Below are 72,089 nucleotides of genomic sequence, written 5' to 3' on the forward strand. Positions count from 1 at the left end.
TATAAAAACACTGCGGTGACGATGCGGATGAAGAAATAGACAGGCACAATTAAAAAAAACGTGGTGACTGTCTAGTTTCTGTTCGCACGAGATAAAAAACACAACTAGTGACAGTATGAGGGCTGCTCTCAACATTGACAGGGGGCGCACAACACTGAACACTCACTTATAACGGCATTATACAGGTGACACAGCGGCAGATGGGGGAAGGGACCCGGACCTGTGACGGGGAAGAGGGGGGAGGAGAGGAAAAGAAAAAGGGGAGAGCTGATGGAGGGAGGGGACATAGAAAAGAGGGGGCTGGGCAGACGTGAGAAGGAGTGGGAAAGGCAGTGGAGGGGTTAGCAGAAAGGGAAGAGAAGGGAAGTGGTGGGGAATAAACAGGATGGAAGGAGGGGGGAAGAGAGAGCCCAGGGAAAGGACAGAGGAAAGGAGGGGGAGGTGAGGATCAGAGTTGGTAGGAGGGATAAATGGAGGGAGAGGGGGCATCATCCAGGAGGGGGAGTTGATGGAAGCCACCTTGGGAAAGGAGATGAAGGGTGTAGTGATGGAGAGTAGGGGGAACCAACAGTGAAAGTGTGGCAGAGGGCAGGGGCTGGAGAGGACAGGAGCAGCCAGGGGATGAGGGGGATCAAAGTGGCGGGAGGTGTATAGAATGCGGGTATGTTTGTATGTTTGAGGAATAGCAGCAGATGGGGGAAAGGAATCAAATTGTAGAGGATCCACAAGGGGGACGGGAGGTGTATATGAAAGGCGAGGTGGACTGCATGGCACTTGAGGATCTGTAGGGACTTACAGAATTTGGGGTGGGGGGGCAGATATCCAGGTGGGACTGGCATCACAGAGGATGGGATGGATTAAGGATTTGTAGGTGTAGAGGATGTTAGAGGGGTTCAACCCCCATGTCTGGCCAGAGAGGAGGCGATTGTGGACTTTGGATTGGATAGAGCAGAGATGAGGGATCCAGGTGAGGTGACGGTCAATGGCAGGGCCAAGACAGGCGAGGGTGGGGGATAGGCGGACAGGACAGGCGCAGATGGTAAGGGAGAAATCAAGGAGGCGGAAGGAGCCAGTGGTATGACCTATAATGATTTCTTGGGTCTTGGAAGGATTGATTTCCAGGTTACACCATGCGACAAAAAGGTCAAGGTGATTCTGGAGAAGGTATTGGGACCATTGGAGGGTAGGAGTGAGGGCAAGGAATGCAGTGTCATCGGCATACTGCAAGTGGTGTACTGGAGGGGGTGGGGTTGGGGTATATCTGCCATGTACAGGAGGTAGAGGAGAGGGGAAAGGACAGAGCCATGGGGCACAGCTGCAGAGGGGTAGAAGGTGCGGGATTCATCGTTATGGACGCTAACATAGGAGGGGTGGCAGGAGAGGAAGGAGGCAATCATACAGACGTAATTGACAGGAAGGGCGTAGATCTGGAGTTTAAGCAGGTGACCGGGATGCCAGACACGATCGTAGGCCTTTTCGAGGTCGAGGGAGACAAAAATGGTGGTGTAGGGAGGTAAGCGGGAGGGAGAGGAGATGAGTGAGGCACAGGAGTTGCTCATCGGCAGAGAAGGAATGTCGGAAGCCACATTGGGTGTTGGGGAGGAGGTGGTTTCAGTAGAGGTGGTGATGGGTGCGCTGGGTAAGGATGGATTCCAAAAGCTTGCTGAACACCAAGGTGAGACGTATAGGGCGATAGGAAGAGGCATCAGATGGAGGCTTGTTGGGTTTGGAGAACATCAGGATACAGGAGGTTTTCCACAGGTCGGGGTAGAAGCCGGTGGCAAATATTACATTGTAGAGGGTGGGAAGGACAGCAAGGAAGGGGGGAGGGCAGTGTTTGAGGTAGATAGGTAATGTGGCCATGGCAGGGAACAGTGTTGCATTTACTGTGGAGTGTGAGGCTGACGTCCTTTGTAGTGATGGGAGTCTTAAGTTCAGATGGTGGGGTGTGGCCCAAGTACTGGAGCAATGGTCGATGACGTCAAGGAAGACGGAATAATAAAATTGCGGATCATCTGCGACGAAAGAAACATCGGATAGGTGAAAGGCAAAGTGGTTGGTCTTATTGAGGTAGTCAGGAAAGGGACGGTCATCAAGGAGGATAGGGTACTAAGGGGTGGGATGATTCCCAGTAAGGTGGTGGAAAGCAGATCAATACTTGAAAGAGTTTATTGGGAGCGTGGTGTTGAGTTGTATACATGTTTGTCGCCATGCATGGCATTTCTTTGTAGTAAGCAAGTTGCGGATGTCGTAATTGCCGGTCATGAGTTCGAAGAAAAGAGCGGTAGAGGCGGCGGGATTCATGAAGGAGAAGGATGGTCTGTGTGGGCAGGGCTGGGCAGTGATGGTGAATGGCTTTGGTGGAGGTATGGGTGGAGGAAGGCAGCAGTGCGAGAGATGTCATCAGGAGATTGGAGGGTAAGGTCATGGCCTTCGACCTGGGTGTGAATGGAGTCCCGGGAGTCATCCTAGTTGACATGGGAGTAATCATGCACAAGTTTATGAGGGATGTCAGGTCACTGCCGATGAGTTCAAGGAGATCTGCGGTGATGTGCGCAAGGGGATTGGGAGAGGCAAGGATCACATTGGAAGTGGTGTGGGATTCGAGTCGGGTGTGCTGGGGGAGGGGAACCAGGTCGCCCTGGAGGGTGGTGAGAAACTGATACCACTGCTGGAGGTCGGCAGGAGCACGCCTGTGGATACTGAGGTCAGCGGCAGTCACATAGGTGGAGAAGGTGCGGTCAATGTGGGCCAGGCAAGTAGACAATTCTGTCATTACTTGTGTTTTACGTTGGAGAAAAATGTAATGACATACAATACACGTACAATTCATAAGAAATTCTGAGTGTCAGTAGTCAGGGTAATGTATCCCTCACAATGTATTAAAAACAGAATCCAAGAGTGCACTGTGCCACCGAAAAGTAGTTGTTCTTGATGTGGGATACATCACAAAGGTCACAGAGGGAGTGCAAAACTGCCATGTGTCGTTTGGAAATTTAGGACAGATTTACGTATAACTGCATTCTTGACCAAAATCTGCACTTAGACTATAGTTTGCGGCGTTGGCAGGCGCAGATATCGTCATGGAAGAGCAGATAACCTTGAAGATGCGGACGGTGAAAATGCGCAATACTAGGAAGTGCTGAGTAAAATCTATATGTTAAAAACATCATGACAGAAGACAGTATTAGCGGACAGTGTCATGAACATCAGATTTAGATGACTCTGATTAGGAACGTTTGTAAATCATTATCGTTTCTGGAAGTAGTACTACTGCATGTGTTTTGATATGCTTGCTCGCTAAGAATTAAGAAAATGAAAAATTTGGATGAGAAATAAAAATGGCTCTGAGCACTACAGGACTTAACATATATGGTCATTAGTCCCCTAGAACTTAGTACTACTTAAACCTAACTAACCTAAGGACATCACACAACAGCCAGTCATCACGAGGCAGAGAAAATCCCTGACCCCGCCAGGAATCGAACCCGGGAACCCGGGCGCGGGAAGCGAGAACGCTACCGCACGACCACGAGCTGCTGACATTTGGACAAGAAAATCTTGTACTCAAGAGTGTGAGAAAACTTTCAGAATGAGACTAATTTCAGTAAGCGGTTATACAAGAAGAGCCAAAGAAACTGGTACACCTGCCTAATATCGTGAAGGGCCCCCGCAAGCACGCAAAAGTGCTGCAACATGACGTGGCATCGACTCGACTAATGCCTGATGTAGTGCTGGAGGGGAATGACACCACGAATTCTGCAGGGCTGTCCATAAATCCGTAAGATACGGATAACGGACATGAATCAATGCAGGTGATCAGACAGGTTCAAATGACTCTGAGCAGTATGGGACTTAACATCTGAGGTCATCAGTCCCCTAGAACTTAGAACGACTTAAACCTAACTAACCTAAGGACATCACACACATCCATGCCCAAGGCAGGATTCGAACCTGCGACTGTAGCAGTCGCGCGGTTCTGGACTGAAGCGCCTAGAACCACTCGGCCACTGCGGCCGGCGATCAGACAGAATACGTGCGTACATGTCACTTGTCAGAGTCGTATTTAGACGTATCAGGGGTCCCATATCAGCTACATACGCCTCACACCATTACAGAGCCTCCACCAGCTTGAACAGTCCATTGCTGACATGTAGGGTCCATGGAGGTTGTCTCCTTACCCACACATATCCACCCACTCGATACAATTTGAAACAAGACTCGTCCGACTAGGTAACATGTTTGCAGTCATCAACAGCCCAACGTCGGTGTTGACAAGCCCAGGCGAGGTGTAAATCTTTGTGTCATGCAGTAATCAAAGCCCATATAGATGATGTTTCGTTGAGTGGTTCGCACACTTACAGTTGTTGATGGCCCAGCATTGAAATCTGCAGCAATTTGCAGAAGGGTGGCACCTCTGTCACGCTCAATGATTCTCTTCAGTCGTCAATGGTCCCATTCTTGCAGTATCTTTTTCCGGCTGCAGCGATGTCGGAGATTTGATATTTTACTAGATTCCTGGTATTCAAGGTACACTCGTTAAATGCTGGTTACGGGAAAATCCCCATGTCATCGCTACCTCGGAGGTGCTGCGTTAAATCTTGATAACCTGCCATTGTAGCAGCAGTAACTGATCTAGCAACTGCGTCAGGCATTTGTTGTCTTATATAGGCGTGGCCGACTACAGTGCCGTCTTTTTCTGGCTGTTTACATATCACCGTATTTGAATATGCATGTCTATACCAGTTTGTACGGCGCTTCAGTGTAACTGCATTGATGTAGTGATGGTGGCTGTTGGTGAGAGTGCACATTGATTGAATTAAATAAACGTATAAACATTACTATTTGTACCAAAACTTTATGTCAGAGATGTGTACCTATTATTTGGTACTAACGTGTTGGTATTATGTGTGATTGTACGTGAAAATACGATACATCTATTTTTTGTAGAGCTTAGTTCAATTAGCTATAACCAGACCTCATATGACAACAATCAGTCGAGTTTTGTACAGTTTCTCGCGTCTGAGTTACACTGTTTGTGCCCTAGACCAGGGAGCGGACCTATGAAACCTACAAAGATAAAGGAAAACAAATAAAAAAAGTTTAAACTGCGCTCTTCCTACCGAAAAATCCTGTCGGGCAACCAAATTTGTATATTACTCCATATGACCATACTCCAGGCAGTAACAGTTGGTGTGATGCCTGATCATTCTGTTTGGGGACTAAGAAATACTGTGTATATCTGGCTGCCTTGATCCTTTGCTTTCAAGGATGTCTTGTGAGAAGAGGGCGAGATCGATTTAGTGTGATCAGTGTTTTTGACACCTGTACTGGATGAAATGGATGAAGTATTTCTTTCGGAGGTATTCATTCAGTGAGTATATTATAACTTAACAAATTTATATTTGCTGTCCAAATGACATACCAGCTACGTATTGCACATGCAAATCTGAGTTGTGTGCAACAAAAGTACTTTTTTAAATCTTTTACATGGAAACTTCCCATCAAAGTTCGTGTCTGTAGCTAACGACTCTCTAAATGAATGGCGTTACTGGTACAACTGCCTCAAGATACTGAATTAGGGAAGGCTCATTCTTTAAAGTTGTTGTTGCCTTCATCGATCTTGGATTGCTTCAGTTTAACGAAATGTTAGAAGCATTATTCCACTTTAACGTTCACTGGACATCAGGATATAAGCAGTCAATTAATTAGCATGAGAGTAATTTAAATATATTTATATGATATTCAGCGTATCCTACCTAAACTTTTCACCGCCAGTACCTCTGTAACCACAATAGATATTAACAAATGACTTTCACAGGTATGAATGTACGGCAGGGGCTCACGAAAGTAAACACAATGTCATATTCTAAACGATGTGAAAATATTGTTTCAACTTACGTGTTTTAAATGGGCTCCCCATATTATTCCATACACAATCAGTAAAATGGGAAATCGCAATAGTAATGGTGTTGGTTGCATCACAGTACGTCAGTTATGTGCTGAGAAACTGGAACATGACGTGAATACGCGAAGTGAACGAAATGCACCGCTACTGCACTTCCCGTGATGCTCATTATACGTTGTGATAGACGTATGTATTCTTACTTTCACTGTTGTCGTGAGCGCCGAAAGTAAAAATTGGGATTACTACCACAAACATTGATATGTACATAACGGTGTCCCTTGTTCATACTGGGCGTTGTACACTGCCCCGTTACACCACACAGGCCAACCCATTGCCTGTGCAGTTATGTGCAGGGATGGACTGCAATCGGGACTGTGTGTGGGAATGGCTCACTATGAAGCAGGTTGTTCTGTGTGGAAGTACGTACAGGCACGTGGCACCAGTGTACTGTACGCTGTAATTAGTGTCACTGTTGTAATCTTGATATAGACTTACCTGTCCATCCGTTCTAGGAATTCGACATGGTATTCACAAATGAGGAAATGGTTGAGATGATATTACTGTACAGAGAATGTCACCAAAGTGGCAAATGTGTAGCACAGGTACATTCCCAGTGGAGCCCTTATAGACGTCATCTGACCCTCCCTACCTTAATGAATATTGTTAGAAGGCTTGGGGTGACACGATGGTTGTTTCCACAAACATGGATATGGAGCAGAGGCGTAACACATCAAGCAGCATAGGTTGCTGTTCTGGCAGCCACTGCAATAAATCCTCATGCAAGAATTCGTGAAATGGAGAGAGAGATTGGAATCCCTTGAATGAGTGTGATGGGTATTCCGCACAGGCATAGACACCACCCATGTCACATGCCACTACAGCAAGGCCTCCATGGCAATGATGTTAACAATTGCCTGCAGTACTGTCAGTGGATGGTGCAACAAAGCAATTACTTTATGCATAGGGTAATGTTTATCAATGAGGCCATATTTGGAAACCATAAGAACATCAATTTGCACAATATACATTACTGGTCATCAGAAAACTCACACTGGTTCCACTGGGTTGAACATCAACATCAGTGAGTGTCAATGTATGGTGTGGTATTGTAGGACACCACATCATTGGCCTGTATTTCATTGATGACGCTCTTAATGGGCGACAGTACGAGTGGTTCCTGAAATGTACCTTAACTGCACTCATAAAAGATCTACCCCTTCATTGGCGTCAAGTAATGTGGTATCAACATGATGGATTCCCCGTGCATGAGTAGATCCGTTGATCAAGTGTGCACAAGGGTGTTGTCTCTTTGAACGTACATTGTAGCGTTTCAGCTGTGTGGCGCGTGATTGCGCATCGACGTACAGTTAGTGTATTATGGAGAAGACATATATTTGTTTTGTTGGTACTACTGTACGTTTATGTATCATTGCACCATCTGCAATTGTTCAGTTGCGTCACAGTCATTAAAGATGTTCCGTGACGTGTTCTGTACGTGGCATGTACCATTGTGTAATTGATGTGGGACTATGTACAAATAGCTTGTGCTTCTTGGCGTGGCCCTTTGATAGCCATTAATTTTGTTTACGCCGGCCGGTGGTTATGGGTATTTCGTTATCTTTGGGTCCATTGTAGTGCTATCGAAAAGTTCAATGAAGTGTGTACAAGTAAACTGTGTCCTTGTTTTCTCTGTGGGTGACTGGATATACATATGTTTCTCAGGCCACGTAATAACAGTACACATAGAAATATGTATGTACAATGTTTGTTGCATCGTAGTACACCAGTCACATCTCGATTAGTAGCAATGTGCAGGTGACACTTGAATCACGGGAAGTGAAATAGCTACCCATTTCATTCATTTTATGCGTCAAATTTGCGTTCCAATTCCTCGGGACGCAATTGTATTCCGATGCAACCGACGCCATTATTATTGCGATTTCTCATGATATTGATTGCGTATAAAATAATATGGAATATCTGTTCGAAAAAGAACATAAGCTTGTGTTGAAACCAATATTTGCACACAGGTTAGAATGTCTGATAGTATTTACTTTCGTGAGCCCCTGCCATACATTCATACTCGTAAAGCCGTTTGTTAATACCTATATTAGCGGTAAAAAGTTTAGGTGGGACATCCTGGATAGGCCACAGCAGAGAATCTCGTTTCCTGTACTTTTATTATTCAGTTACCATCCCAGATGCAACATTCTGGCTGATGTGTGAAACATTTTGAGTGCAGCATTGTGAAGTGTGTATTGATGGTTTGGGGTTGTAGATATAAATCTTTCCTCCACCTGAAGTGCCACTCAGTTTTTTCGGTGGTTGCAGTTTGAAGACGAAAAGTAGATACAACAACATTATGAGCATATGTTTATTTTTGTGTTTGCTATCTTTCATTTCCCATAGAGCACCTGGTGACTTCTTTAGCCATTTTTACTCTAAGCAAAATGGATATTTGGTAAAAGAACACTTTGTTTTTGTCAATCTGTGTGAAACAGGGAAATATTACATTCCCATTATATCACAGATTCTAATACAGGCCGTACTGGTACTTAGAAGCAGTATACCCTTTGACAACTGATGCTGCTGATCATAATGTTTTATATTCTCCTGGCAAATCATAAAAATTATTTGGAAGGAAAACATAGAAACGTTTGTGGGGAAGACAAAGCAAAGACTGTGTTTTATTGGCAGAAAACTTAGAAGATGCAACAGAGCTACTAAAGATATCAAATGAATTCGCAATTGCGAATTAGGATAACCATCAGCTGTAGATTCGAATGACGACAATGATAACTGGTGCCGAACCCGGAGTCGAATCCGAATTTCCCAGTTATCGGGAGCGGTCGCCTTACCATTTAGCTGTCTATTAGAGGTTACTCTCCTTAATTAAAAATAAACTGATAACATGATTTTCGGTGATAAATACATAATATGTGTGAATATTTCATTGTAAATTAACACATAAGCTACTGAGATATTTGAACTGCAGACACATGAGTATATTACACCCGATAGTCTGTGTTGACGAATAATGTGGTATTATCACTTCATTTCCTGAATAAACTGAGTCTGGAAGTCAGAAATTATTTGATGTGAATATTACTAATAACATCACATTCTAGCAAGCGACACAAAGAACTTCACAAGCTGGACTCATAAATAAACTGGCAAGGAGACCTTACTTACTCATGACCACCTTATTTATCCTTTCAGCAACCACGAGAACTCTCCAAATAACTTTCCGTGAAGGGTAGTAATTAATGCATACAGGAGTTTATATTCCGTTAGTTTCATTTTGACCTTTGAGCAGTCCTCAGCATTTGCCTACGAACAACATGTTACTGGTACAAGTAAAATCAGCCCATCTGCTATTGGAGATGATGGCTATGGAGCTGATTTTCTTGCTAGCTCTCGACCAAGTAAAGTAAATTTTTCGGGAATCTTGTGAGAACACAGTGGGAATATCGTTTTCTGTAGTAAATGTAAATTAACTATGTAATTGGAAAAGTGTCGAAGATGCCGAGAAAATTACTATTTCCACTGTTTTTGCAATGAATATCACCAAAAGACTTTCAAATCACAAACTGCAAAGTGACAAAAGTGGGCAGGGTGTATACGTGGACAAGGAAAAAAAATTCCCTGATTTTTCCAGGATTTCACGGTTAAAATACACTTTCACCTCGGTGACGGTATATTTTCCCTCATCAATACTTTGAATGGTTATGGTTTTATACACGAGCGTACAATTTCCCGGCACTTTAGAAAACGAAACTCAGGAAAAATGACACGTTTTGGAAATATCTTTGATGTGCAGCAACATATACGCTACGTATTTTCGTATTACGAAAGTATACATTCGAATTCCACCAAACACCGCATGTTACTTTACGAATCATTGAAATCGAGATTATGATCCGCTTTTGTACGCCGTTCGTAGCTCATGTCACATGATCTCGCCAGCCGACGACAGCGGATATTCAGAGCATAGGACACGTGATGTAGTCAGCCAACAGCAACATCACTGTTAAGTAGCACGAACACACAAACAGGGAAAGTTAATAGCTTACATTAATATACACTCCTGGAAATTGAAATAAGAACACCGTGAATTCATTGTCCCAGGAAGGGGAAACTTTATTGACACATTCCTGGGGTCAGATACATCACATGATCACACTGACAGAACCACAGGCACATAGACACAGGCAACAGAGCATGCACAATGTCGGCACTAGTACAGTGTATATCCACCTTTCGCAGCAATGCAGGCTGCTATTCCCCCATGGAGACGATCGTAGAGATGCTGGATGTAGTCCTGTGGAACGGCTTGCCAGAACCATAGGCACATAGACACAGGCAACAGAGCATGCACAATGTCGGCACTAGTACAGTGTATATCCACCTTTCGCAGCAATGCAGGCTGCTATTCCCCCATGGAGACGATCGTAGAGATGCTGGATGTAGTCCTGTGGAACGGCTTGCCATGCCATTTCCACCTGGCGCCTCAGTGGGACCAGCGTTCGTGCTGGACGTGCAGACCGCGTGAGACGACGCTTCATCCAGTCCCAAACATGCTCAATGGGGGACAGATCCGGAGATCTTGCTGGCCAGGGTAGTTGACTTACACCTTCTAGAGCACGTTGGGTGGCACGGGATACATGCGAACGTGCATTGTCCTGTTGGAACAGCAAGTTCCCTTGCCGGTCTAGGAATGGTAGAACGATGGGTTCGATGACGGTTTGGATGTACCGTCCACTATTCAGTGTCCCCTCGACGATCACCAGTGGTGTACGGCCAGTGTAGGAGATCGCTCCCCACACCATGATGCCGGGTGTTGGCCCTGTGTGCCTCGGTCGTATGCAGTCCTGATTGTGGCGCTCACTTGCACGGCGTCAAACACGCATACGACCATCATTGGCACCAAGGCAGAAGCGACTCTCATCGCTGAAGACGACACGTCTCCATTCGTCCCTCCATTCACGCCTGTCGCGACACCACTGGAGCCGGCTGCACGATGTTGGGGCGTGAGCGGAAGACGGCCTAACGGTGTGCGGGACCGTAGCCCAGCTTCATGGAGACGGTTGCGAATGGTCCTCGCCGATACCCCAGGAGCAACAGTGTCCCTAATTTGCTGGGAAGTGGCGGTGCGGTCCCCTACGGCACTGCGTAGGATCCTACGGTCTTGGCGTGCATCCGTGCGTCGCTGCGGTCCGGTCCCAGGTCGACGGGCACGTGCACCTTCCGCCGACCACTGGCGACAACATCGATGTACTGTGGAGACCTCACGCCCCACATGTTGAGCAATTCGGCGGTACGTCCACCCGTCCTCCCGCATGCCCACTAGACGCCCTCGCTCAAAGTCCGTCAACTGCACATACGGTTCACGTCCACGCTGTCGCGGCATGCTACCAGTGTTAAAGACTGCGATGGAGCTCCGTATGCCACGGCAAACTGGCTGACACTGACGGCGGCGGTGCACAAATGCTGCGCAGCTAGCGCCATTCGACGGCCAGCACCGCGGTTCCTGGTGTGTCCGCTGTGCCGTGCGTGTGATCATTGCTTGTACAGCCCTCTCGCAGTGTCCGGAGCAAGTATGGTGGGTCTGACACACCGGTGTCAATGTGTTCTTTTTTCCATTTCCAGGAGTGTACATAGTGTTGCTACAAGAAAATCAAAGCTTTCACATATAATTCTGGTCTCAAGCTGCAAGAGAAACTAAGCTTTCGCATGTACTGTTGATCTTTTTTGCACGTATTACACCTTAAGATATATCACACAGATGTGCCAGTAAAATTTTTAGTAATGACATAAATGTCTGATCTTCAGGGTTCGAAATTCTTCTCAATGGCTCGTCATCAAAGAGTTGATTTATAAATGAGAGTCAAACGCTCTGTGATTTAATAAATTCATGGTACATTCTTGCACATAGTTCAACTTACGTAAAAGGATATTTACTTTGAAAGTAACGCTTTTCAAACCACTATTCGCAATATTTTCCCGCGACCTGTTAGGAATAGGTTCGTTCCAGTAGTTGCCAGAGAGCGCAGATAATAGGCGACACAGCGCTTGCTCAGCTACCATGACGTAGGAAGCCCGTATGTACGTACGTGTAAAACGTTGAAACATCATACATTATGTCATAAAAGAAACAAGACATCACAGGATGCTGCAAGAGCATCGGAATTTCGTGAACTATATTAAAATGTGCACATTGAAAGTGCATACTTAAAGGGCACATTCGTATGTCCAGATTCCCAATGAAGTAGACTTCGACCTGATATTAAGCTTTTCAGTGTGGTTTTCGGGATGTAAATTTTCTTGGAGCACCAGTACTGTATTACATCATGTTTGGTTCTTTATTATGGCATAATGCCATAAGTGCTAGAAAATGAAAATTTGCACTTGAAATGCAGCTAAGAGTTGAAACTAGCCAGTACTGTGGAATTAAACATTTCGTTCCAAATACATTGACTGTCTCTGTGGAAAAGGTTAAAAAAAGTAAAATTTCTTTAGCAAACAGATAAAAATAACTTCATTGTTCCGCAAGGCGATTAATGCTTGACTGTAAGAAAGGTAGAAACAAAATAAATTCTGAAACTAATGACATACGTCAGCCTTCCATAATCATGTGAATGTATTTTAATTCACTTGATAGCTCCCGGCCACAGACATTCGTTTTGCTTTCATTTGACGTGAGAATAAACGAAGGGGAAGCAGCAAAATCACTAAATGTAAACACGGGTCACGTGGAGACTATCCACTAAGACTGCTCTGCGCATCAGCCCCGGATCTACGACATTTGCGAACCGTGTCAGTACTAAAAAAAAAAATCGAATTTTCAAAATATGCTCATCTTGTAGCGCACATCTTTCTGAAAATTCTGAAACATAAAACATATATATTCGAGGAAATGTAAGACATATTATTTGGTCTTAAGTATGCCGAAGTGCAGCGCCACGCCTCTTCATAAAGCCTTTTTCTACCGCACGTCCACACTATATTCAGAAAGGTGGAAACTGAAATGTCTTGTGGTGCCTCTCCTGCTCCCAGTCGGCCGGTTTGGCAGCCCGCCTCTCTTAAAAAATAATCTCGCAATTAATAGCGGATGGGATTATTTGTAATCGAGAGAACAAGAAGTCTTCAGAAAATCTGAACTCTTTATTGCTTGTTAGCTAATAACTTGCCGCTTTGTGTGACATAAAATTCAATATAGGATATATAAAACCAATACTGACAAGAGATAAGCAATAAATTACACATTTCTTCAAACCTTAGCATTTTTTTTCTCTCTAATCTTGCTACAGCTTTACATGGCGTGCTTTCCTTTCTGGGAAAAAAAATCTATTACCTCAAAGTTCGTCAAACGTTTTGCTACATGAAAAATCGAAATGTCGTTATCTAATACTGAAAAAACTGTTACTACAAATAATACCCAAGACTGGTGTGGTTTCTCGATCTGATTACGTCTATTTTGTCACTGTCTGCTAGATAAACAGAATAGGCCTTTCGAATATGGCAGCAATTTTGTAACACACCAAATAAACGAGACTGTTTTGGCACAAAAGGCCATTTTTATAACACGACAGAATATAATCCAATAAGTACCAATATCAAATGCCTATTAGGCCTACTAGAAGCAAAAAGCCTTATGTTAGGAAATAGTTTCACATTTCATTGATACACACCAGCTTCTGAAGTATGAGATCGAAAAGCAGTGTTACGAAATTTTTATATAAATTTGAAATCGTCTTATTCTTCCATAATTTGTGTGATGTCCCCGTTTTTTCTCCTTCCTCGTTCTAACAAACAATCTTGTCATCACCAATTCTGTAGCTGTTGCTGCCAGTGTCAAAATTTTTTCGCCGATTAACTTCACTAACCCTGACAGAATCACAGGTTTAGTTATCCCGCGACTATTTTCTGGTGAGGCGTTATTACGTGTTCGTACAACACGTTTTCCGCGTTACTCCCAGAATAAAACTTAACCGGCTGCTAGCCGGGGACTGTACTACTGATCCTTACTAGTGTAGCGATCTGGCCAAAAACTTTCTGTCAAAATTTCATTTCTTGGATACCCCGCGAGGATAATACGTAATCTTTCTCACCTGTTATTCCTGTCAGTCGTTTATTTCCATTCTGGTAGTCTGAATCTATGGATTTCGCTAGTAATTATAACAAAGTTGATCATTCGCAAACCCAATCAACCACATAATCAGACAGTGATTGGCGTTCATCCGTTTGGCTTCACTCCCTCAGCTCCTATCCTATAGCCCCGTCCCCTTTTGTCTGTGGAAAGTTTATTTCTAGATGCGACGAGGATTCTCCTGACAGAGACATCACATGCACTATTCATGCATTCAAAAGTCATGATTCATTCATAAATCAACTTAAAATGTGTTCAAATATGTTCAAAAACCAACATTCAAAAGTCAACTTATGATTCGACTTCTGAAATTTTCCCGGCGTATTTCTTCTTCTAATAATATCCGAAAATTATTAGAAGAACTTATGATTCATTCAGAAATCAACTTAAAATGTGTTCAAACATGTTCAAAAACCAACAGGGAAGCGTTTCAAAATCATATGAATAATCGATAGACAAACGTGCGCTGGATGCTAGGTGCTTTGTGAAACAAGTTTTTTTCCTCAAGAATATGAATTTGGAGCTTCCTTTTCCTGGTAGCATTCTAGCTGCTTGCTGCGACTGTTTGCATAGCCAACAGCCACATTCCTGTTGCCAGAAGCGGGAGAACCTACGGCCGGTAGTACACTATCAAATTTCTTTGTCAAATATCTTTGTCAAAAGTCTTTGTCAAAGATATTTGATGGCGTAATAGGAACTTTGTCAAATGTCGTCTAGTATTTGATCAAATCTAGGGCCTCGATGTAGATTTGATCAAAGAAATCGCTTGTCTTCTGTTCACTGCAATGTGACATGTTACCACATGGAGCTCTAGCATCGGTGCAGCATTCTGTCGTCTGCAGTGATTTTATAAAAATTGCCGGTAAATACAATCGCTGTGTGCCGACAACTACAAAATTATTAGAGATGTATGAAACTGATGAGGCGCTTTACAATGTGAGGCACCCTGAATACAAAAATAGATGAAGAAGATTGGAGACCTGACCTGACCTAACCTAACCTAATCTAACATAACCCTCTCCTGTAGCAAGGAATCAGAGTGTCACAGTGAGCCTGTCTTCTGAAGATGTAGCAGTTCTTAAATGAATATTGTGCTTTGTGATATGAGGATACACTTCACTGAGCACATACAGAAATGTACGACTTGACATCTTCCATTGTAAGGTCACGTAACAAGTTTTGTTGAATGCTTTTATCGTGTCATCGTAAAACCCACGGCTTCACCCAGATTAGATTAGTTTTTCGTTTCATAGATCCGTGCTGAGGAGATCCTCATGGATGTGGAACATGTCAATTTTTTTTAAAGCTGAAATGACAATACTAATAGTATGAATAAATACAATACATCACTTGTTTCTATTAAAAAATTCGTCAATGGAGTAGGAGTTGGCCACTAGTAAGTCTTTCAGGCTCCTTTTAAACTGATCTTTATTTCTAACTAAATTTTTTATGTTTGCTGGCAAATTATTGAAGATGAGTGTTCCTGAGTAGTGGATCCCTTTTTGAACTAAAGTAAGTGCTTTTAAGTCCTTGTGCAGATCATTTTTGTTCCTGGTATTGTATGTACGAACTGAGTTGTTTGTTGGAAAAATGCATATATTATTTAGGACAAATTTCATGAAGGAGTAAATATACTGAGAGGCAGTAGTTAGTTTACCCAGTTCTTTGAAGAGGTTTCTGCAGGACGTCCGCGAATTTACTCCACAAATAGTACGTATTACATGCTTTTGGACTCTGTAAACTTTTGTTTCACTTGAAGATTTACCCCAAGATATTATACCATATGACATTATGGAATGAAAGTTGGCAAAGTATGCTAGCTTTTTCATTTTTATGTTGCCTATGTCTGCTAACACTGTAATTGCAAATACAGATTTGTTAAGGCGTTTCTGCAGTACTGTGGTGTGCTCCTCCCAACTGAATTTATTATCAAGTTGTAATCCCAGGAATTTAAGACTGTCAACCTTGTATGTATGGTTCCTTTTTTCCCCCCACTTCTTTTCCACATGTGCACACAATGCAACTGCGGTATGTGCAACTGCTGCGGTTAATAACAAGTTGTTGTCAGCCATCTTGAACTTTGACGAAATATTTGATGACAGTGTAATACCCCTTCTAGCGCTACGTCAAAGATCTTTCTCAAATATATTTGACAGAATATCTGATCACATCTTTGATCAAATCTTTGACAAAGAAATTTGATAGTGTAATACCGGCCTACTACTCATGCGCATGAGCCCGTGCGTAACTGCTAAACCAAATCGAATGCAAAAAGTTGCGACTTCACGCTCATTGGAGGCAATTTGTTGTTATGAAGCACTGCAAAGTCTTCCTATAGCCTTTGACACATTTTCAATTGGCAGATGCTTGCGTGAGCACTGTCTGTCGTTGTTGTATATGGCGCATTTCTTTTGCAATTTAGTTTCGTTTTTTCATCTCGTTTATGTTTTATTGTTGAAGTATTATTCTGCAGTAGCGGGATACAGTAATATCCTTTGTTGGAGTATCGGTTTTTACCAATCAAAATTACAAAAATTTAACTAAAAACTAAAACAATGAAAAACTCACCGAATTCAAAAAATATCCCGGGTTTTTCCCGGTTTTCTCCTGGATGAAAAACTTCCCGGATCTCCCGGTTGTCCCGGGTCGTATACAACCTGAGTGTGTAATTTAATATACAGAGCTCTCATCTACAGTCCATAATTCCTCCAGGAAATTGAGCTGCAATCTCAAATTTTTTATTGCCTTTTATGAAAGTATTACCAAATACAATAAACTGAACACTTTTATTTCCTGTATAAGTAACGTAAATATAGAGAGTAAAAAAGTAATCACACAAAGAGACTCGTACTCATAACTCTTGGATTATCATTCCATATGCCTCCCACTACACCAGCTGCTACCTGGAAATTACTGTAACATAAATGGCTCATGCATCGTACAACCTGCACCAAAAATGCAGTTTTTCTAAGTACTTTGCTCTTACTTATGCCACATCCATTTCTGGCTAAATCAGTGATGATGAATAGTGTGGTCCACTTATGATTCTTGTGATTTGAACCGCAAATACACTATATAATCAAAAGTATCCAGACACCTGGCTGAAAATGACGTACAAGTTTCTGGCACCCTCCATCGGTGATGCTGGAATTCAATATGGTGTTGGCCCACCCTTAACCTTGATGACAGCTTCCACTCTCGCAGGCATACCTTCAATCATGGGCTGGGAGGTTTCTTGTGGATTTGCAACCTGTGCTTCACGGAGTGCTGCACTGAGGATAGGTATCGATTTGGTTGGTGAAACCCGGCACGAAGTCGGGGTTCCAAAACATCCTAATGGCGTTCTGTATTATTCAGGTCAGGACTCTGGGCAGATCAGTCCATTACATGGATGTTATTGTCGTGTAATCACTCCACCACAGGCCGTGCATTATGAACAGGTGTTTGATCGTGTTAAAGATGCAGTCACCAGCCCTGAATTGCTCTTCAACAGCAGGAAGCAAGAAGGTGCTTAAAATATCAATGCAGACCCTTGATGTGATACTGGCACGCAAAAAAACCGAGCAATGCAACCCACCTCCCTGAAAAACACGACCAGTCCATAACACCACTGCAGCCGAATTTTACTGTAGGCATTACATACGCTGGCAGATGAGATTCACTGTGCATTCACCATATCCACACCCAACCATCGGATCGCTAGATCATGTACCGTGATTCGTCACTCCACACAACGTTTTTACACTAATCAGTCGTGCAATGTCTACGCTCCTCACACCAAGCGAGGTGTCGTTATGCATTTACCAGCGTGATGTGTGGCTTATGAGCAGCCTCTCGACCATGAAATCCGACTTTCCTCACCTCCTGCCTAAATGTCGCAGTCGATCCTGATGCAGCTTGGAATTCCTTTGTGATAGTCTGGATAGATGTCTGCCTATCACACATTACAGCTCTCTTCAACTGTCAGCGGCCTCTGTTAGTCAACAGACGAGGTTGACCTGTACGCTTTTGTGCTGTACATGTCCCGCGACGTTTGCAGTTCTCTATGACATTGGAAACAGTGGACCTTGGAATGTTAAGGAGTGTGGAAATCTCGTGCACAGACGTATGACACAAGTGACACCCAATCACCTGACCATGTTAAAAGTCCATGAGTTCTGTGGAGTGCGCCATTCTGCTCTCTCACGATGTCTAATGACTATTGAGGTCGCTAACATGGAGTACCTGGCAGTAAGTGGTAGCACAATACACGTAATATGTAAAACGTATGTTTTGGGGGTGTCTGGATAATTTTGAACACATAGTGAAAGTTCTAACCACAGAGTTTGTATACCAGTAATCTGGATGTGGTGAAATTTGCAGTAGTTTCACATAGCACCAAACATGCTCCTATCAAGTACGTTTCAGGAATCAAATACTGCACCAAATGTCCTTATTAGTAATGAAGAATTTTTAGATTCTTGTAGAGATTTCAAGAATGGAAGCTTACCTCTTGTTACTGACATCCATTTATCGTCACTCTAGTTGTGACCTTATTAGAATAGTAAATGCGCTATATTTAATTACACAGAATAGATGCGAAATTAACTTTTTTGTATTTTTTACTTTAAAAACAAATCACTGTACTACATGACTCAGTTCTATACGTTTTGCTCCAGAGAGGTTTGATGGACTGCTAGTTTCATCTTAGTATGTATATGAGGTGTTGGTGTTTCTTCTGCCTGGCGAGGTCCAGTGGAGTCATCCCCTCATTACACCTAGCCTGTCCGTCAGCTCCCGCCTCCAGCAGCGCTGTCGCCGCATCTGCGTGGCCGTACCACGCTGTCCAGTGCAGCGGCGTTCTTCCGTCCTCATCCTTGGCGTTGGGGTCGGCAGAGGAAGCCGCCAGCAGCTGCACCACAGCTGTGTGGCCACTCAGTGCAGCCAAGTGCAGAGGTGTCTGCTGCGCGCTGTTCCTGGCGTCCAGCTCCGCCTCGCCCTCCACCAGACACCTCACCGCCTCGACGTGTCCCTCCTGAGCTGCCCAGTGCAGGGCGGTCTCCCTGTACCCGTCCCTCGCCCGTACGTCCGCCCGTTCAGCGAGCAGCTCCTGCAGCTCCTCAACTGCCCCCTTTTTAGCTGCTTCGATCACATTCTGGCCTTTCTCCACACAGTAATGGCTCCTGCAACAAACAATGACTTTCTCATACTTACCACACATATAGACACACACACACACACACTTGCAAACTTTTAACCTAAGTAGCTGTGACTGCAACGTGTCTTAAGGCAACATAAAAAACTACAGTTTTTGGGAGAAAATTAATTTCCATGCACTTTTGTACATTACTATTTAACATACTGTTTCAAATAAATCTTGCTTTCCTGAACACACAATAGACCACATGCCACTGATGTGTATACACGCCATTTGCACATGACGTCCTGGTTGCAATGAATCTAACGGATAACACCTACATTCTGCTACTACAAAGAGCATTTTTCACGCAGCCCTGGAGTATGGCGTATTGTATCACAGCCGTCCAAAATACAAGCACGAAGAGTCTCTACATTTGGTACCGGGGTTGCGTAGACAAGAGTTTTCAAATGCCCCCATAAATGAAAGTCAAGAGGGTTGAGGTCAAGAGAGCGTGGAGGCCATGGAATTGGTCCGCCTCTACCAATCCATCGGTCACCGAATCTGTTGTTGAGAAGTGCTCGAAGACTTCGACTGAAATGTGCAGGAGCTCCATCGTGCATGAACCACATGTTATGTCGTACTTGTAAAGACACATGTTCTAGCAGCACATGTAGAGTATCCCATATGAAATCATGATAACGTGCTCCATTGAGCGTAGGTGGACGAAACTAAAATGATCTCTAACATGGAAATGAAGCATTTCTGGACACATGTCCTCATAACATCTTTTCTTTATTTGTGTGTGAGGAATGTTTCCCGAATGTTTGGCCATACCTTTTTGTAACACCCTGTATATACTGCCTGTTGTATGAAGTAGGGCAACTCACACAGCAGGGGATTGGAAATAGTTTTTTGTTAGTATTTCCGCTCCTATGGGGCCTAGGAGGTCTTAATCCCCACAATGCTAATTCCCATGGGACAAACAGTTTGCATACCAGTTATGGTTGAAATTGATGAAATGCTTTGGAAGGAGATGCTGGATGTACACATGTACATCATATTTTATACATATATGTTAAGTGTCTTTTCCCTGCAGCTTTGTATGCCCCACACACAAATAATGCTGACACCTTATCTTCCTCCCTCTCTTTATCCATCTCCTCCTGTCTCATCTGGTATTTTTCTCATCCCTTCTCCCTGGCCATTACCTTCCCCCTCTCTCTATCTGTAGCCTTCTCCTCCATGCTCCATTCATCTCCTCTTCACACACCTCACTGCCAATCTCCACTTTACCCTCACCTTCCATTGCCTGTCTCGTCCCTCTCTCTGCCCTTCTCGTCCTCCCCTCGTCTCCCCATCTACTCCTCCACATCTCTGACCATCTTCTCATCAGCCCTCTCTCTCTGTACGTTCTGTTCATCCTCTCTCTCTCTGTCCAGCTACTTCTCCTACGCCTGTCTCTTCCCATCTCTTCTTCCTTCCACTCTCTGTCTATCTACTCCTCCTCTCATAACTTTCTGTCCTACTTCTTCTCCCCACTATCTCTGTCTATCTCCTCAATCTCCCCTATTGCCAATAACTCACAATTTTTCATAAAGTGGAGAAAGGTATCCACATGGACAATTTTGAAAAAATTAAAATCTACAACCACGTACACTGCAATAAGAACAATCTTCTCAATGAACAAACAATGCTTTCAGAATGAATTTTAGAGCTGTTACGTCTTGTTATACAGTACAGCAAATCTTATTATTGTAAACACCAGACGATGCTCTTTTCTTTATGGCTACATGTTGTAATAACCCGTGTTTGTGTGCTGAGATACCCTTTATGATTTCGACTTTTTACTATAGTTGGTTCCAACTTCCCTGTTTCTACCTCATAAGTTTTGTGAGTGTCATCTATCACGCTTTCTCTTTACGTAGTAATACTTTTATACATTTTTTAATGGTTTCTTGTTAGTCTTTGAAATTTCAAATTATTTTGTACTTTATTTAAATTTTTAAAGAATTTTTTCAGCTTTTATCCCATCACTTTCTTCTTCCCACTTACCTACCTGCCCCATACAGACTTTACCTCTAACTTCCCTCTCCCCTATTTACGTAGTGCCACTTCTGGAACGCCTCAGCAGTCGTCCTCTGTCCTTTCAGGACGGTTGAAGGCACACCAAGGAGTCATAGTTTGTAAATGACTTTATACAGTATCTACGTTATTATGGTGTTTCTATGATGTTACTTAACAAGTTTTTTTAGTATCATTGAGTTTACAAAACATACACTGAGTGACAAACGTCATGTGATACCTTCTAACATTGTGTCAACCTCCTTTTACCTGGCGTAATGCAGTAACGCGACGTGGCATTGACTCAACAAGTCGTTGGAAATCCCCTGAAGGAATATTGTGCCATGCTGCCTCTATAGCTGTCCATAATTGCGAACGTGTTGCTGGTGCAGGATTTTGTGCAGAAACTGACGTCTCTATTTTGTGTAGAGGGATTTATGTTGGGTGACATAGTGGCCTAATCAATCACTCGAATTGTCCAGAATGTTCTTCGAACCAGTTGCGAACGATAGTGGCCTGGCGACACGGTGCATAGGCATCCTTAAAAACTCCATCATTGTTTGGGGACATGATGTCTTACCAACTGAAATCGCGACTCATCTGACCAGGACGCGGTTTTCCAGTCGTCTAGTGTCCGACGGATATGGTCACGAGCCCAGGAGAGGCGCTGCAGGTGATGCAGTGCTGTTAGGAAAGACACTCGCGTCAGTCGTCTGCTGCGATAACGCATTATTGCCAAATATTGCCGCACTGTTCTAACACAAACTTTCGTTATATGTGCCACATTGATTTCTGCTGTTGTTTCACGCAATGTTGCTTGTCTGCTAGCACTGACAGCTCTACACAAATGTCACCCCTCTCCATCATAAAGTGAAGAAGTGGCCATAGTGAGTGGTAAAAACAGAACTTTGGCAATCTTGGGACACTCTAGGCACTATGGATCTCGTAAAATTGAATTCCCTAACAGTTTCCAAAACGGATGTCTCATGCACCTGGCTCCAACTACCATTCCATATTCATAGTCTGTTAATTCCCATTGTGCGACCATAATCACGTCAAAATCTTTTCACACGAATCACCTGAATACAAATGAGAACTCTGCCAATGCATTGCCATTTTGTACCTTGTGCACATGATATTATCGCCATTGGGATATGTGTGTATCACTTCCCCATGACTTTTTTCACCTAAGACTGTAGCCATTTTAATAATAGATGAGTTCATGTTACATTATTCTTTTAATTTATTGTTTTTATGATATGGATGACTGAGTTATCTTGAATATTCACATTTGATCTGCTGTTGATTATGTTTAATAAATATACTCTTCTCAGTTAGAGTAATTCTGTTGCACTTTGTTGTTTGATTTAGATACCACTAGATGATGGCCTTGGGGTAGAAACATGTCATGGTTTAAAATAAAAAGAAAAGTGAAGCTGATGCTGACTTTTTATTCAAAATCAACTATCTACCTAACTGCACCACCCGCCATCTGCCTGCTCATTTCCTCCTACCCATCTTTCTCCATCAGTTTTCTTATCTCCCCACTCTCTCTGTCCACCTCTGCCTCCTCATCTCTCTCCCCACGTCTTACCCCTCTTGCTCTGTCCATATTCTCCTCCCCCACCCCTCTCTGTCCATCTCCTCCTGTCCCCTATCCGTATTTTGTTATCCATCGTCTCCCCCATCACCACCTATTCCTCTCTTTCTGCCCTCTACCACCCATTTCCTCCTCCCTCTCCACATCTCCCTATTAATTTCCTTGTAACCCTATCCTTCTCCATCTCCTCCAGCTCCTCTCCCTATCCACTTCCTCCTCCTGCTTCTCTCTCTATCCCTCCAATCCTTCCTCCTCTTTCTCTACATCCACTCTTGCCCAGCTCACTACAAATCCCCTCCTGCTCTGTCCATCTCAAGCTTCCACAGCTAAAGCTATCGACGTGTATAGCTCAATAAAACAAGTCAATAAAGCAGGCTGATAATACTCCTGTAACATACTGTCATGCAGGGCAGCCTACAAGTCAGGAAATTGAATAAGCAAATCGATAAAGCAAGCCTACAACTGCAACACAAGATACAACAACAGTGAATACTTGTCTTACAGGGCAGCCTATGTATCAAGGACTGAAAAACCATCTGTTGCTGTGACTCTGCTCCTATGAGAACTAGGAGGTTCTAACCAAACTTTGCTGATGCTCATGAAGTGCGCTGTTTGTGTCCTAAATTTAACTGAAATTGATGCTACACACACACACACACACACACACACATACACACACACACACACACACACACACACACACACACACACACAGACACACACACACATGCTGCTTATATTTATGCAATACTTTTCCCAGTGGCTTCACACATGTAGACATTTGACACATATGTTTGCAACACATGAAAAGTATCTGGACACCTGGCTGAAAATGACTTACAAGATCGTGGCAGCCTCCATTGGTAATGCTAGAATCCAATATAGTGTTGGCCCACCTTTAGCCTTGATGACAGCTTCAACTCTCAGAGGCATATGTTCAGTCAGATGCTGGAAGGTTTCTTGGAGAATGGCAGCTCATTCTTCACAGAGTGCTGCACTCAGGAGAGGTATCGATGTTGGTCAGTGAGGCCTGGCACAAAGTCAGGGTTCCAAATCATCACAAAGGTGTTCTATAGGATTCAACTCAGGACTCTGTGCAGGCCAGACCATAACAGGGATGTTATTGTTGTGTTCCCACTCCAACACAGGCCATGCATTACGAACAGGTGCTCAATCGTGTTGAAAGATGCAGTTACCATCCCTGAAATGCTCTTCAACAGTGGAAAGTAAGAAGATGTTTAAAACATCAATGTAGGCCTTTGCTGTGGTAGTGCCACACAATACAAGAAGAGATGCAAGCATCCTCCACGAGAAACACGACCACACTATAACACCACCGCCACCGAATTTTACTGTTAGCACTACACAGGCTGGCAGATGACGTTCACCAGCCATTGGATCGCCGCATTGTGTACCGTGATTCGTCACTCCACACAACTTTTTCCACTATTCAATCGTGTAATGTTTACCCTCCTTACATCGAGCGAGGCGTCGTTTGGCATTTACTTGCATGATGTGTGGCTTATGAGCAGACACTCGACCATGAGATCCAAGTTTTCTCACTTCCTGTATAACTGTCATAGTACTTGCAGTGGATCTTGATGCAGTTTGGAATTCCTGATGTCTGCCTATTACACATTACGACCCACTTCAACTGTCGGCAGTCTCCGTTAGTCACCAGACGAGGTTGGCCTGTATGCTTTTGTGCTGTACATGTCCCTTCACGTTTCCACGTCGCTATGACATTGGAAACAGTGGACCAGGGGATGTTTAGGAGATTGGAAATCTCGTGCACAGACGTATGACACAAGTGACACCCAGTCACCTGACCACATTTAAAGTCCGTGAATTCTGTGGAGTGTCCATCCTGCTGTCTCACGATGTCTAATGACTACTGAGGTCGCTGTACCTGGCAGTAGGTGGAAGTAGAATGCATTAATATGGGATGTATGTTTTGGCGGTATCTGGACACTTTTGATCACATAGTATTTGTCTTCTTTTCCCCATCTCCATGTCCACCTCATCCTCCCACCTCATCTGCCCATTTTCACCTCCATGCTCTCTCTGATCATCCCCTCCTCCCCATCTTTCTGTCCATCTCCTCCTTCCAGTGCATCTTTCAATCTCCTTTTCCAGAGGCTCTCAGTGACAGCTCCTCCTCCTCTTCTTTCAGTACACCTTCTCCTCTCACCTGTGTCTGTCCATCTCTTCTGTCCATCTCTTCCTATCCCAACTCTATGAGTCCACCTCATCCTCGCGTTCTCTCTGTGTCCATTTTCTTTTGCCCTATTTCTGTCTGCCAATCTCAACCTGGCCCCTGTGTCCATCTCTGCCTCCCAGTCATCTTTCTGCCCACTTTATCCTCCTATCTCTATATCTTGACCTTCTCCTCACCAATACATCTGTGCCCACATCTCCACCTCCCACTATCTCTCTCATCTCAATCTCCATCTAATTCTCTTCTCCTTCCCCTTTTCTCTGAGCATCCACTCTTCTCTCTGCTTAGGCATTCCTACCCACACATGTTGCCCCTGCAATGCTATCCAATATTGTCTGCACAACATGCCTTTCAAGCAGGGCATCTCTCACGCCAGAGTTGAAAACCCTTTTTTTGTCGATATCTCTGCTAGTTAGGAGGTTCTAACCCCTGAAGTGCTTATTCTCTTATAGCAAGCAACACAAGCTCCAAATTTGCTAGAAATCCAGTGATTAAGAGGAAATGTTTGACGCACACACACACACACACACACACACACACACACACACATACATACACACACACGTGTTGTTGTGTAAGTGTGGTAAAAGACAAGTGTTGTTAATATCCAAAGTTTTTACTCCTTTACTGAAATCGAAATTTTAGCACCTGGACCTCTTTGCATACAGCACAATTAAAATATTCCACTAGTGATAGCACTGAGACAGACAAAAATTAACTAAATATTATCTAAGGACATTGTTCCCACTTATTTTATTTTTATTCTGGAAGGTACAGAAAATATTCACTAATAACTGATATTGCAGCCATGCTGCTACCATTCTTTCGTTTTCTAAAACTGCTGAAATTTTACACTTTAGTTCATATTTAAATAAAACTGGTTTTGCCCCTATGTATTTTACACAATGAACTGTGTCGTAATCAAGTGTTTGGTTTTTACTGATTTCTATTTCTTGTAAGAAAATTATGATAGTAATCTAGAAAGCAATGTTTCAAATTTTTTCGTCAACAGCTATTTATTCCACAGAACGAAAATTACACACGTGAAAGAATTATATTTTATCTACACACCAGATATTCTCCTTCCAATTCTATGGTATGCCTGCATGAGGCAGAAAGGCATGCGTGTTCTGTCGGTACGAGTATTTTTTCTGATTGCAAAGCCATTTATTTACAATGTGAATCAGCTTCTAGTGACCCTCAAAATGTAATCCACAAATGCTATCCCTTAATGGCAAAAACAAGTGGAAGTACTAGTTAGCTACGTCTAAGGCAGACTGGATGAGGTAGCACTGTCCAACCTTATTTCTTAATGAGTTAGGAAATCTTAAACTTGTAAGGGCCGAATGTTACCATGTTGAGCCAGAACAACCTTTGAGTTGTTCACAGCAGTAGTGCAAACTGCTGAGTCGTAATAGCAGCAGTGCAAACTGCTGAGTCGTAATGCATCGATCTTCATGAATGAGAAATTCACCAAGCCTTAACATGTGAGGTATAACAGCCCAGGATGGTCCACTGAACCACATTCCGCTGGCTGTTTAAACAATAGTAATTTGAGTACTTTGTGAGGCTACACTTTCTGAGGAAACATATTCACTCAGGAACTTACAATGAATTCGTGCCTAACGTTTCATAGCAGAGATGTCGGCTCATAAATGTGGAGCATTACTTTTTGGGCAGCCTATAAATTTCCACTTTTAATTTCTCTGTCCTACCTACCTGATTAAAGGATCCAACATGCCACACACCAACTGTTGATTTCCTCTTGAGTTGACTCCATCGGGAGATCTGAATGGGGAATTATTTTAACAATATTTAACTTAGCTAAGAGGATGACGATGTTATTTAATCATGCAGTGGATCTGTATACTGTTGAGAAAATTTACAGCTGTAGCTTCCTCTCGCTTATAGCCATTTGTAGTACCAGCACAGCAATATTATGTTAATGTTATAAGGCCAGAGCAGTCAATGATCCACACTGTTGTCACTGCAGCTACCAGCTGCCAGCTGCTGAAGAGTCTGCTGCCCCTCTACAAGCACCATTGGTTATCCTCTAGGGTTGTTGTTGTGGTCCTCAATCCAGAGACTGGTTTGATGCAGCTCTCCGTGTTACTCTACCCTGTGCAAGCTTCTTCATCTCCGAGTAAAGACTGCAGACTACATCCTTCTAAACCTGCTTAGTGTATTCATTTTTGGTCTCCCTCTACCATTTTAACCCTTCACGCATCCCTCGAATACTAAATAGGTGATCCCTTGATGCCTCAGAACATGTCCTATAAACCAATACCTTCTTTTATTCAGATTGTGCCACGAATTCCTCATTAGTTATTCGATCTACTCATCTAATCTTCAGCATTCTTCTGTAGTACCACGTTTCGAAAGCTTCTATTCCTTTCTTTTCCAAACTGTTTATCGTTCATGTTTCACTTCCATACACGGTTACACTTCATACAAATACTTTGAAAAAAGACTTCCTGACACCTAAATCTATACTCGATGTTAACAAATTTCTCTTCTTCAGAAACGCTTTCCTTGCCATCGCTAGTCTACATTTTATATACTCTTTACTTCGACTATTATCAGCTATTTTTCTCCCTGAGCAGCAAAACTCATTTACTACTTTAAGTGTTTCATTTCCTAATCTAATTCCCTCAGCATCACGCGATTTAATTTGACTACATTCCATTATCCTCGTTTTGCTTTTGTTGATGTTCATCTTATATCCTCTTTTCAAGATATTATCTATTCCATTCAACTCCTCTTCTGGGTCCTTTGCTGTCTCTGACAGAATTACAATGTTATCAGCAAACTTCAAAGTTTTTATTTCTTCTTCATGGATTTTAATTCCTATTCTAAATTTTTATTTTATTTTCTTTACTGCTTGCTCAATTGCACATTGAATAACATTCGGGATAGGTTACAGCACTGTCTCACTCCCTTCTCAATCTCTGCTTGCCTTTCATGCCCCTCGACTCTTATAACTGCCATCTGGTTTCTGTACAAATTGTAAATGGCCTTTCACTCCTTGTATTTGACCCCTACCACCTTCAGAATTTGAAAGAGAGTGTTGCAGTCAACATTGCCAAAAGCTTTCTCTAAGTCTGCAAATGCTAGAAATATTGGTTTGCCTTTCCTTAATCTATCTTCTAAAGTAAGTCATAGGGCCGGTATTGCCTCGCATGTTCCAATATTCTACAGAATCCAAACAGATTGGTTCCTGTTCAATTCGACTGTAAAAAATTGGTGTTAGTATTTTGCAGCCATTACAGTATGAAACTGATAGTTCGGCAATTTTTACACCTGTCGACACCTACTTTCTTTGCGTTTTCAATTATAAATTTCTTCTCGAAGTCTGATTGTATTTCACCTGTCTCATACATCTTCCTCACCGGATGGTAGAGTTTTGTCATGACAGCCTCTCCCAAGGTTACCAGTAGTTCTAACCACCAGTAGTCTACTCCCAGGGTCTTTTCTGACTTACATCTTTCAGTGGTTTGTCAAATTCTTCACACAGTATTACATCTCCCATTTGATTTTCATCTACATCCTCTTCTATTTCCATAAAATTGTCCTCAAGTACATCACCGTTGTATAGAATCTCGATATACTGCTTTCCCTTCATTGCTTAGGACTGGTTTTCCATTTGTGCTCTTGATATTCATGCAGGTCGTTCTCTTTTCTCCAAAGGTCTCTTTAATTTTCTTGTAGGCAGTATCTGTCTTACCCCTAGTGATATATGCCTCTACATTCTTACATTTGTCCTCTAGCCATCCCTGCTTAGCCATTGCGCAATTCCTGTCGATCTCATTTTTGAGACGTTTGTATTCCTTTTTCCCTTCTTCATTTACTGCATTTTTATATTTCCTCCTTTCGTCAATTAAATTCAATATCTCTTCTGTTACCCAAGGATTTCTACTAGCCCTCGTCTTTTTTCCTACTTGATCCTCTGCTGCCTTCACTATTTCATTTCTTGAAGATACTCATTCTTCGCCTACTGTATTCTTTCCCCTGTATTTGTCAATCATTCCCTAATGCTCTCCCTGAAATTCTCTACAACATCTGATTCTTTCAGTTTATCCAGGTGCATCTCCTTAAATTTGTACCTTTTTGCAGTCTCTTCAGTTTTAGTCTACAGCTGATAACCAATAAATTATTGTCAGAGTCTACATCTGCCTCTGGAAATGTCTTACTTTTTAAAACCTGGTTCCTAAATCTCTGTGCTACCATTATGAAATATATCTAAAGTCTTCCAGTGTCTCCAGGCCTCTTCCACATATACAACCTTCTTTCATGTTTCTTAAACCAAGTATTAGCTATGATTAATTTATACTCTGTTCAAAATTCCACCAGGTAGCTTCCTCTTTGATTCCTTACCCTCAGTCCATATTCATCTACTAGTTTTCCTTCTCCTCCATTCCCTACTATCGAATTCCAATCCTCCATAACTATCTGATAAAATCCTTTTATTGCATCACACATTTCTTCGGTCTCTTCACCATCTGCAGCGCTAGTTGGCCTGTAAACTTGTACTCTTGTTATATATATTTCAACACACACAACACACCATTCGATATCCCTGTTCAGGTTCTGCCCATTATTTTGTATTTCTTTTCCTGCTTATTATCGCAACATCATTTCTTTTAGAAAAGCACCACAGACTTACATCCACTGTTATTTATTAACACAAAATTAACGTTTTTAGAGTTTCAGTTCATCGATAAACCCTTTTACACCCATTGCTTCCAGCAATAATTTGGAAGATACAAAACCGCCAGTGAAACCAGGAACTGCAGCGAGCACGCAAATTCACTATCTTGGGAAAAGAATGTTGTTTTATAAAATCTTTCCTATATAACTGCATTGGATGAATCATTTGTTCCTTGAACTGTTCTATATATATATATATATATATATATATATATATATATATATATATATATATATATATATACAGCTTCTGTTTTATCAAATACTACAAATAAAGCAACAACCGATTTTCTGACTTACTGACAGTAACACTTGGTTCACACCTTCACATGTCATACTATGCATAGGGGAAATTTGCACTTGTAGTGATGGAACTTACCACATGCGAGAGACTGCTGGATCATCAGCTGGAGGAGTGTGGCTGGCAGCCACAGTTGCTGTAGTTGTGATGGGAGTCTGGCTGCTGCTGTGGGGCTGACAGTGAGTGCCAGGTGTGGGGCTGCAGCCTGATGTGGCTGGCACTCTGCACAAAGATACTGGGTGTGGGCCAGCATATTCGCACAGGGGCAGAGGGCAACTTAGTACAGACATTTCTGCTGACAGACTGTCCACCACAAAAATAATAGAATACACACCACCAACAAGAATAGTGGATCCACTCAGGTGAATGACTTACAGGTGAGGTAATTAATTCACATTCAGCTTATTCAGAATTCAGCATAGACATAGAATAGCATTTGTAAGAACAGATTATACAAAATAAAGCACAAATGTAAGGTTGAAGAAGGGACAAAAATTTTGCTGAAGTCTTTTGAGACATGTTGGACGGGGCAGTTTAAATATAACAACAGTCTCACAGAATCTAGAAGAGCCGTAATGTTTAAATGTACTTAATGTGCTACAATGATCATCACATGGTATTTGCAGCTCATGTGTTAGACGCTGGGCTGTAGGAAGAACAGAATGTGAACAGAGCGATGTGAGCACTTGAACTGAAATGGGAAAGAACTTCGGACAAGAAAGGGGCAGAGCATTTGTGATACTATGAAGCAATTCCATTGAAAAATTTAACTTCCATGAAAAATACCACATGAATTGAAACATTGCCTATTAATTAGGCTTCATTCACATGAGCCAAGAAACACTTTTACTGAATTAAAAATTCGAGATTATAGTTGCCAGGAAAAATTATTCCTATTCATTAATTTTGATCTTTGTATAAGCATGGTTCAAAAGTAGTTCCCTAGACTTTTCTCTGGTTTCACAGTATGATTTACATTCATTTCAGAACAGAAATGAAACACTCAATGCATTTCTATACAGTCAGAATTCTGCAGTGCTCATGCAACAGAGAAAACACTAAACAAACATTTGATAGTTTACACTAATTTTTATTACAGTAAAAATTATTAACATTCAAAAATAGCATATATATAAAGAATAAAGTTGCTTTCGACATTTTGAATGCTTTACTTGGCTAACACACCCTTAACTTGTACTATGAATATAGAGGCTCTGTGCATGGTGTGACAGAACTCACTGCTTGTGAGAGAGGATGGCTCCATCAGATGGGGGAGTGTTGCCAGAAGCCACAGACTGTGTGCCCACAACAGGAGTCTGACTGTCGTCGCTGTGCAGCTGATGGCGATTGCTGGACGTGGGCCTACTGTCCACAGTGCGTCGCGTGCTGCACAGAAAGAGACAGTGTGCGAGGAATTTTGTTTTGATGGAGATGAAGAGCAGCTCATTACAGGCTATAGTACTTTTAGACTGTCAACAAAACAGATAGCATAGAACACACACTAGTAATGAAAACAAAAGTTCGTCAGTTAACCCAGCTACCAGTGAGCTAATCTGTCTGCCCACTGTTTTTCTTACATTCCCCACTGGAGTTACTAGCCTTATCAAACAACAAGTTTTGAATATAAAGCACAAATTAAAGGAACATACAGAGCCAGCAGTAATGGAGAGAAAGGACAACTATTGGACAGCACAGTTTGAACATTTAACCACTATCATGAAACATAAAATTATAATGATACTAACCTATGAATGTACTTAATGTGTTACTGTGTAAGTAATTTATATTCAAAGGACGCACCATATAGTTTAAATACTGAGTCATCAACATGCACACAAAAACCTATAGCTTGCTACTTTTCAGATGACGCCTTTGATGAGCTCCAAAACACACACACACACACACACACACACGCACACACACACACACACACATGCACATACACTTATGCACTCATCTATGCATATATATTTGTGAGTGTACGTATGTGTGTGTAGTTTGTATTCTCTAGCTTGTTAAGGGATTAGTCAGAAAATCAATAGGTTTTCATTCTTTTTTATGTACCTGCCGACACTTCACTCCTTCTACAATGTGGCGGGTGGTCTCCTTATCTCTCACATTATTTACATTAAATCAGAACTTTTCTTACCATGTTTACAATGTGATAAAACGATCAGCAGCTAGCCCTCGTATAAGGGGCGTTCAAAAAGATATGAGCTGGAGGCATAATTACAGAAAACAGTACCTGTATGTTAGAAGGATTGAGCCTGGCTGTTGAGACACTTGTCTCACTGCGACACAAGGCGGTGAATGGCTGTCTCATAAAATTGCTTGCGCTGCGATGTAAACCAGTTCCGCACAAACAATTGGACATTGTCGTCCGAGGTGAATAGTTTGCCCCTCAGAGCATTTCCAAGTTGACAAAAAATGGCGTAATCACAGGGAGAGAGGTCCAGCATGTATGGAGGGTGGCCGAGAACCTCCCATTTGAATTTCTGCAGGAGTGGCGCAACTGTGTGGGACCTATGAGGCTTCGCACTGTCGTGGAGCAGAATGACGCCACAGGTGAGATTGCCTGGTCGTTGTGTTTTGATTGCTTGGCGAAGGGTGGTCAAGTCTGCGACTAACGCTGGGAATTCACTGTTGTCCCGTGCTGCAAGAAGTGAATCAGAAGGGGGCCATCTTGGTCAAAGAAGTACGTCAGCATAACCTTTCCTACACTCGTGTGGATGGTGACATCCACCTGTACATGCGGAAGTTGTTAACATTGGAGCCCCGGGAATATTATGAGACAGCCATTCACCGCCTTGTGTCACAGTGGGATAAGTGTTTCAAGAGCCAGGGTCAATACGTCTAACATAGAGGTAGTGGTTTCTGTAATTATGCCTCCAGCTATTATCTTTTTGAACACCCCTTATAGTTCATCTATTAGATACTTGACTGTATAATGCACAGATGCATAACAAGGGGACAACAGCTTTTCCATTGAGTTAAGAAGGGAATTTAGAGAACGACATGCTACAGAGGTTTTGATAGAATGAAGCTATTCCAGTAAACAATATGACTGCCATAATAGGCGTCCCATACATTAAAAAAATGTCTAATAATTAAATTTTACCTACATTGGTGACTCAGCACTCACACTGAACAGCTGAACATTAAACTATCATTAGACTACAAAGTCGAATGAGCGTCAGAAAGATCACTAAAGCAGATGGACAGAACGCATATATCGATTCTGTACTGATACGCAATGATCTGTTATAATGTCTGTTAAATATTAGATTATAAAAGCTGTTAAATATTTTTATACTACTTACTATTTAGTACAATGCAGCTCTGTGTTTGTGTTATCATTGTTACATGAGCCATGCAGAGATTGGAAGAGAGCAGATAGCTCTTCATTGGCGCTGATGAGATTTTGAAACTACCAGAGTAAGTCGTCACTGACACTACAGCTGTCAACCACAAGCAGAAGCTCAATGCTGTGCCATACCTTATGCAGCTATTATTACTGTTCACTGCCCCAGAAATGAATGTTGTAGGGACATTGATGTCAATCAGTTTATCTTTTGGCTGTCATAAAGTACATGAAATATCTGTGGTTGGTGATCCATTTGTGTTCTGAACTTAATGTAATTTACACCATGAACCCAAAGATTAATATAGAGAATCTTTTTTATCTATGGCTACTAGGACACAACAATATATACAAGGAATATCTTTTCCTAGCAACCATAGCCTAAGCCTTATCAAAAAATACTGTAAAGCGACATGAGATTTTTGATCATAAAACTGGGTTGACACTCCCATAAGTCGTACTATAAATGTGGAAAACGAACGTATCGACAGAACTCACCGCTTGCAAGAAGCCTCGGCATCATCAGGTAGTGGAGCATGCAGGGCAGCCACGGTTGTTGTAACTGTGACAGCAGACTGGCCTCTGTTGTTCTGTGGCTGAGGGCGCGTGCTGACAGTGTGGGTGATGTCTGTAGTGGCTCGCACACTGCACCGAGAAACACTGCTTGGGATTATGCACTCACGTGGAGACCAAGAGTAGCCCATTACCGACTGTAGGAAAAGGGACTGTCCACACACACTCAATAGAACACACACTGATAACGTCAAAGTGGTCGATTAAAACAGATGACGTGGCAGTCAGCTAATCAGGTTCTCCACGTCTTTTTCCCAACAGAATAAAATTAGCATACAAAGCATTAAGCTGTTCTAAATGAAGCAGAAATGAAAGTTACGTACAATGGCCAACAGTTATGATGGAGTGAAACAAGAAGTATTGGACATTACAGTTTGAATACTGACACCAACAAAAGCACATAAACAAGAATGGCAATCGACTTTATATGAATATGTGATTCTGTCGTCATCAGATGGGATTTCTATTTCATATTTTAGGGCTCAACCTGTAGGAACCAAATATGCTAAAAAGGAATGGCACTAAGTTCTGAACTGTGATAGTGTATAGCTTTTCAGTGATGTAAATGAAAGTTTTTCCGATAATTAGAAATGATTAAAGTGACCGACCAGCACTTTCAATGATTAGGTGAACGTAAAAATATTAAGAATAAATTGTAGTGATCTACAAAAGTTCCTCCACTGTTTCTCCTGTATTCCCATTGCGGTATTTTAGCATACCAAACTTTTAGTTGTTCACAGCGAAACACAAATTGGAGTTATGTACAGTAATCTAAAATAAAGTTCGGTTGATGGGAAATACTGGTCATGACACTTTGAATACATAACAAATACAAGCATGGAGAAGTTAGAACAACAATTGTCTGCAAAATTACTTTGTCCTAGGAATTATAAATGTCAAACACAGTGATGGCAGCTCTTGAACTGAGTGGTAATTAATTACACAGTAGGAATGAGCATAAAATTTTTGATAGAGTGAAGCTGTTAAAGAAAAAAATTAACTGACACTGAAATAATCGTGTAACCTGAAACTTTCACCAACGATTTGCTTGGTGTTACATGAGCCACACAGAGATTAGACAAGATCTGAAGGGTTTTCTTCATGAATCATAGGAATCTCAGTCATAAGATTCAGTATGGTGCTCACAAAGATGATGACTACTTACCACAAGAAGCAGCGCAATGGGGTGCTGTATTTACTGCAGATATTATTATTATTTATTACATCAGGAGTGAACAATGTATCGATATTGTACAACTCTATTGCCATCAGTTCATGTACTAGCCATGATACAGTTCATGAAATGCACTGAAGGAATCATTTGCATCCTGAACTGTATGTAATTCACACTGTTACCTTCGATATAAATGTAGTGAATTATTTTTACGTCTGACTACTAGAACACCATGACATATAAAACGAATACTTATACTTGGCTGTTTTTTATATAAAAAAGTAGAATAAAATGACATTCGATATTTTGATCATAACAGTTGGTTAATGTCTCCATAAGCCATGCTAGGAATAAAGAAAATGTCGATATGTTATGACAGCATCAGGCAGGTGAGTGCAGTGGGCAGTGAAGTTTGTTGTAGCTGCGAGAGGGGCTCAGCCATTGTTGTTATGGGTTTGATAGTGAGTGCTGGGTGGGTGGACGCTGTCTGAGCAGTTTGCATGCTGTGCAGAGAAATACTGGTTGGGAATACGTACTCGCATGGAGGCCAAGAGCAGCTCATTTCAGACAGTAGAACTTAGACTGTAAATGCAAATTTAAATGAACATACATTAATAATTACAAAGCAGGCAGATGAAAGAAAAATGGTGTAGCAGAGAGCTAATTAGCTTCGCCACTGTAAGAATACCTAAACTTACCAAACAATAAAGTTGTTAAAAATTAACCATGAAATAAAACTACATAAATTAGCCAAGAGTTATTTTAAGTGATATGAGAAGTACTGGACGTCATTGAGTACATAATAAATACACATACGTAGAATTTAGAAGGGAATTAGCCTTCTGGAAGAACTGGGCTGTGTGAATGGCAGACAATAAACAAATTGATAGCAACTTTAGAACTGAGTGGGAAGGAGATCCAGAGTGGGGATGGGCACACAAATTTTTATAGAATCAAGCTGTTCCAGCAAAAAATTTAACTACCATTGAAATTTTAGCATATGATTAAATATAATTGAAATTGATTTACTAGCATTGTCACTGAGTAGGAAAACATTAAGGTATCATCTAACCTAACGATCAAATAATTAATTATGACGGTTTTTATAATTATTAAATGTAACAGAAAATCTTTAACAAGCATTCCCACTAAGTAACTAGACATAACAATATCATATGACTGGATTGTTCAATGAGTGTGATGAAGGCATGTAAAGTAAGCAGGGATAACGTATGTATATATAATTTGTAATAATACAGAATTCTAAATGTACTTTTGCGCGTTTTCCACATCTAAAAGATATGGAGAAGTGTGCTACACTATATGCTGCTTATGGAAGTTAATTTTTTTTTACAATAGTTACAACTTCAGACAAAACTACAAGGCATTTGTGACTGAGTTATAGCATAAGCGATGTAGGGACTGAGTGAGCCATGGGAAATTGCAATCAATGGATGAAATCTTTATTGAGGTGACGTCTGCCAATCACAAGAAGAAGCCCAATACTGTTACAAAGCTGTTATTAGCATTTACAGTAATTGATATATGCAATGTATGATTGCCTAAATGTGTTATAAGTTTATATTCTAGCCATGATGCATTATGTATATATCTGCACTGAGTGATTAATTTGTACACCAGCCTGAATACCACCCACATCCAGAGATAAATGTAGTGGGCCTATTTTAACTATATCAACTCGAACATCAAAATAAATATAAGAAATGCTTTCTCCTTGGAACTATATCCTGAGTTTTTTAATCAGAAAATACAGTGCAGTGACATACGATTATTAGATCGTAGCACTTGGTTAATGTCCAAATGTGTGTGAAATCTTATGGGGTTTAACTGCTAAGGTCATCTTTCCCTAAGCTTACACACTACTTAACCTATATTATCCAAAGGACAAACACACACACACACCCATGCCCGAGGGTGGACTCGTACCTCTGCCGGGACCAGCCACACAGTACATGACTGCAGCGCCTTAGACCGCTCGGCTAATCCCGCGTGGCCTTGGTTAATGGCACCATAAGATATTTGTAATATGTGCATATGTTGTGGAAGAGCTCACCGCTTGCGAGAGACTGTGGCAGCTTCAGGTAAGGGAGTGCAGCGGGCAGCCCCTGTTGTAGCTTCGAAACATCTCCAGCGGTGGTGGTTGTGGGGCCGGCAGTGAGTGGCGACAGTGAGAGTGCTGTCTGTGTTGGCTCGAACACTGCACAGAGACACATTCCTTGGGGTGGCGAAATGCACAGAGCCAACACTACAGTTTGAATACAACAGCTACACATAAATCAGAATGGCAATAACCTCTAAATCAACATAATGAGATACAATGAGCATTTGTAGCTCATGTACTGGGGTCTGGGCCCCTGGTATCACAGTTGCTAAAAAAGAGTGACAGAAGTTTTAGAAATGCACTGCAAGGAAATCCAGAGTACGAAGGCCCAGAGAAGCTTTGACAGAATGAAACTATTCCACTCAACAATATGTTAAATACCATCTATATTTGAATGAGTTTGAGACAACACACACTCACACACACACAGACACACACACACACACACACACACACACACACACACACACACACACACACACACATATATATATATATATATATATACAGACATATATATATATATATATATATATATATATATATATATATATATATATATGTATATACAGTAGTGATATGGAATTTAGGTTGCAGAACTGTAGAATTTGGCACCTCCACAGTATATTATAAATTGTGCTATATTATATGTTGTATATGAGTGTTAATGATTTTTATAGTAGTTACTACTTTGTTTAACACTACTTCAGCCAGGCAGACATATACGAGTTACAAATTACCAGGTTAAGTCTGCACTGTGTCGATGGGTATCTGCCACAAGAAGAAGCCAAATGATAAGCCATATTTGCTGAATCTATTATTACTTTTTCTTGTATCAGAAATGAGCATTGTATGAACATTTGAACAACAATGTCAGAAAGAGTTAAAATTTGGCCAAAATACAAAACATGGAAGTGCACAATGTGAATTATTTTTGTGAACTGAATGTAATTTAGATCGTGATCTCAGTGGTAAATATAGAGAACTATTTTTACCTATACCTACCAGAATGACAAAATATATAAAACAATTATAACCTGTATCTGATGAAAAAATACAACATAATAACATTAGACTGTTTGATCATAACACTTGCTTAGCACCCAAGTATGTCATACTATGAATGTGGAAAACGTTCAGATGTAGTGACATCAATAACTTCTTGAAAGGAACTGTGACACCATCAGACAGTGGACTGAAGTGAGTCAGCTGTGGTTTTTGTAGCTTCGACAGGCATCTGGCAGTGGTCACTGTGGGTCCCAGCTGTGTGAATTCCAGGTGTGAGAATGTTGTCTACAGTGGCTTGTACACTGCACAGGGACGCACTGCTTAGGAATGCAGACTCACATAGATGCCAAAAGCAGCTCATTACAGACAGTGCAACAAAAGGACTGTTGATGTTGGGTTAATAGAACACACAGTATGAGGGGCAAAATGGGCAGTTAATATGAATGACCCAGCATTGTGCTAACTGGCATATCCGCAGGATTTCTTGAGTGGCACAATGGAACATCTTTGTGTACCAGACAACAAGTTGTTCAAAATGCAGCAAAACATAAAGGTACATACAACAGTCAGTAGTCATTTCAGAGTAATTGGAGTGATATGAGAGGACATTGCAGTCTGAATACGTAACAAATACAACCATACAGAATTTAGAATGGCTGTAGCCTTCAAGAGGACTTGGACCTAAAAATCACAGATGTCAAACCGAGTGGCAACATCTTCTGAACTGAGTGGGAAGGAAATCTAGAGTGTGAATGGCCACAGAATTTTTGATACAATGTAGCTATTATGATGAAAAATGTAACTACCATTGGAATTATTGCATGGCTCAAAACACAGGTCAATGGTTAAATATGATTCAGCTGTTTTAACTAGCATCTTGGCAGATCAAGTGAACATAAAAAAATCATCTGACTGCGAAGAGAATGAGTGCGAAGAAGATAAATAAAGTAAGGATGGATAATGTGTATATATATTTCGTAGTGATACAGAATTTGGCCTGTACGTTTTTGGATTTATCCACATCCATGACATATTAAAAAGTGTGCTGTATTACATGTTACATATGAATTTTAATGATTATTACTGCAGTTGCAATTTAATACAAGTTCTTTGCCTGTTCTTTGTTGCAAGAACCATGCTGAGTTTGAGAGAGGGCTGATGGCTCTTCTTTGTGAGTCGTGGGAAATTCAAATCACTGTACAATGGCTGTTAAACACTAGAAGAGGCCTAAAGATTTTCCAGATTTGCTTTACATATTATTATTTATTGCTTGAGAAATGGCTGAGTGATTCATGTGCATGCTGAAGTGAACGTAGTTCACACCGGGAACCCAAAGATACGTGTAGAGTACCATGATTATCTCTGCCCACTAGAGGATCAAACCATTTAGAAGGTGTATCTGTCAATGGATAGTACAGCTTGAAGTTTATATAAGAATGCAATAAAGTCACATTAGAGATTTGATCATAACACTTGGTTCACAGCCATGAGTCCTGCTTTAAATGTGGAAAATTTTTGTGTCAGAACTCACCTCTTGGAAGAGTCTTTGGCACCATCAGGTAGGGCAATGCAGTGGGCATCTGTAGTTGTTCTATCTGCGACAGGTGACTGGCTGTGGTTGTTGCAGGGCTGACAGTGAGTGGCAGGTGTGTGAGTGCTGTCTGCAGCGGCTTGCACTCTGTGTAAAGAGACACTGCTTGGAGTGTGTCACACACTGAGAGCAAGAGGATTCATTATAGTAGCACTAAGGAGCTAAGCACATGGAGTGAATAGAATACATGCTGCTTGTGACAAAATGGGAAGTGAATATGAAATACCTAGAAGTGAAATAAAAAGCTTCTCCAATACTTCTTTTACATCCCCAAAGACAGTAACATACCATACCAATCAATAAGTTGTTTTAAACTAAGCACAGATTGAAGGTACCTCCAATGGCCAATGGCTATATTTGAATCACAGGAGAAATACTGGGCATTAAGGTTTCAGTACATAACAATAACAATCACAAGTAAATTAGTATGGCAATATCATTTAAAGGAACATAACTTGACACAATGATCATCAGAGTGCACTTCTTGCTCACATGTTAGGGACAGGGCTTTTGTTATACAGAGTAAGAACAGCCTTTGAACTGCATTGGATGGAAATCCAGAGCAGGGAGAGCCACAGGATTTTTGATAGATTGAAGCTATTCCAGTGAGCAATTCAACAGTCATTGAAAATACTATGTAAATTGAAACTTTGAATAATAATTATTATGATTAAAATTCACTTACCAGCACGGTCACTGAACAGGTGGAAGTATCAAATGACTGCAAAGTTGAATGAGTGTCATGGAGATCAGTAAAGTAAGCAGAGGCAATGTATATGTACGTGTTATATAAATACAGAATTTTGACTATAGCTCTGGAGATTTAACACCTCCACAAAAAACTAAAAGTAGGCTGTAAGAATTGTTGCATATGAATGTTAATGATATTATGGTATTTTGTTTAATATGGAACTGCAATTTTTATGTTTGGTGTTTTCCTTGTTGTCAGGTTGGGCAGAAGCTGATAGCTCTTCGTCATCAGTAACAGGAATTTCAATTAATTCCGGTCAGTCTTTTCCATATGGTGGCAGTTTATCACACAAAGAATCTCAGTGCTGTGGCAAACCTTCTGCAGCTATATTTACTACTTTTTCTATGAGAAATGAACAATTTGTGAATATGTGAACATACATGTTCAACTGAACTAACATTCTGGCCATGGCACAGTATTTATATCTGCATGATGTGAATCATTTCCGATCGTAAATAAATGGGATTCACACTGTGAACTCAGAGATAAAAGCAAACAATAATTTTTACGTATGCCTACTAGAAATTCAAGATTTATAAAAGAATTACCTAAACCACGATACTGTAGCCTGAATTTCATCGAAAAATATGATGAAATGCCACTCACCGCTTGCTAGAGGCTGCTGCGCCATCAGGTAGGGGAGTGCCTTGGGAAGCTGTGGTTACTTTAGCTGCATCAGGAGGCTCGCTGTCCTCGTACAGGGGTTGGCAGTGCGTCCCAGGTGTGTGAATGCTGTCTGCAGCGGCTTGTGCACTGCACAGAGAGACACTGCTGGTGAATCCACAGTTACACAGAGGATCATTAGAGACAGTAAAACTTAGGGTCTGTAAACACAGAATTAAGTGAACACAAACATTACTAAGAACGAAGTGAGCTATTGATACAAATAATCTAGCAGTCTGCTTATCAGCTTACAGTATGAAACATTCTCGGACTTCTTGGCACGTTAATTGAGGGTAAAAACGCGAGCTTTTGCCGATTACCTTCAGCGTCTTCGTCAGGAGGAAGAAGTCCAAGAATTTTCATACAACAGGGCTGTCACAAAGGACTTCGTTCTTATCGTATCAGCTTCTTCACTGTTTCTCTTATGTGCTCCATAGTAATGAGTTTACTCAATAAACAGTAAGTTGTTCAAAATGGAGGAAAGTTATAGGTATATAAAATGGATAATAATTAGCCAGGAGTGATACAAAAAGTATTGGACATAACAGTATGAATCCATATATATATATATATATATATATATATATATATATATATATATATATATATATATATCTTTGCTACTTTGAAACACAACTCTTCTAATCATCATGTGCTCATAACTTTTAAGGTGTGCGTTTTAGAGCACATGTTTCCTGGGCATTTTTTCTTATTTTGGTGAATAGTACCACATCGAAAAATATGGGATGCATAGAACTAGCAATAGAAGAGAGTTGTTTCACAGTAACAAAGATGAAAAATTGCTCATAGCTCTTAAGGTATGCATTTTCCACCCTATGTTTAGTGAGCCTTTTTTTTCTAGTATTGTATACTTTCAACTGTATGCATTTACACCATTAATTATGATACACTCTATATATGAAACATACATGTGTCCTTCTAAACCACAAGACCAATTTCTACCAAACTTGGTAAATATATCACTTACTGCCCTGAAACGATGGCTGTGGAGATAAAAGCCATGTGCATAAGACAAGACAGGGATGGGGGTGAAAAACAAGTATTGCCCATTACATGCAAATTCCCACACCTTATTAATTCACTATTTGAGAGTGAGAGCACTTACTGACTTGCAGCTAACTATATACATAATTTGAAAATTTTAAGAATCTGTTTGGCCACAGAAAAACGTCTATCGCTTGTTACACCTTCGTTGTTAATTTAGTAAACATGATCATCATGCATGACATTTTAATTGGTTTCTTCTTTACGATTACCGCATTTATGAGAAATTTTGCTGACAGTGTTCCTATATACCACTATATGTACTTGCAAAGTTGTGTCATTGTATGACAGATATGTCAGGAGGTCTTAAAGATTGACTGTGTGAAAACGAAACTGCAGTACAAAATTCGCTACAGACACAGCTGGTATATGTGTCCAAATATATGTGATATATGTGAAATGTATGCAACATACATGTACTCCGGAAAATCAGCAGGTAAAAAGTTACTCCTAAAGCTCTGGATCGATTTGAACCTAAGTTGGCGTAGATATTAGTTACTGTCTGTAAAGAAATACTGTAGGGGTAGGAACCAGCGGTCTGCTGTTGTGGTGGGGGGAGATAACCTTGTGAAAGAAGGCGAGGAGAGAAGTATACAGAGGGGTAAGGAAGAGATTAATGCAAACAGGGGGAGGAGGGGAAGGAGAATATAGTCAGAGAGTTCTGAAGGAGAAGATGGAAAGAGGGAGATGGGGGGGGGGGATGGACCAACAGAAGGCTGGAATAAATACATTCGTCGTTATTTCCAGGTTGTGAACTAGTACACAATATATATACAACTACACAGAAAATAAGAAGGCAATAGATTTCAAAAGGACTTGGTTTTAGGGATCACTGATGACAAACTTGGTGACAACAGATGTTGAACCGAGTGAAAGGAATGGGCATAGAATTTTTGATAGAATGGAGCAATTTCAGTAAAAAATTTAACTGAGTGTGGAATTATCACAAAACACTAAATATTGGCCAATAATCAAATAAAATTTATCTTTTTTAACTACTAGTCTCACAGAATATTAAAATATCGTCAAACTGCAATGTTGAATGAGTGCGGTGGGATTAGAAAAGTGTGCAGAGACGTATATATATATATATATATATATATATATATATATATATATATATATATATATATGTGTGTGTGTGTGTGTGTGTGTGTGTGTATGTACAGTCTACGGATTTCTGAGCCCTCACATTATTCTGTAAAGTGTTCTATATTTTGTGATTTTATGAATGTTAATGATTTTTACATTATTTACTTTTGGATAAATGTGTTTATTTGGGTTCTCGTTTGTTACATGAGCCAAGCATAGAATTGCACTGAGAGATTCATTTGCATTCCCAACTGAATGTAATTCACAATGATAAATGTAGAAAATCATGGTTTATCTGCATCTTCTATAAGGGCAAAATACTCATATATATAGAAGGAATACCAATTCATGGCTACTGCAACTCAAGTTTTAAGAAAGGATAGAAAGTGACATTCAACGTTTTGATCAACAAGTGGTTCATGTCACCACAGGTCTTATTATAATTGTGCTAAGTGTGCACATAGTGTGTCAGAACACGCTGCTTGCGAGAGATTGGGGCACCATCAGCTGGGGATGTGCAGTGGGCTCCATAGGTTGCTGTAGCTGCGACAGGAGTCTGGCTGAGGTCATCGTGGGGCTGATGGTGTGTGTGTGTGTGTGTGTGTGTGTGTGTGTGTGTGTGTGTGTGTGTGGCAGTGCTGTCTGCAGTGGCTTGTACACTGCTTAGGAATGCGTACTTACATGGAGGTCAAGAGCAGCTCATTACAGACAGTGCAACAAAAGGACTGTCCACGCAGAGTTAAAAGAACACACAGTATGAGGGCAAAAATGGACAGTTAATATAAATGACTTTGCAGTTTGCTAACCAGCATATTCACGGTTTCTCGCAAGTGAGATAATGGAGCAACTTCGTGTACCATTCAACAAGTTGTTCAAAATGCAGCAAGACATAAAGATATGTACAATGGTCAGTAGTCACTGCAGAATAATTAGAGTGATATGAAAGCACATTAGAGTCTGAATACAAAACAAATACAACCACACTGACTTTAGAATGGCTGTAGCCTTCAATAGGACTTGGATCTAGAAATGACAAACCGAGTTACAACTCCTTCTCAAATGAGTATGAAGGAAATCTAGAGTCACAGAGTTTTTTATACAATGAAGCTATTCTGGCGAAAACTTTGACTGCCATTGGAGTTATCACATGACTAGAAACACTGGCCGCTAATTAAATATGATTCAACTGTTTTAACTAGCGTCATGACAGATCAAGTGAACATAAAAAATAGGCTGACTGCAAAGAGAATGAGTGTGATGTAGATCAATAAACGAAGGAGGAATAATGTATGTATACATTTCGTTGTGATACAGAATTTGGGCTGTATCTCTTTGGATTTTTCCACATCGATGATATATTAAGCAATGTGCTGTATTATATGTTACATATGGACTTTAGTGATTATTATAGCAATTGTTGCAAGAGCCATGTTGAGACTTACAAAGCTGATGGCGCTTCTTTGTGAGTCATCGGATATAGTCTTGACTGTGGTGGCAGTCAACTACAACAACAAGCCCAATGATGTGCCTGATTTGCTTTACACTTTATTAGTATTTATTGTTGGCGAGATGGCTGATTGATTGTGTACATTCGGAAGTGAATGTGGTTGACAATGTGAACACAAAGATAAATGTAGCGAACCATAATTATATCTATCCACTAGAGGGTCAAATCAAATAGAAGGTATACCTGTCCATGGATAATACAGCTTGATGTTTATATAAGAATGCAAAGAATGCAATCAAGTCACATTAGAGTTTTTATCATAACACTTGGTTCACAGCCCCGAGTCCTGCTGTAAATGTGGAAAATCTGCAAGTTTTGTGTCAGAACTTAGCTCTTGGAAGAGACTTTGGCATCATCAGGTAGCGCATTTTTTCCAGGAGGTTGTCATAGTATTCGCCAGTAATTGTTTGCCCAGTGGGGAGGTAATCTACAAACACCATCCCCCTCACATCCCAGAACACTGACGCCATGACCTTCCCTGCCGAAGGAATTGTCTTTGCTTTCTTTGGTAGTAGAGAATCAGCATGTTTCCACTGCTTTCACTATTGTTTTCTCTCTGGGGTATAGTAGTGCACCCAAGTTTCATCTGTGGTCACTAACCAGTGCAAAAAATCTTGTTTGTTTCTCCTGAAAGGGGCCAAACATTGTTCTGACATGTCCATTCTGATGTGTTTTTGATTCAGCGTCAAGAGTGGTGGCACCCATCTTGCAGATATTTTTTTCATTTCTAATTTCTCAGTTAAAATGTTATATACCCTTTCAGATGACATCTGGCAAGAGTGAGCAATTTCACGCACTTTCAGTCGGCGATCATCCATGACAATTTTGTACACTGTTGTAATGATTTCTCGAGTACTGACACATGTCGGCCGACCACTGCGCGTTTCATCATCTAAGCTTTCCTGACCAAATTTAAACTCATTTGTCCATTTGGCAACAGTTTAATATGAAGGAGCAGAGTCCTCCAGTGTATTCTGGAGATCGGCATGAATGTCCTTTGCTTTCATACCTTTCTTTACGAAGTACTCAATCACTGCTCGAATCTCGATTTTTTCCGTCTACGCATATCACTACGTGGAAACAACAACAGAGCCACGTCATCGCCGCAGCTCTCTTCCAAGAGCACTGACGTGGCACCTGTTTACAGGCAACAGTCCAATGAATGTCGAGTGAACAACTCGTAGCGCTAGCGTTGATCTCTCAAGGTCATTCCGAGAACTTTTGAAACCACCCTTGTACTTACAACGGGCAATAGTTATGTCGGAACGACAGGGAAAATACTGGGCATTTCAGTTCCTAACAATAACAACCACAAGTAAATGAGTATGCCAATCATCTATAAATGATCGTAACGTGATACAATGGTCATCAGATCCCACCTCTGGCACACGTGTTAGGGACAGGGCTTTTGTTATACAGGGTGAGGGCAGCTTTTGAGTTGCATTGGAAGGAAATCCACAATAGGGACAGTCACAGAATTTGTGATAGATTGAAGCTATTCCAGTGAACAATTCAACAGCCATTACAAATATTATGTAAATTGAAACTTTGATTAATAATCAGATATGAGTCAAATTCACTTACCAGCACACTCACTGAATAAATGTAAGTACTATATGACTGCAAAGTCTCATGAAGACCAGTAAAGTAGGCAGAGAAAATGTATATGTACATGTTATAGACATTCAGAATTTTGACAGTAGCTCTGAAGATTTTACACCTCCACAAAAAACTGAAAGTAGGCTGTATGAATTGTTACATATGAATGATAATGAGGTTGCGCAGGAACTGATAGCGCTTCATGAGTAATAGAAATTTCAAATCACTGGCTTCAGTCGTTTCCATATGGCGGCAGTTTACCACACAATGAATCTGAGTGCTGTGCCAAACCTTCTGCAGCTATAATTACTACTTATTCTACGAGAAATGAACAATGTGTGATTATCTGAACGTTAATGTTCAACTGCTCTTACATTCTGGCCATGGCACAGTATTTATATCTGCATGAAGTGAATCATTTCCGATCCGAAATGACTGGAATTCACAATGTGAACTCAGGGATAAAAGTAAAGAATAACTTTTACGTATGCTTACTAGAAATTCAATATTTATAAAAAGATTACCTAAACCTGGCTACTGTGCCTGTGTTTTGTCAAAAAGTATGATAAAGTGGGTTCGGTTCATATTATCATCACACTTGGATAATAGGTTCATATGTATGAACGTAGGAAATGTGGACCTGTTCTGGCGGCACTCACCACCTGCAAGATTCTGCTGTACCATCAGGTAGCGGAGCACTGAGGGCAGCCGCGGTTTCTTTAGCCACATCAGAAGGCTCGCTGTGGTCATACAGGGGTTGGCAGCGAACCCCAAGTGTGTGAATGCTGTCTGCAAAGGCTTGTACACTGCACAGAGAGACACAGCTGGTGAAGGCAGAGGCTCATTAAAGGCAGTAGAACTTAGCTTCTGTAAACACAAAATTAAGTGAACACACACACTACTACTAACGAAGTGAGCTATTGATATAACTAATCTCGCAGACATCTAATCAGCTTATAGTATGAAACATTCTCGGTTTTTTTGGCATGTTTATTCAGGGTAAAATTTCGAGCTTTTGATGACTGCCTTCAACATCTTCATGAGGGAGAAGTGCGAGAGTGTTTCATACAACAGCACTGTCACAAAAGACTTCATTCTCATCGTGTCAAAGTCTTCACTGTTCCTCTTATGCTCTTCATAGAAATAATTTTACATAACAAAGACAAAGTTGTTAGAAATGCAGGAAAGTTGAAGATATATAAAATGGATAATAATTAGCCTGTAGTGATACAAAAAGTATTGGCGACAACAGAATATATATATATATATATATATATATATATATATATATATATATATATATATATATATATATATATATGGTGTTACAAAAAAGTACAGCCGAACTTTCAGGAAACATTCCTCAAACACAAAGAAAGAAAATATGTTATGCTGACACGTGTCCGGAAATGCTTACTTTCCATGTTAGAGCTCATTTTATTACTTCTCTTCAAATCACATTAATCATGGAATGGAAACACACAGCAACAGAATGTACCAACGTTACTTCAAACACTTTGTTACAGGAAATGTTCAAAATGTCCTCCGTTAGCGAGGATACATGCATCCACCCTCCTTCGCATGGAATCCCAGATGCGCTGATGCAGCCCAGGAGAATGGCGTATTGTATCACAACCGTCCACAATATGAGCACAAAGAGTCTCTACATTTGGTACCGGGGTTGCGTAGATAAGAGCTATCAAATGCCCCCATAAATGAAGAGAGGGTTGAGGTCAGGAGAGCGTGGAGGCCACGGAATTGGTCCGCCTCTACCAATCCATCGGTCACCGAATCTGTTGTTGAGAAGCGTACGAACACTTCGACTGAAATGTGCAGGAGCTCCATCGTGCACGAACCACATGTTGTGTCATACTTGTAAAGGCACATGTTCTAGCAGCACAGGTAGAGTATCCCGTATGAAATCATGATAAGATGCTCCATTGAACGTAGGTGGGAGAACATGGGGCCGAATCGAGACATCATCAACAATGCCTGCCCAAACATTCACAGAAAATCTGTGTTGATGACGTGATCGCACAATTGCGTGCGGATTCTCGCCAGCCCACACGTGTTGATTGTGAAAATTTACAATTTGATGACGTTGGAATGAGCCTCATCTGTAAAGAGAACATTTGCACTGGAATGAGGATTGACACATTGTCGGATGAACCATTCGCAGAAGTGTACCCGTGGAGGCCAATCAGCTGCTGATAGTGCCTGCACACGCTGTACGTGGTACGGAAACAACTGGTTCTCCCGTAGCACTCTCCATACAGTGACGTGGTCAACGTTAACTTGTACAGCAGCAACTTCTCTGACGCTGACATTAGGGTTATCGTCAACTGCACGAACAATTGCCTCGTCCATTGCAGGTGTCCTAGTCGTTCTAGGTCTTCCCCAGTCGCGAGTCATAGGCTGGATGTTCCGTGCTCCCTAAGACGCCGGTCAATTGCTTCGAACGTCTTCCTGTCGGGACACCTTCGTTCTGGAAATTGTCTCGATACAAACGTACCGCGCCACGGCTATTGCCCCGTGCTAATCCATACATCAAATGGGCATCTGCCAACTCTGCATTTGTAAACATTGACTGACTGCAAAACCACGTTCGTGATGAACACTAACCTGTTGATGCTACGTACTGATGTGCTTGATGCTAGTACTGTAGAGCAATGAGTCGCATGTCAACACAAGTACCGAAGTCAACATTACCTTCTTTCAATTGGGCCAACTGGCAGTGAATCGAGGAAGTACAGTACATACTGACGAAACTAAAATGAGCTCTAACATGGAAGTTAAGCGTTTCCGGACACATGTCCACATAACATCTTTTCTTTATTTGTGTGTGAGGAATGTTTCCTGAAAGTTTGGCCGTACCTGTTTTAACACCCTACACTATGGCGCTGAGGGGTACAAGGAAGCCGACGGCCCAAAGAAGGAGCCAAAAGCTATTTGAATATCATGCTTGTAACGGATGAAATGGTTCTGGTGTATCGACAAGTGCCAGGACAAAGGTCAAGGACGAAAGAGCAGAGAGGGCTGTGGGATGCCATCAGCCAATAGCAGGCTGACTAGGACGTTACCACGACAGGAGCGGCCTCTACACAAAGAGAACAAAAGCGACGCGACGCCTAGCCTCGGCCGCACAGGAAGAGCCGCAGTGGAGGACGAGCTGTGGCTTGTGGACAGTATCATTTACTTACATGGAAATTGTATACATTGATTATTTGCATGTCACCATTTTCTTGCGACCAATCTTTGTAAAGACGCCAAGTTAAGTATTGTAAATATACTTTATTGTAATAAAAACCATTAATGTGATTTGCTTGAATTGTTGTTTAGCTATCTGGGAAAGCAGCATCCTCAGCAACCCATATTACACGCGTGGGCAGGATACCACAGAACTAATGTGAGAAACCTGGCGTGCCATGCGCGACCTACCAGATGTTACTAGAAAAAGTTGTTGCACATATAGCTTAGAGGTATATACACTGAACAGGCAATATGAGACTGGCAAAGAATGAATGACTGGAAGTTCCACTAATGAGTTTAAAAAGTGCATTAAGTCAAAAAGATAGATAACATCTACGAGACTCAGGAATGCAGAGGAATGGGGCAGTTAACGACCTTGCCATAGTGATAGCACCATTTCCCATCAGATCACCGAAGCAAAGCACTTGGATGGGTGACTGTCTGTGTGTGCTGAGCAATGTTGGCCGTCTGCACTCAGCCCCTGAGAGGCTACTGGAGGAACTACTTAATTTAGAAGCTGCGTCTCAAGTCACAAATTAGCCGGGAGAGTGATGTGCTGACCATGTGATCCTCTGCATCCATATCCAGTGATACCTATTGGCTGAGAATGGGACGGCGGTCGGTCGATACCGTTGGGCCTTCCAAGACCTGTTTGGACAGTGTACCGGAGTGGCGCAGACAAATGGACATTTCCAGTCTATCATCACTACCAGCGTCTTCTTGGCTGTCCAAGCCGTGACCGCCAGACCACTGAAGTTACGAACTTCTGTTATCACAGCTGCGTAGACTACATAGATAACATTATGAAAAATTGACCTAGTGGGTGTTCCCACAAGAGCGTTGCAAAAATGTAACAGAACAAGGACAATGCTCCACTGAGCAGTTTGAGGTAGGGAGACTAGAGGCGAAGAAGCCAGCTTAGGGGGATATGGAAGTAAACTTGTTTACCGCTTTGTCTAGCTCTACTGTTTTCCAATTTATTTACAACATGCGTACAAGTTTGCACATATTGTGTTGTTTATTTAGATGTGTATTCTTGACTTCCTGCAAGGAAACAAGGAAGACGAGCCTGAATACTAGGAAGTCATGCTGCAGGTTTTGTGTACTGTACTTGTTCATAAGGTGGCTCTGTTGTACCGTATTTACATTGTCCCATGACAGAAAATGCTATGAATCAACGATAGTGCTATCCAGAGGCATATAGTGCAATACAATGAAGCAGTGCTGGTATAGTTCTGCAGAACTCACTGATATGCACCTTGTGTATGGGGAAGTACGTTGCAATGCTCTCGCTGCTGAAAGGCTGTGCAGGGGGGAACCACTTCCTAACACGCACCATGTGTCACGACGAGTGTCTATTTCTCTCGATCGAAGAATGAGGGAAGCTGGTTCAATGGAAAGAAGAAACGAGAGACCGGGCAACATGAGGACCACTCGCTCACCCAATTTTGAGGAGGAGGTACTGGAAAGTGTTGCAGCGTACCCGACTACGAGTACTTGTCGAATTGCACGTGAGATGGGCACTCCACGTACTAGCGTGTAGCGAGTAGTCAGCGAACAACAATCACACCCATATCACCCACGACGAGTCCATGCAGTGCTTGCGGCTGATTTTGCACTAAGGGTCTTGTTGTGTCAGACCAGCAATGGACTGATTCACCAATTTCCTTTAAATCGTGCTGTTTATTGACGAGGCCTCATTTGATCGTGATGGTATTTAGAACAGTAGGAATATCCACGTATGGGATGAGGAAAAGCCTCACGCTGTAGGGGGGGGGGGCATATCATCAAGTATGTTTTGCTGTGAATATCTGGGATGGAATTGTAGACAACTATGTCAATGGGCCATATCTTCTACCTGGCCGTCTGAAAGACTGCCTCTACTTGAGGTTCGTACAAAGAGTTCTGCCTGAATTGTTGGGGAGCGTACCTGTGGTGTCACTGCCAGACACCACACTTGCTAGGTGGTAGCCTTTAAATCGGCCGCGGTCCGTTAGTATACGTCGGACCCGCGTGTCGCCACTATCAGTGATTGCAGACCGAGCGCCGCCACACGGCAGGTCTAGAGAGACTCCCTAGCACTCGCCCCAGTTGTACAGCCGACTTTGCTAGCGATGGTTCGCTGACTACGTACGCTCTCATTTGCCGAGACGATAGTTAGCATAGCCTTCAGCTACGTCATTTGCTACCACCTATCAAGGCGCCATTACCAGTTACTATTGATACTGAATCATGTACAGTCAAGAGCGACGTTCACCATTCATGGATTAAAGTTAAGTATTCCAACAGCTACGTCCGTTTTTTCTAAATTCTAATTTCCCTTTCCTGTTCCAGACCTCACGCCAACCTGCGTGAGCTAAAACGCGTGCCTTTCGGCTTCCTCTAGTAACACGGTGTTGGCTCTCCTGCCAACCAAAACAGTACCCTTCTCTGTCCGTGAGAGGAAGCGGATACAACGTGACACTGGACTGCCTCACTTCTGTGCCAATGTATTTCCTGGTCGCTGGATTGGAAGGAATCCTATTCCATGGCCCGCGAGGCCACATGACCTGTATTCGCTATTGGGATATCTAAGGCCATTTGTGTATGATACCCCATTGGATACAGAGATGGAATTAGTTGCCAGAATTGTAGCTCCCTGTGATGTCATTCGAAACACACTAGAGATATTTGTCTGGGTGCTTCAGAATCTTGTTCAACGATGTCATGCTTGCATTGATGTCGATGGCCCTCAGTTTCAGCACATTTTGTAAGGTATAGAAAAATGGTACGTTCATTGTGTCAATGATGGTATTAGAAATTAACTAATATACATACAAAGGCACACAGTAATGTGATTTTATTCCTATTATCTCCTTAAGCTGGCTTCTCCGAACCCAGGTTCCCTGTATAAAATTGAGCCATGGAGCATCTTCTATGTACTGTTAAATTTTTGCACGCTCTTACGGAAACACCCTGTATGTACTATGACGTTGGCGAAAAGAGTAAAAGAAGGTTGTATTGTTGGACTGTCCTAGAAATTAAACTGGTCCCTAGAATTGACGAACTGAAGTCTGAAGAAGGAATAGCGACGGTGACGGCTTACGTCTGACGAATGCGAATAATCAATTAGGCTCTAAGAGTCACTCTATGACGCATGGTGATTACGACGACTTAGTTTCTGCTCACGGAAATAGTTAAGTAGTAACCAACAGTCAGTCAAGACGAGAGTTTCACATTCAAGATGACTCTGTTACATCATCAAATCAACATTACAATTACAAGATACCTAGAAACATCAATCCTGTAAACTGCATCAGATCAAAGGCGTCTGTTTTATGTCTGCATCTACATCATGTGGCGTGTGTGGCGGAGGATGCTTCCGGCACGGCTTACTGATCCCCCCCTCCTCTTTCTATTCGCGAATGCCGTGTGGGAAGAATGATTGTCGGTAAGCCTCTGTATTAGCTCAAATTTCTCGAATTTTGTCGTCGTGGTCATTACGCGAGATGTATGTGAAAGGAAGTAACACGTTGTCTTGGAAAGTGCTCTCTGTTAAGTTCCAATAGTGAACCTTTCTGTGATGCACAGCGGCTCTCTACCAGATCTGAAGAGAAATGTGATGGGTATAACTGATGAAGTTAGTGTTTTTCTGAAAATAATTGATCTTGACTTTATTGATGAAATCGTAAACTATATAAATACCTATATATAAACAGACAATCATATCAATTCTCGTGCAAAAGAGGTAATAAAATGACGAAATAATGGCTGTCTTGGGGATTTTTTTGAAGAAGAAGAAAAAGAAGAACAAGAAAATGACGTCACGCTAATGTACTGGAACTCTGGGTGGCAGAAGGAACAGGAATGCAACTGCTTAGGACTGCTATGAGTTACAATAGGTTTCTGTTCTTCCTAAGCTGTATGCTGTTTTTTGATATGGAAACATGGAATGGCAGGAGAAAAACGTATGACTTGGTTGCAATTCGTACAGTATTGGTCCCTTTTGTTGCTAACAATTAATATTCTTACAGACTGGTGAATTCACCACAACAGATGAAATGCTTCACCTCTACGGATGGATACTGTGCATACCCAGCAAACCAGCTGAATATGGCACCGAAATGTTTGCACTGACTGATACAAAAATATTTTATTGCCGTAATCTGGAGGTTTATTGCGGCATGCAACCGAAGGGCAATATAGGGTATCTAATGCTCCTGAGGACAAAGTGAAAAGGTATGTAGTGCCTATAGAAAATTCTAACAGGAACCTTACGACTGAAAATTGATACACAAGCTACCTCCTTTCTGAATATTTTCTAAAGCACACTATCATTTGCACTGGTACAATCACGAAGAACAGACTTGAACTTCTTCCAGAACTTCTCCCAACCAAAACAACAGAAATTGGAAGTGCAATGTTTGGATTTCATTGTAGGTTTGTAACTTAACCTTAGTTTCATATGTTCCTTGTAAAAATCCGCGCATTCATACTTTTGTCTACTATGCATGACATGATGACAGTGAATGAGAAAGACACAAACCTCAAATCATAATTGACTACGTTGCAAATAAACTGTGTGCCCGATACTCCGTTTCAGGAATTACAAGGAGATGGCCGTTGGCTACTTTTTCATTTTTCTGAACATCGCTGGAATTAATTCACAAATAAATTGTCTGTGAAAGTGAACATAAGGCAGTAAAACAGGCTAAATTGTTATCTAAAGAGCTAAAGGAGAAAAAGCATGTATTATAAAGGTTGAAGATAGTGATGTGAGCTGCTTTCTGCAATAAATATAATAGATTGTTTGAGATAAATTTACAAATGACCATGTTGTAAATTTCAAAACGCGCGCCTGCTCGTGTGACAACAATAGGCGCGCCTGGCGGAGGCTCAAGCAGTGTAACTGGGAAAACTAGTCACAGACCTACAGTGAACTGAACGTTCGGAAGCAACTGTATAAATTACTGAGACAGCAAAGACTCCTTTTGTTCTGTCTTACCAGGCCTGAGAGGGACGCTGAATCACAAGCAAAAAACTCAGGCATACTCTGTGCACAGAATATGAAAACAATACATCTGCTTCCAAGAGAATGTAGGACGTGTTACATAAAGTACTAAAGAAGGGAAAGGCCTCAGTTCCTCATGAGATCCATCCAGAAGTCTTAGAGGTGATATCCAAGTGAGCTGATGCAGTGGTCAGCATACTGGATTCGCTTTCGCGAAAACGGCGGATCAAACCGGTGTCCAGCAACACAGATAAGGTTTCCTTGATTTCCCTAAATCTATCCATCCAAATGCTCGGTTGGTTCCTTTAAAAGGACACAGCCGACTTCCTTCCCCATTCTTGAGCCAATCGGAGCTTGTGTCCCGTTTATAATGATCTCGATGTCGACGGGAAGTTAACCCAATCTCCTTCCCTTAGACGTGATGGTGTACTACATAGCCCCTTTCTTAACATCACTGCTAAACGATATTCTTCCAGAGGGCAGACTCCGCGACAATCGAAAACAATTATTGCTGTAATTATTAACAAAAGTGGAGATAAGAATCTAATGCAACCTACGAACTATGGACCTATTAGTCTGATAAGTACACTGCTTAAGATGCAGGAGAACTTCCTGTGTGATAGGCTCATGTATCACAGAGAATTCACTGGCCTTAGCCAAGAGCTATGGACCTATTTGTCCGACAAATACCCTGCTTAAGATGCAGGACCACTTCCTGTGTCATAGGATCTTGTGTCAAAGTGAATTCAATGGCTTTAGCCAAGAGCTATGGGACTATTTGTCAGATAAATACACTGCCTAAGGTGCAGGAGCACTTCCTGTGTCCAAGGATCATGTGTATCAATGAATTCACTGGCTTTAGGCAAGAGCTAAGGGGCTATTTCTCTGATACGTACACTGCCTAAGATGCAGGAAAAATTCTTGTGTGATAGGATCTTGTATCAAAGTGAATTCACTGGCTTTAGCCAAGAGCTATGGGCCTATGTGTCTGATAAATACACTGCTTAATCTGCAGGAGCACTTCCTGTGTCATAGGATCATGGGTATCAGTCACTTCACTGGCTTTAGTCAAGAGCTATGGGGCTACTTGTCTGATACACACACTGCCTAAGATGCAGGACACTTTATGTGTGACAGGATCTTGTGTCAAAGTTAATTCACTGGCTTTAGCCATGAGCTATGGGCCTATTTGTCTGGTAAATACACTGCCTAAGATGCAGGAGCACTTCCAGTGTCATAGGATATTGTGTCACAGTGAACTCAATGGCTTTAGGAAAGAACTATTGGCCTATTTTTCTGATACATACACTGCCTAAATAGGAGGACCACCTCATGTGTAATAGGGTCTTGTGTCTCAGCGAATTCACTGGCTTAACCAAGCAGTATCGACCTTCTTGTTTGATAAATACGCTGCGTAAGAAGCAGAACCACTTCCTGAGTGATAGGATTTCGTGTCACTGTGAATTTACTGGCTCTAGCCAAGAGCTACGGGCCTATTGGTCAGATAAATACACTGCATCAGATGCAGAAGCACTTCCTTTCTCATAGAATCTTGTATCACAGTGAATTCATTGGCTTTAGCCAAGAACTATAGGCCTATTGGTCTGATACATACACTGCCTCAGATGCAGGAGAATTTCCTGTGTCAAAGGATCTTGTGTCATAGCGAATTCACTGGCTTTAGGCAAGAGCTATGGGACTATTTGTCTGATAAATACTATGCCTAAGAAGCAGGAGCTCTTCCTGTATGATACGATCTTGTGTCACAGTGAATTCACTGGCTTTAAGCAAGAGCTATGGGCTATTTGTCTGATCCATACACTGTCTCAGATGCAGGAGCATTTCCTGTGTCATAGGATCATGTGTGATAATGATTTCACTGCCTTTAGGCAAGAGCTATGGCCCTGTATGTCTGATACATACAATGCCTAAAAAGGAGAATCACGTCATGTGCGATAGGATCTTGTGTCATAGCGAATTCACTGGCTTAACCAAGTGGTATGGAGCTGCTTGTTTGATAAATACGCTGCCTAAGAAGCAGTACCACTTCCGATGTGATAGGATTTTGTGTCACTGTGAATTTACTGGGTCCAGTCAAGAATAAAGGGGTTATTGATCTGATACATACACTGCCTCAGATGCAGGAGCACTTCCTTTCTCATAGGATCTTGTGTCACAGCAAATTCACTGGCTTAACCGAGTGGTATGGACCTTCTTGTTGGATAAATATGCTGCCTAAGAAGCAGTACCACTTCCTGTGTGATAGGATTTGGTGTCACTCTGAATTCACTGGCTCTAGTCAATAGATATGGGCATATTGTTTTTATACATACACTGCCTCAGAACCAGGAGCACTTCCAGTATCATAGGATCTTGTGCCATAGTGAATTCACTGGCTTTAGGCAAGAGCTAAGGGCCAATTTGATAATTAATCTGCCTAAGAAGCAGTACCACTTCCTGTGTGGTAGGATTTTGTGTCACTGTGAATTTACTGGCTGTAGTCAAGAATAATGGGCCTATTGATCTGATACATACACTGCCTAAGGTGCAGGACCACTTCCTTTGTCATTGTATCTTGTGTCACGGGGAACTGACTGGCCTTAGCCAAGAGTTATAGGACTATTGGTCTGATACATACACTGCATCAGTTGTAGGAGCACTTCCAGTGTCATAGGATCTTGTGTCACAGTGAATTCACTATCGGACTATTGGTCTGATACATGCACTGCCTCAGATGAAGTAGAATTTCCTGTGTCATAGGATCTTGTGTCGTAGTGGATTCACTGACTTTAGGGAAGGCCTATGGGCCTATTTGTCTGATGAATACGCTGCCTAAGAACCAGGAGCTCTTCCTGTGTGATAGGATCACATGTCACAGTGAATTCACTAGCTGTAGCCTATTGGTTTGATACATACACTGCCTAAAGAGGAGGATCACCTCGTGTGTGATAGGGTCTTGCGTCACAGCAAATTCAGAGGCTTAACCAAGTGGTATGGACCTACTTGTTTGATAAATACGCTGCCTAAGAAGGAGTATCACTTCCTGTGTGATAGGATTATGTGTCACTGTGAATATACTGGCTGTAGCCAAGAGTTATGGGCTTATAGATCAGATAAATACACTGCCTAAAGTGCAGTAGCACTTCTTGTGTCATAGGATCTTGTGTCACCGAGAATTTACTGGCTTTAGCCAAGAGGTATAGGCGTATTGGTCTGACACATACACTGCCTCAGATACAGGAGCACTTTCTTTGTCGTAGGATCTTGTGTCATAGTGAATTCACTGGATTTAGCCACGAGCTATGGCCCTGTTTTTGTCTGATAAAAAAACTGCTTAAGATGCAGGAGCACTTTATTAGTGACAGGATCTTGTATCAGATTAAATTCACTGGCTTTGACTAAGAGCTATGGACCTATTTGTCTGATAAATACACTGCTTAAGATGCATGGGCACTTCCTGTGTGATGGGATCTTGTGTCAAAGTGAATTCACTGGCTTTAGCCAAGAGCTATAGGCCTATTGGTCTGATACATACACTGCCTGAGATGCAGGAACACTTCCAGTGTCATAGAATCTTGTGTCACAGTGAATGCACTGGCTTTCATCAAGAGCTATGCTATTATTGGTCTGATACATACAGTGCCTCAGATACAGGAGCACTTTCTTTGTCATAGGAACTGGTGTCATAGTGAATTCACCGGATTTAGCCAAGAGCTATGGACCTATTTGTCTGATAAATAAACTGCTTAAGATACAGGAGCACTTCCTTTGTGATTGGATCTTGTATCACATTAAATTCACTGGCTTAACCCAGAGGTATGGACCTGTTTGTTTGATAAATACACTGCCTAAGAAGCCAGACCACTTCCTGTGTGATAGGATTTTATGGCACTGTGATTTACCTGGCTCTAGCCAAGAGATATGTGCCTATTGTTGTGATATTTACAGTGCCACAGATGCAGGAACACTTCCTGTGTAATATGATCTTGTGTCAAAGTGAATTCACTGGTTTAACCAAGAGCTATGCTACTATTGGTCTTATACATACACTACCTCAGATGCAGTAACACTTCCTGCGTAAAACGATCTTGTGTCAGAGTGAATTCACTGGTCGTAGCCAAGAGCAATAGAACTATTGGGCTGATACATAGCCTGCATGAGATGTAAGAGCACTTCCTGTGTCACAGTATCTTGTGTCATAGTGAATTCACTGGCACAAGCCAAGAGCTATAGGCCTATTGGTCTGATACATACACTGCCCTTGATGGCCGGCCGAAGTGGCCGTGCGGTTAAAGGCGCTGCAGTCTGGAACCGCAAGACCGCTACGGTCGCAGGTTGGAATCCTGCCTCGGGCATGGATGTTTGTGATGTCCTTAGGTTAGTTAAGTTTAACTAGTTCTAAGTTCTAGGGGACTAATGACCTCAGCAGTTGAGTCCCATAGTGCTCAGAGCCATTTGAACCATTTTTTTGCCTTTGATGTAGGATCACTTCCAGTGTCATAGGATCTTGTGTCATAGTGAATTCGCTGGCTTAGGGCAATAGTTATGGACCTATTTGTCTGATACATACACAGCCTAAAAAGGAGGATCACCCGTCTGTGATAGGGTATTGTCACCGCGAATTCACTGGCTTAACAAAGTGGTATGGAGCTGCTTGTTTGATAAATACGCTGCCTAGGAAGCAGTACCACTTCCTGTGTGATAGGATTTTGTGTCACTGTGTATTTACTGGCTGTAGCCAAGAGCTATGCTATTATTGGTCTGATACATACACTACCTCAGATGCAGTAACACTTCCTGTGTGATGGGATCTTGGGTCAGAGCGAATTCACTGGCCTTGGCCAAGAGCCATTGGGCTATTGGTCTGATACATACACTGCATCAGATGTAGGAGCACTTCTAGTGTCATAGGATCTTGTGTCACAGTGAATTTTCTATCGGACTATTGGTCTGATACATACACTGCCTCAGATACAGGAGCACCTTCTTGGTCATAGGAACTTGTGTCATAGTGAATTCACTGGATTTAGCCAAGACCTATGGCTCTATTTGTCTGATAAATAAACTGCTTAAGATACAGGAGCACTTCCTTTGTGATAGGATCTTGTATCACATTAAATTCACTGGATTAACGAAGAGGTGTGGACCTGTTTGTTTGATAAATACGCTGCCTAAGAAGCTGGACCACTTCCTGTGTGATAGGATTTTATGTCAGTGTGATTTACCTGGTGCTAGCCAAGTGATACGAGGTGCGGCTAGAAAAAAACCGGACTGATGCTGGAAAAAACATTTATTTACAATTATTTACAATTTCATGTTATCTCCTTCAATGTACTCTCCTCCTCGGTCTCTACACCGCTCCGTACGAATTTTCCACTGTTCATAGCAATGCTGCAGATCATTTTCGGTAAGTCCATACATTACTTCCGTCGCTTTTTCTTTTACTGCTTCAACAGTCTCAAATCTAGTTCCTTTCAAAGCTGACTTGACTTTAGGGAAAAGAAAAAAGTCACAGGGGGCCAAATCAGGTGAGTAGGGTGGATGATCTAAGATGGGAATGTTGTGTTTTGCCAAAAACGTCTTCACTGACAACGCACTGTGAGCTGGGGCATTGTCTTGGTGAAGGATCCATGGCTTTTTTCTCCACAAATCGTTCCGTTTTCTCCGTACTCGCTCACGTAGGGTAGCCAGGACGCTAATGTAGTAATGCTGATTCACTGTTTGTCCCTCTGGTACCCAATCAATGTCCACAATCCCTTTGATGTCAAAAAAACAATCATCATTGCCTTGAATTTCGATTTTGACATTCGTGCTTTTTTTTGTCGTGGAGAACCAGGAGTTTTCCAATGCATCGATTGGCGTTTAGTTTCGGGATCGTAAGTAAAAAACCACGATTCATCGCAAGTAATAACATTTTGTAAGAAGGTGGGATCACTTTCAATGTTTTCCAGGACGTCAGAACAAATAATTCTTCGGCGTTCCTCCTGTTCAATTGTGAGACACTTTGGAACCATTTCTGAACACACTTTGTTCATGTTGAAACTTTCATGAAGAATCTGCCTAACACTTTCCTTGTCAACTCCTGTTAACTCAGTCACTGCTCTGATTGTTAAACGGCGATCTTGTCGAACAAGTTTACCGATTTTTTCAATGTTTGCATCAGTTTTTGCTGACAATGGTCTGCCAGTGCGAGTGTCATCACTGGTGTCTTCGCGGCCATCTTTAAATCGTTTAAACCACTCAAACACTTGTGTTCGCGATAAACAATCATCGCCGTACACTTGTTGTAACATTACAAACGTTTCTCTTGCAGATTTTCCTAGTTTGAAACAAAATTTGATGTTAACACGCTGTTCTTTCTGTACACTCAACGTTTTCCGACGCACAGACAAAACGTCAACTACTTAAAACAGACGCCACGGGCAGACTGAGTGCAGGAGGCAGATGAAACTCGAGCAGTAGGCGGAGCGAGAGTCACGTGACAGGCCACGCGACTTTCAGCCTTATTGCATTCGTTTTATTGTTTCACCAGTACTAGTCCGGTTTTTTTCTAGCCACACCTCGTATGTGCTTATTGTTGTTATATTTACCCTGCCTCAGATGCAGGAACACTTCCTGTTTAATATGATCTTGTGTCCCAGTGAAGTCACTGGTTTAGCCAAGAGCTATAGGTCTATTGGTCTGATATATACACTGCCCCAGATTCAGGAACACATCGTGTGTCATAGGATCTTTTGTCACAGTGATTTCACTTGCTTTGGCCCGTGTCAGTTCCGTTTTCATGTGAGGAATTCAATGGAAGGTGCCATAAATGAAGCTCTGAAGACCTTGGACTTAGCAGGTACAAGTGTTCTAAATCTATATTAAGTGACATCGCTGGCGCTTTTATTAATCTATGGTGGCTAGTGACGTTCAAGCGTTTATGAGAAATACAGGCACTTACTCCTAGATGCCTTTATTAGAGCCTCTTAGATTTCTGTATGTACTGCACAGTGGCAAGAAGATGTTAAAGAAACTGCCTGAAGACTGTTCTGAGGAGCACTTTGAGGACCAAAATTTTGGGATGACTTGATCGAACCCACTGTTAGAATCATTGAAGAGATGGGGGAGGTATAAGGGTTTATGGTTTATACTGATGACTCGTCGCTTGTCGTTTATGAAGATTCCAGTGCCATGTGGGAGCAGATGGCATGCTATGTTCTCTCTCTCACATGTAGGAGTGGTGCAACAGAAGTAAATTAAATGTTGATGTGCATAAGCTCAGCAATATTTTGTGAAAAGGGCAACTTTTTTCCACATCTTACAGTAACATTGGATGTGGTCCAACACATTGCACTAATACTATACATTACTTGCGATTACTGTTGAATGAAAGACGAACTCTCATAGACCATACAGTTAAAGCTATGTAAAAAGTACAGACCATTATGCAGTATATAGCACGTGCCTGTAGAGTGAATTAAGAAACATTCCCTGCTCTACTACAATGCCGTTTTCTCCTCAGTAGGCATTGTGGTAAACATGTGGTAGCACCAGCAGTGTATTCAGTGGAATGTAACTAAAGCGCTGTGGGTACAGAGAGGTGTGTTACGACAGCTAACTGGGGCTTTTGGTGTCACTCCCACCACAGCACTGTTTGTCATATTAGGTACCTTTCCTGTTGATGTGACAGCTAACTACAATGCATCACGCTAGTGGACGAAGACTGGAAACCAAGCTAACATTCAACAAATAGTAGGGTCTACTATTTCAGCAAATAATAGGGTCTACTATTGACAGTAACATATAATAGAGTGGCAACAGTGGAGATAAGACAAATGACAACAATACTGGGATGCATGAGATTTAGAGTGGATGAAGTTTTCCCATCCTTCAGGGAAAGACTGAAGATGAGTTACACCAACCGCAGTTGGTGAATGATTCACATTCTTAAGGGACATCGCTTATACTCAACGTACCTCCGTAGAATTAAGAGTACAACAGAAGTGTATGTGATTATGGTGTGTAGGGCACCCCAGAAAATGTAGTCTTGCAATGCCGGACTTATGATGTTGACAGGCCCACTTCAACAATAATATGAATAGTGCGGTTTGCGATAAAGAAATGTGGCATAAAATTGATAGGTTAACAAACGAGTTATTAATGATAGAGCGAAGAACGTTTCGTGGAAACTGGGCTGCATGACAAGTGACCAGTCATTTTCAAGTACAACGTAACTTTCTTAGGGCATCACCCAATGGCAGTGTGGAACATGTCGGAGAAATGACGGGCAATTCTAGTCATCACACAATCACCACAAGAGGCATACACACGAACGCAGGTTCCACTCTGCTGTCGACGTCTGCACGAGTCTGAGAACGTGTTGACGCCAACCATCAACGCTTTCTTTGGACATCACCCAGGAAGAGCTCTCGATTTACAGCTGTAGATGTTCTACAAGATATACACCCTACAGTACCAGAGAACAAAGACTATTGTGAAGAACACACACAACGATCATGAAATGTATGGAAGATAACTTAAAATATCTGCTGTTATTGTGGTCTTCCGTCCTGAGACTGGTTTGATGCAGCTTTCCGTGCTACTCTATCCTGGGCAAGCTTCTTCATCTGCCCGTACCTACTTCACCCTACATCCTTCTGAATCTGTTTAGTGTACTCATCCCTTGGTCTCCCTCTACGATTTTTACCCTCCACGCTGCCCTCCAATGCTAAATTTGTGATCCCTTCATGCCTCAGAACATGTCCTACCAACCGGTCCCTTCTTCTTGTCAAGTTGTGCCATAAACTCCTCTTCTCCCCAATTCTATTCAATACCTCCTCATTAGTTATGTGATCTACCCATCTAATCTTCAGCGTTCTTCTGTAGCACCACATTTCGAAAGCTTCTATTCTCAACTTAAAATATCTATACTCTGCAATCTGTTTGTATTGTATCAGTGCAAAATCTTGAAGTACCACGCTCAATTATATTTTATGTATAAACTTAATACTAGAAAGTCGTATTTCGGTAGTAGTATATTGTAAGCAGAATAGTTACAGATGCAAACGTCTCTACTAAAATTGAATATTACCAAGTCAGATTTGATAAAAAGGATCTAATGTAGAAGTCAGGGAGATGGCTCAGTTTTAGGAGTGATGAGAGTAAAGTAATCCAGTGACAGCTACTGGTTTGAAGGAATATATATTGTGAGTACATGGTAATTAGATTTTATTATTTTTCTCTAAATTTCATGTTAAAATTTTTTATGCATGTTATATACTGCTTTATTTTTTTGTAGTCGCTGGTGGTCAACATCTAATTTTTCTGTAAACATTTCCACGACATGCTGTTCTAAACTAGACAGCCACTTACTGCAAAAATAAAAAGTCAGCTCATACACTGTCAGTGAGTATGCTGAGAATATCTTGCAGCGTGGTTGCGTAAGGACGTATTGGTGTTCGGAAGTCATCATTACTTTTTGATTAAGGCTCCCAGGACCGGCAAGATAAGCATGATGAGATGTGTAAAATTCATTATGCTGAAAGACGTACAGTCACTGTACAAACAGTGGTACCGATTGTGGCTATGTTGCACTAAACCAATTACGTTAGGGAGACGATGTTATCAAAATTTCTCTCTCCTATCTGCTAATTTTGCTAACAATTATTTGTTACTACTTAATTTCAGTGTAATTAATGTTTGTTTATCATGTACCAATTAATTACATAAAATATTTTGGTGTTTTAATTCTGAACATCAAATTTTAGAATAAATTCTAGATTTTATAGGTCGTGCATTTAATTTCAGAGATATTAAATCCTTTTTCATTTTGTAGTTTAAAATGAGAATATGTAAATACCAGCACTCAGGATACAATCCCAAGGGCCTAAATTAATTTATAGTTTTAATCGGTGCATTGCATTTTTCCTAATTAAGCTCTGAATCCTGAGAAGCAATCTGTCTTGTTGCAGAAAATTACGACACGTGTATCACAACAACAGTCAACTCGAGTTAACCTCCCAGGATACGAAATTTTGTGTTGTTCTCTGAGATGCAGTCGGAAAATCTCATTTTTTCGTTTTAAAATTCGCTCATGAATCATTAGAACCACAGAACCTTAGAATTATTTTTATTACAACTGTCTCACGCGTTTTGTGTATTCTGTGCCACTTGCTGCGGATTGTTGACGTAGATAACAGCGCTGAAAAAAAAATTTGGAGTTTATTTTGTACTTGTGATGAGACAGGGTATTGTGTTGTTTGGGTAATTGCAACAGATTTTTCGGAAGCGTCGGATTAGTTAATTAAGTGAATGAGACAGAGAAGCAAATCCTGATTAGGAAGCGAACAATCTAAGATTAATCATCTGCCAGGCCTGGAGAGAAATCAAGATAGGGAAGGAACTGAGACGGCACGGGAGCAGATAATGCTTGCCATGGAAGATTCATATTTGGGTGTGAGAGGGATGGGGTCAGTACAAATAGAGAGCATGGAATTAAAAGGTGCCAGAGGTTACAAAAGCGAAGATATGGTCACTTCACAACACACTGACGCAATAGTAAAAATTAGGAATTGTGGATTAGAGGGGAACTGTAGGACAGATACATTAGTTCAGAGAAATAATCAAATGAGTTCACATACCTCGTCATCAGACTGATAACTTGAGGCAAGGATGAGCATTTCGGAGTACTAGAAATCTGAAGAAAGAAGAGGCAGGGAAGACTAGGTAACTGGTGGAGAACACGATTGGTGAGGCACAGAACAGAAGAAAAGAAGCCAGGCAGAAGAAGAAATAAAGTAATAAAGTGGTGAAAGGAACTGGTGAAGATCTGGCAAAACTGGACATACGGTTGTAAAACGACTTTACAGTTGCAACAAATCCCGACTATGAGGAGAGAGCTCAGGCATGTACGTAATGAGCAAAAGAGTCAGGAAAAACTTATTGGAAAGATGGAGGAGCGTGTTGGTCGTATATAAGAAGAAATTAATAGTGGATTATGTGAAGCTTTGCTTCAGCTAAAGATTAACAACTGCAAGCTAGTAGACCAAGAAGTACAAAAGGCACTTGTAAGATCAGTCATGACAAAAATAACGTCAGTGGTGAAATCTGGAGAGTTGAAATCTCTATTTACGTTTCATAGAATACAGGAGGCGTTGAACGAACGCCAACAAGGAAGAAACGATGATTTAAAGAAGGCTGATATAGGTATTAAGGAAAATGTGTCGCAAGTGCTACGCTGCGATGCAGGAATTGGGGAAATACACAACTGTGTACCACTTAGTAGGAGCCTTTCCAGAGAGACAAATGAAAAGAGTTCGAGGGAGTCTCTCAGTAACGCTAACTGAAGGAACAAAGAGCAAGGTAGAAGTTCGCCAGTGGCAGTTAGGACATGTATAATAGAAGAATAAGTATTTGTTTTTAAACACTTTATCTCAGTCCACATATTTCAAAACTTCAAGCAAAGAGGTAATTACGCTGCACACCAAAGCTTGTATGGTTCAGTTTAGCTTGTAGCTACCACCCTTGTGGTTACTAACTTAAAAGTTAAAATTTTTATGTAGGCATTTTGAAGGAAGGCTCACCAAGAAAATGAGGAGTTTAGCAGAAATATACACATCGTAGAAAGAATTCAGAGAGGCACTCCTTAGACGCTACTTTTCAAGGGAAGCACAGGAGTAAATCAAACAGCAAATTATGATGAGTAAAGACTTGGAAACAAGTGCTTCAGAAGCCCTGTGAGATTCTTTGAGGCAATGATCAAGAAGAACCAGTTCCTAGATGTGCCGTGTAGTGAGGTAGAGATTACTAGGTTTTGTTATATGAAATTACTGGACAACTACCACCAAGTACTGGCAGCAAGATGCAGTGAGGATATACTGTGGAAGCCTTTAGAGTTGTGCTTCACGAGGAGGAATTAGCATTCAATCAACAATTGTCGAGAGAGAGAAGAAGGGAACAAGAGAGTTATTTTGACAGACAACCATACCATATTAATGGCAGCAGAGACGACAGAAATAGGACGTCAGGAGGAGGACTGTTCCATTCATATCCACAGAGCCAAAGAGGCTGGAACGAGTATCAACCTCGCAACGGACAGATCAGGCAACAAACAGAGACTGTAGAGATACGATACCCACTCCAAGAGGCAACAATCGTATTGGTAGTTGGTCACAAAAATGACAAGACATAGATGCTGGAAGGGCTACAGTAAGCCACAATGACAAGATAAATGTAACAGAGTATGAAGATGAGGAAGAAATTTTATTACAGGAGGAGGAGGAAGTTACAGAAAAGAGTTTGAATCCTATAATTAAGGTCACAATCCAATATTAATATGTGTGTGTGTGTGTGTGTGTGTGTGTGTGTGTGTGTGTGTGTGTGTGTGTGTGCGTGTCTCAATGTTGTGGTTTCTTATGACTTAATCTAACAAAGATTGACAGAACACAGTGCACATCATGGACGTGCAGGTGATTTCAGTGAGCAGTTGTATGAAAAATTATGAGAAGCAGATGGAAAACTGCCCTGAAATAATGTATGAAGCCGCAAGCAGTTGAGAAGATGATGGTTAGAAATTGTGAGAAGGACTCTAAGTTATCAAGAGCATTTATGAATTTTAGTTCAGAATAAGGCAAATAAAATTACATTTAAAAACAATGTGTTATAGTGGGATATCTTGATAAGACTGCTGTGGTGGTACATATTTTGTTTCGAATGTTAATTTTCATGTCGAACTACGTAGAAGTGGAGAAACTGAGATTGACTGGTATGCCAGACTAGATACAACTAAATGAGAAATACGTTTGACAGCCTTGGTGTTATTATATCTGACAAGAACACGAGTTTGTGAGCCAGCTCATGAAGTATTGTATTAATATTTAAATATATCAGAAAAGTATAGGGCATCCGGGAAAATTACTAGACACTGGACTTGTAGATAGTGTTTGTATTGTGTAAACCGCAAATAAAGGACAGTGGGATCTGAAGATCTCATCGTTACTGAGGTTGTTAGAGATCAATCAGTAACTTTAATAGATAGGACAGGGATAGCCCTGCTAAAAGGAAACACTGTAGATTTCAAAGGATTCCTTTGGCAACGCCAGAGAGAACTTCACGCAACACAGATGGGCAGAGAACTGACGACTGAGCCTCCAAGAAGCAAATATAGCGTTTTGACCAAAGATTTATCCCTCCCTATGTGGTAATCAAGAGAGTGTACCAATGTGTAATACATATTCGGAGGAACAACTGAACAGAAAGGATAAGGAATGTGAAGGAAGGGCCCAGATTTGTATGGAACTGCCCAAATAAGCCGTTTTGTTGTGAGGACTTACTTGTCATCTTGTGAGGTGGTCATGGGGTATATGAGGAGTAAGCAGCTACATCTTCCCTCGTATGTGCTTACGTTACTTTCACTTTTCTTACAGGATGACTTCCTTAGATGTTGCAGATGTGCTTAGACACCCTTCTTCGTGGAGCCTAGTGCGCTTCTTAGAAGTTATACCTTTCCACTGTACTGTCAGGGGGAATAAACAAACATTCTTTCTGAAAATGTAGGCATGTTGCATGCATGTATCAAGGAATTGAAAGACAAACGTACAACACACGACACAGTAATGCTGATGTGGGGCTTGGCGATTACTTTGACTGCCCCACTTTAAATGGTTCAAATGGCTCTGAGCACTATGGGACTCAACATCTTAGGTCATAAGTCCCCTAGAACTTAGAACTACTTAAACCTAACTAACCTAAGGACATCACACACACCCATGCCCGAGGCAGGATTCGAACCTGCGACCGTAGCAGTCCCGCGGTTCCGGACTGCAGCGCCAGAACCGCTAGACCACCGCGGCCGGCCCCACTTTAAATGTTTTGCAACATAGTAAAGTCCTCCTGGGACTCGTACTGAGCGATACACTTGCTTCTTATCTTCATCTTCCCTATTCGCAGCTTGACGTAATTTTATCGGTGTCTCACTGGCAACGGCAGCAGAGGCAGCAAGCTACAATAAAGGCCTGTTTGTGTGAACAGGTTTACAGCAATCTGTACAGCACACAGAATAAGGACTGCACACTCGAATGACCTGGCAGCAAACGTCACTCTATCTGTTTCTGTTTTAGGCAACACATTATTGAATCCTTGGCTAGGATAGCTTATGTAGGGTGTTTCTGTAAGAGCGTGCGAAACTTTAAAAGGACACAGAGGATGCTCCACTGAACAATTTGAGGTACGGAACCTCGGGTCGGAGAAAATGGTTCAAATGGCTCTGAGCACTATGGGACTTAACTTCTGAGGTCATCAGTCCCCTAGAACTTAGAACTACTTACACCTAACTAACCTAAGGACATCACACACATCCATGCCCGAGGCAGGATTCGAACCTGCCTCAAATTGTTCAGTGGAGCATTCTCTAGGCTCTGTTACATTTTTGCACCCTCCTAAGGAAACACCACGTAGAAATTCTGACTCTCCGAAAAAACTTTCTCTTTCGTGTTTTTTGTTAGTTACACTTACCTGTTAATGACTACCATTCAATTTAGAGTTTTGATGAACACGTCGTGCAAAAACAATGAAATACTCCCGTGGTACACTATGTGATCAAAAGTGTCCGGACACCCACAAAAACATACGTTTTTCCTATTAGGTGGATCGTGGTGCCACTTACTGCCAGGTACTCCATATTAGCGACCTCAGTAGTCATTAGACATCGTGAGAGAGCAGAATGGGGCGCTCCGCGGAATTCACGGACTTCAAACATAGTGTCACTTGTGTCATACGTCTGCACGCGGCATTTCCACACTCCTAAACATCTCTTGGTCCACTGATTCCGATGTGATAGTGAACTGGAAACGCGAAGGGACAGGTAAAGCACAAAAGGGGACAGGCCGACCTTGTCTGTTGGCTGACAAGAGACTGCCGACAGTTGAAGAGGATCGAAATGTGTAAGAGAGACCTTTACCCAGATCATCGCACAGAAATTCCACTGCAAGTACTACGACAGTTAGGCGGGAGGTCAGAGAACTTGGATTTCGTGGTCTAGTAAATGACAGTAAATGGCAAGCGACTCCTCGCTTGGTGTAAGGACCGTAAACATTGGACGACTGAACAGTGGAAAAATGTTGTGTGGAGTGACAAATCATGGTACACAATGTGGCGATCCGATGGCAGGGTGTGGGTATGGCAAATGCCCGGTGAACGTCATCTGCCTGCATGTGTAGTGCCAACAGTAAAATTCGGTTGGTTGGTTGGTTGGTTTGGGGAAGGAGACCAGACAGCGTGGTCATCGGTCTCATCGGATTAGGGAAGGATGGGGAAGGAACTCGGCCGTGCCCTTTCAGAGGAACCATCCCGGCATTTGCCTGGAGTGATTTAGGGAAATCACGGAAAACCTAAATCAGGATGGCCGGACGCGGGATTGAACCGTCGTCCTTCCGAATGCGAGGTAAAATTCGGAGGCGGTGGTGTTATGGTGTGGTCGTGTTTTTCATGGAGGTGTTTGAACGCTTTGTTTTGCACGGCACTATCATAGAACATGTCGACATTGTTGTTTTAAGCATCTTCTTGGTTCAAATGGCTCTGAGCACTATGGGACTTAACTGCTGAGGTCATCAGTCCCATAGAACTTAGAACTACTTAAACCTAACTAACCTAAGGACATCACACACGTCCATGCCCGAGGCAGGATTCGAACCTGCGACCGTAGCGATCGCGCGTTTCCAGACTGTAGCGACTAGAACCGCTCGGCCACCACGGCCGGCCATCTTCTTGCTTCCCATTGTTGAAGAGTAATTCGGGAATGGCAGTTACAGCTTTCAACATGATTGGCCACCTGTTCATAACACACGGCCTGTGGTGGAGTGGTTACAATACAATAACATCCCTGAAATGGCCTGCATAGAGTCCTGACATGAGTCCTGTAGAACACCTTTGGGATGCTTTGGAACGTCGACTTCGTCCCAGGCCTCACCGACCGACATCAATACCTCTCCTCAGTGCAGCAGTCCGTGAAGAATGGGCTGCCATTCCTCAAGAAAGCTTCCAGCACTTGATTGAACGTATCCCAGAGAGAGTTGAAGCTTTCATCAAGGCCAACACCATACTGAATTCCACCGGCCGGAGTGACCGTGCGGTTCTAGGCGCTACAGTCTGCAGCCGAGCGACCGCTACGGTCGCAGGTTCGAATCCTGCCTCGGGCATTGATGTGTGTGATGTCCCTAGGTTAGTTAGGTTTAAGTAGTTCTAAGTTCTAGGGGACTGATGAGCTCAGAAGTTAAGTCCCATAGTGCTCAGAGCCATTTGAACCATTACCGATGGAGGGCCCTATGAACTTGTAAGTCATTTTCAGCCAGGTGTCCAGATACTTTGGTCACACAGTGTATCAGAAAATGATGAATTATGGTGTATTTTACAGCATATACACGAAAGAATGCAGGCTTGAAAATACACATACAAGTAGAACAGGGCAACAGAGATGAGTGGGTCCTTTAGCACTTACTTCGTTTCTGCTGGTGGATTAGACAGCAACTGACTCACTTTGATCAAAGCTTCAGGCTGGCTACGCATCGCATCCGCCCAGCTCTGTGTGCCCAACACTTGGGGAATGTTAGCCTTGATGAAGGCGACGGCGGCCTGCCTGAGGCTCGTGTAGGAGTTCCTAATTGCGAGCACAGCTATGGCAGCTGCAGTCTGCACAGACAGCTGTGAGGCCACCTGCCGCTCGCACTCTGCCTTCAGGACCGACAGTCCGTATCGGTCAGCGGCAGCCAGCAGCTGGACGGCCTTGCTGGGCAGCTGGGGGGCCTGCAGGGTGTAGAGGTAGGCCACCAGCTGGCGCAGCGCCGGGCCCTCCACGTCTGGGATTTCGATCTGGTCGCTGCTGGACTCGAGCGCGTGTTGGCGGAACATGGCGGCGAACACAGGGCTCCTGGCTGCAAGGACGGACCTGTGCGCCACCAGCCGCGTGTCCCCGGCCAGCAGAGTCACCACGGCACCATCTCTGGCGTCCAGCAGGGCGCCCAAATCCACGGTCGCAGTCTCCTCAGCGTTGACAACGGCTGCCATGGTGGAAGATTCTGAAACACCGCGTCACTGAGCAGCCTTTTGCTCTTATCCTCTGTACATATACACTGAAGCACCAAAGTAATGGCATGCATATTCAAATACAGAGATACGTAAACAGGCAGAATATGGAGATGCGGTCGGCAACGCCTACATAAGACAAACATGTGGCACATTTGTTAGATTGGTTACTGCTGCTATATGGGCGTGTTATCAACATTTAAGTGAGTTTGAAAGTGGTGTT

At 41.9% G+C, this 72,089-nt stretch overlaps 2 protein-coding genes across 2 annotated transcripts; both read right to left on the reverse strand.

Annotated features, from left to right (window-relative positions):
• Nucleotides 1-18,738: 18,738 nt before the first annotated feature.
• LOC124553370 (poly [ADP-ribose] polymerase tankyrase-1-like) lies at nt 18,739-47,285 on the reverse strand. The gene is made up of 8 exons (XM_047127242.1): nt 47,229-47,285; nt 41,250-41,396; nt 39,833-39,979; nt 37,246-37,389; nt 33,923-34,052; nt 31,303-31,449; nt 30,142-30,285; nt 18,739-19,219 (listed from the first exon to the last, which is right to left on the reverse strand). The coding sequence occupies exons 2-8, from the start codon at nt 41,272-41,274 to the stop codon at nt 18,739-18,741; spliced, it is 1,218 nt and encodes a 405-aa protein (XP_046983198.1). The 5' UTR covers nt 41,275-41,396; nt 47,229-47,285.
• Nucleotides 47,286-71,278: 23,993 nt separating this feature from the next.
• Nucleotides 71,279-71,848, reverse strand: LOC124553371 (speckle-type POZ protein-like). The gene has a single exon (XM_047127243.1). The coding sequence runs from the start codon at nt 71,846-71,848 to the stop codon at nt 71,279-71,281; it is 570 nt and encodes a 189-aa protein (XP_046983199.1).
• Nucleotides 71,849-72,089: the final 241 nt, after the last annotated feature.

This window comes from Schistocerca americana, chromosome 11 (assembly GCF_021461395.2).
Source record: "Schistocerca americana isolate TAMUIC-IGC-003095 chromosome 11, iqSchAmer2.1, whole genome shotgun sequence".
In the NCBI taxonomy this organism is placed as follows: Eukaryota; Metazoa; Arthropoda; class Insecta; order Orthoptera; family Acrididae; genus Schistocerca; species Schistocerca americana.

Excerpts from the sequence above, each read along its gene's own strand:
- LOC124553370 (XM_047127242.1), bottom strand. The coding sequence starts at position 41,274 with ATGGCGCAGCAGCCTCTAGCAAGCG. Across the intron at positions 37,390-39,832 it reads GCCAAAGACTCTTCCAAGAG|TGTTCGAGCCAACACAGACA; the intron begins GTGAGTTCTGAC and ends GTCTCTGTGCAG. Across the intron at positions 30,286-31,302 it reads GCCATCCTCTCTCACAAGCA|AGTGCCAGCCACATCAGGCT; the intron begins GTGAGTTCTGTC and ends ATCTTTGTGCAG.
- LOC124553371 (XM_047127243.1), bottom strand. The coding sequence starts at position 71,848 with ATGGCAGCCGTTGTCAACGCTGAGGAGACTGCGACCGTGGATTTGGGC.